The 72,089-nt window shown below is 34.4% G+C and overlaps 2 pseudogenes; one reads left to right on the top strand and one right to left on the bottom strand.

The window, feature by feature from the left end:
- The first annotated feature begins 25,511 nt into the window (after window positions 1–25,511).
- Window positions 25,512–30,069, top strand: LOC144221874 (ATP-dependent RNA helicase DDX3X-like; annotated as a pseudogene).
- Window positions 30,070–50,064: 19,995 nt separating this feature from the next.
- On the bottom strand, window positions 50,065–51,396 carry LOC144221988 (elongation factor 1-alpha 1 pseudogene; annotated as a pseudogene).
- Window positions 51,397–72,089: the final 20,693 nt, after the last annotated feature.

Here is a 72,089-nt window from a genome sequence, read left to right as displayed (position 1 = left end):
TCCATCAGGAAGCCAACATCCCAAATCTCATTTAAATTACACCAGCCGTCTCAACGAAGACTGTTTTTCCCTCTGTGCCAGGGTCCTATTTGGAAGGATCATTATATTTAGTTGCCGTATTTCAAAAGCCTGCTTATTTCTGGACTATTTCTCTCTTGTCATTCGCCGTCCTATACGTCTTTACAGTCTTGCATGACATAGGCTTACCACTCTGTAGAGCAATCCTCTATGCATTCCTGGCCAGTATTTTCTCATGACCAGACTTAAGCAATGAGCCCCTGGAGGGAGCACTGCAAAATGATTTCTTAGCTCTTCTCACAGCATCATATCACGTATGCAGTCTGCAGACCATTCTCACCCCTCGTGATGGTAACCTTAGTTAGCTTTTGTTTGTTAGACCTCTCCATGTAAAGTTATCTTCCCTCCCTTTATGTCACAGATATTTTGAAGAAGATATTCTGATAGTACTACTACTGTATGCTAAGCAATTTCCATGCTCTTGAAAAATATCAATGGAAAACAATGGTCCTGTCAAAAACTGACCTCTGTGCTTCTGGTCCAAAATATATCATGAAACAGAGTTAGGGATATAGAGGAGCAATAGCTTTATTGCTTTGCTGGGCAAAGGGAGCTACAGCAGGCTATGGCCTTCAAAAACTGCAAGCCCTCCAGGAGGAAGGGACATACACAGGATCTAGCTGGTTTCAACAGAAATTGTGTGTGTGCTTCCAGACTTCTTTGTCCTGTTTTTAGGGTGGTACCAGGTGCCTGAAACAAAAGGCTAAGAAGGGAGGAGGGGAGGTTTGCCAAAGTGAGGAAAAAGGTTACTTAGTTTAAATCGAGCTTTGAAAGCATTAGTGTAACCATTTTGATTTTTGTTCAACTTTAATGCTTTTTTTTTTTCGCTTTAAAGACAAACTTTACTCTCATTTGTGCCTAGGTCTGCCCCGCTCTTTCTTTTCAGTTTTATTAATTATTTGAGAGACAGAGACAGAGAGCGAGCAGGAGGGGGTCAGAGAGAGAGAGGGAGACATAAATCTGAAACAGGCTCCAGACTCCGGGCTCAAGCTTTCAGCACAGAGCCCAACGCGGGGCTCGAACCCACAAACCATGAGATCATGACCTGAACAAAGATGCCCCCAACTTTAATGCATTTAAGCAGTTTCAATTAAGCTAAAAAAATTTCTGTTTACATGAAGGTTATATCACAGTTAAGGATGGGAAAGCCTTCAGTTAAATAAGTAAATTGTGTGATATGTTACGTCTTTGTAAGTTAAAAAAAAAAAAAGCCAAGATAAGCAGAATTTGTAGGCTTATGGCAGGGTTCCAAGATAGAGTTGATTTTCTTTGTTTGTTTATTAAAGTAGCTTTATTTAGATATAATTCATATACCATACAGTTAATTTCTTTACAATATGAAATTTATTGGTTTTTAGTATAATCAGAGTTGTACAAACATTATCACACTCCATTTTAGAACATTCTCATCAGCCCAAAAGAAACCCCATGAGCATTAGCAGCCACTTCTCGCTTACCTCTAACTACCCCCTTGCCCAATGCAATCAATAATCTATTTTCCCTCTTTATTTTCTACTTGAACATTCCTTATAAATTCTACAATTTGTGCTTTTTTTGTGATTGGCATCATGTTTTCAGGTTCATTTACATTGAGCATCTGTCAGGAATTCATTCATTTGCTGACATAATAATCTATGAAGTGGATACATTGCATTTGATTAATTAATTCACCAGATTATGGACATTTATTTTCAGTTTGGGGCTCTTTATACGTAATTCCACTTAAACAGTGTTGCACAAGTTTTTGTGTGGGCAAATGTTTTTATCTCTCTTGGATATACACCTAGGAGTGAAATTTCTGGGCCATACAGTAAACTCTAAGTTGAATTTTTTGAGGGACCATCAAATATTTTTCAAAACAGCTGTACGATTTTACATTACAACATACAGTCTATAATGGTCTCAGTCTGTGCACATCAGCACCAATCCTTATTACCGCCTATTATTTTTTCATTATACACAACCAATGCGTCTGAAGTGGTAGCTCTTTGTGATTTTGAGTTGCATCTTCCTAATGGTTGATGATGTTACACATCATTTTAGGTGCTTATTGTCAATTTGCATATTTCCTGTTGAGAATCTCTCTTCAGATACTTTTTACATTTTTGTAAAACTAAGAAATCCTTTGGTCATAGAGTTATAATTGATCTTTTCATGTTCCAGGTACAATTTCTTTAAATATGATTTGCAAGTATTTTCTTCCACTCTGTGGGTTGCCTTTTCACTTTTTTGATCTTATCTTTTAAAACAAAATATTGTTAAATTTTCATGAAGTCCAATTTATCTACTTTTATCTTTTGTCACTTTTGCTTTCTGTGTCTTGAGAAGTCTTTTTGCCTAGATACAGTTCACTAGATTTATTCCTGTATTTAATCTAAGAGCTAGATATGTTAGCTCTTATATTTAAGGTCATGAACTATCTTATTTTTTTGTGTATGGTAAGGAAGGAATCCAACTGTATCTTTGCATGTGGATATCAGTTGCCCCAGACTGTTTGTTGAAAAAACTGTTTATTAAGGATTGAATTATCTTAGCTTGCATAAAATATTGACCATACCATGAAGTCTTATTTATGGACTCTTAAAAAAAAGATTGCTGCAAAAGCCAGCTAAGCTGTTATGAATCTGTAGATCAATTTATGGATTATTGTCTCCTAGTAGCATTAAGTATTCTAATCCATGAGCATATGGTTATTTTTATCATGACAGATTATTGCATTTTGTTCTAATGATTCTGTGGTCTTTGTTCAATATAAATATCTGTTTCTATTTATTATATTATTGATTTTTGGGTGTTAAAACAACATAGAATTCTGGAATAAATCCCAATTAGTCATGCTCTATACTCCTTTATATGCACTGTTTGATTTGGTATAGTAATATTTTGTGAGGACTTTTTGATCTAGAAAATATATCATCTGTTGCTTTTCTCATGTTACCTTTGCTTCTGGCATCAGAATAATTCTGGTTTCCTAGAGTAATTGTATTTTTTTCTTCTGCATTTTGAAAAATTTGTGATGAATTGCAAATAATTCTTCTCAAATTCTTGTTAAATATTTGGTGATATTTACCAGTGAAGCCATCTAGCTCTCAGGTTTTCTTTGTGGGATAATACTAATTCAATGTCTTTATTTGTTATGGTTTTATTCCAATTCTCTGTATTTTTCTTGACTCAATTTTAGTAATTTGTATATATTTTTAAAATTCTTTTAATGTTTATTTATTTTTGAGAGACAGAGAGAGAGTCAGAGTGCAAACAGGGGAGGGCCAGTGAGAGGGAGGGAGGCATAGAATCTTAAGCAAACTCCAGGCTGTCAGCACAGACAGATACTTGTTTTAGATCCTATATTTTGGTCTATCTTAGAGAATCAATATCCTATGTATACTTGAAAAGAATGTGCATTCTTTTTTGTTCTGTGGATTTTTCTGTATATGTCTGCTGGTTTAGTTCGTTTATTATGTTCTTTAAATCTTCTATTTCCATGTTTATTTGTGTTGTGTTACATCTCTTTTTGGAGATGAGATGTTAAAGCCTTCAACTTTTATTTTTGATATGTCTTTTTCTTCCTCTAGTCTCTCAGGTTTTGGTTCTTCTATTTTGGAACTTTGTTATTCACCATAGATATGTTTATGATTTTTATCTTCCTAATGAATTGGCATTTTCAGTATTGTACAATGTTCCCCTTTTCTCAAGCAACATATTTATTTTAATTAAATTTTATCTGATATATACTTTGCTTTCATGGTTACATTTTGAATGGTATGTCTTGTTCTATCCATTTATTTTCAACCATTTTACCAGCAACCTGAAGTAAAATGATAGAGATCAGTATTTTCAGTCTGTCATCCCTGAGGAAGAGCTTCTGTTCTATGCTGGTTGGAGAAAGGGATTCCGACATCTTCAATCTCTTTCCCAGAAGAAAGCTGGCTACTGAATGGAGAGGAAGCCCTCCCTGTGTCCTTGTGCTTTGTGAGTATCCATCATGGAAATTTGTCTGATGTGGAGGAAGTGAGTCTTGGCTTAAATGGCATTGACTTTTCATGTTTTTACCAAGATTTAGTAGATTTTCTATAATAAATTTTCCGCTTATGATATTTATTCAGGCACATAACCCTTAGGGCGATTTCCAGAGACGTTAAATGTTGTCTTTTGAAATAATTTTTTTTAATGTTTTATTTATTTCTAGGAGAGAGAGAGAGGAGAGAGAGAGAGAGAGAGAGAGAGAGAGAGAGAGAGAGAGAGACAGCGTGAGCAGGGGAGGGTCAGAGAGAGAGGGAGTCACAGACTGTGAAACAGGCTCCAGGCTCTGAGCTGGCAGTCAGCACAGAGCCTGACGCGGGGCTCGAACCCACGAACCACGAGATCATGACCCAAGCGAAAGTCGGACGCTTAACCGACTAAGCCACCCAGGCGCCCCTGAAATAATTTTTTTTTTAAATAAATTATGGTTGTTTTGCTGGGAAGAGGATCTATGGGGCTTCTCACACTATCATTCATATCATGTCATATAAACTTTTATAAATACAATGACTGTGTGCTTCATTTGACATATGAGCAAGAAATTGAAAACTTTAGGAAATTAATTCAACAAATATCTTAAGTAACAGTCTAAGTTGAGGGAATAGTAAGCACAAAGCTTCTAACTTACTATTATTTCTGATGCACTCCCAAAATAGAAAGGACTCCTTCACAGAATGAGAGGAATGGTCCATTAAATACTTAGTTTTCTATAATGATGGTAAAATGAATGCAATTATTTTAATATCTTCAACCACCAGCTCCCTACCAATGCTTTCCAAACATCTATTTCTGTTTAGGTAGCTTAAACTAAAATTAACTTCATTGCTTCTAACTAAATATATCCAAAACTAACTTATCTTAAAAAAATAACTATGTTGTGAGGATAGCAAAAAGAAGAATAAGAGTCAGTGTTGTCATTGATCTGATTCTAGTACCTTCAATTCTAATTTTTCTCAATTTCCCAACTTACTGTACATTTTTAGCCAGTACAATGACCATCATATATTTTCTTTCTCTTTTGGCTACATTCACAAAGGGAAAATTTCTTTGGGTTAATTTAATTGCCTACAAAGTCAATATCAGTGTTCATATTTATGAGATGTGTTGAAGAACAAGATTATTGTTACCAAAAGTTTGGATGTTTGCAAAATTTTTTTTTCTATTAACTGGCATTAGTTGTCTTTATAGGCATGCAAGGATGGGACTAGCTTATTATAGCTTTATTTGGTTATCTGTGTGTTTCCCTCCTCTTAAATCTTATGTAGTCTCTAAGCATATAGTAGACTGTGAAAAGGGCTTATTCTAGTGCTACAGATAGGGAGAGACTCTTCTCCATTCCTCAAGACATAATATAATTACTTTAATGGAGCCAAAGAAATGAATTGTGAGATAATAATAGCATGTAATTCAACCTTATAGTTTTACAAATGAGATGAAACTGAATTGTAGCATTTGATATCATCAACAATTTAAAACCCTTATTTCTCTACACTCTCTAAAATGAAAGGTCACTGGGGCATAAAATCTGTACTACTAGGATGTAGAAATCATAATTACATTAACATATATTTGAAATGTTTAAATTCAATCCACTGAAAGTACTAGCTTGGAAATTTTACGACTTCTGTCTTACTGAGTTTTACCTTTTCAAACAAGTGTAATGTGTAGCTTATAGACTATCTACTTTCAAAACTAAGTAGATAAGATATAAAATCTATATGTACCACTCTAGTTTGTGTTCAGGTCAATATATACTTTTGGGCCAGAACATGGCTTTTTCCCCACATACTTACCATATACACTATTACTAAAAAACGAAACAAAACAAAAACAAAAACAAAACACCACCAACAAAAAACTAATGTCTTTCACTCTGCAAACCCTGCTTTCTTTGCTGCATAGTTCGTTCTTTCTCTGCCTTTGACAAATTTTCCCTAGGCCTCATTTCAAAGTTCTCTTTCCTACTCTCAGAAATCTGATATGCCATTGCTGATCATCACTTCCATGTGTAGGGCCTCATGGCCAAAATTTTAATCTCTGGATCATTTTAACAGCTACATTAACTTAAATAGGAAGAATTCATGGTTGACAGTAGACTCCCAACTGAATGCGCCAGGCATCACACAATGCTGGCCCAGAATAAGCTGACCCATAAGCTATTACAGCAAATAGGAAAACAAATGTGAATATCTTCTCCTGTGTTATTCAAATAGCCCAAATAATGGCTGTAATCACAGGTATTTCAAGAGTCTTCAGAATGATTGAAAAGCTCTTTGTAGAAAGATTGGTTATTTAATTTTACTTCCTTTCTCAATATCCAAAGGGTCTACCGTGATAACACACTTAATGCAGTGACTTTATGGTTTTTCAAAACCATTTGATTTTAGTAGGAAATACATTTTAAAATATGGCTTAATTAATTTAAAAAAGTCAAAATTTTAAACACTGATAACATTTTTCTTCTAATATTCTATTTATTTTAATTTTATAACATCATGAGTAAGTTATTCCTATTCTGCTAAATACCAAGTGAACTCCTTGTAGTTAGATATGTGATAAGGCATGAAGAACTATCTCAATATTGTTTTCTGTCAGCTTAAAATAAATGGCTTCACACAATATTTTTCGAGCATAAAGCTTTAATATTATATGAAAACAATGTAAATTAATTGAAATTAGTCTATTTATGAAAAATTGAATAAAATGTAAAAGTCAATTAAGAACATATTTTTTCTTTTGTATGTGCATTTACTTATCTTCTGTCTATCTACATTATGTATTTATTGCCCCATATTTCTGACCTGAAGAGTAAAATTATGTTATAGTGATAGTGGACTTTTAGTTGACTTAGTATGTACTTACATTTACCTATATACTATGAGACATAGAACTCTTATTAACTTAACAGACATTAAATGCCCCCTATCAGTAAAGTGATTTACTAAAGAAATGTAGGCCTGAACTGAAGATGGATATGTTATTGATGTTGATTTTTCTCATCATTAACCATATCTTATTTATGTTTAACTGCTACCAACTTTTTAATAATGGATATATTCAGCTGAACAAACTGCTGTTCAATATGAGTTAAGGCAAAGTTTTTGCTAGTCAGAAGTCTTGAATATATTTTTATAGAGAGTTAATCTGATTTTTAAGGTTAAATTATCTTAGCTGGTATATAGCTTGTTTTGCATATAAGTCACATTTATATCTTAACATTTCTTATTATTGAATTTGCATTACCTTGAAATAGCAATAGACTCATTAGATTTCTAAATTTCATTTTCTTCTAAAATGCTCCAAATTTGATTGATCTTTATGAAAAAGTGCACAGTAAAATATATCCTCTGAGATTGGTATCTCACAGTGAGAGAATAAAATAGAAAGAAATATAGATTCTTCTTATCTGTCTACCTGGTGTTTCTATTATGTATGAGAGAGCCATAACATCTAAGCATTTTTTTCTGTCACTATCTAAAACAATGTGAGATCTAAAAGATGTATGCACCTAATAAGAGAGCTTCAGGATATATAAAACAAATAGAATGGATAGAACAGAAAGGACAAATTGACACTATAATTGGATACTCCCAGGTTTTGTCCTAATGAGTGATATAACAGGTTGAGAGAAAATAAACATGATTTGAACAATACTGTCAACTGACTTGTACACTCTATCCAATAGTGTTCCCAGCACATATGTTTTTTCTCTGGGGCATGTATGACATTGACAAAGACAGACCACATTTAAAATATTTCACTACATGTAAAACAATTATTATCATATAAAGATATATTCTGACCACAAAAATTTAAACTAGAAATCAATACTCAAAAGATGTCTTGATATCTCCAATAAATTTCTAAATTCTTCATGAATTGAGGAAGAAATAATAACCAAAACAGAAAAGATGTGAAATGAATAAATATAAAAACAAAACATAAATATTTGTAAGTTTCAGCTATAATCATTCTTAGATGGAAATTTATAGAATTATGAGAGAAGAAAAAATACTCTTAAGTCAATGATCTAAGCTTAAGTCTTACCAAATAGAAATATGAGAACAAAACAATTTAAGCAGATGGAAGAAAAAAATATAAAAGTAGAAATCAGGGTACCTGGGTGGCTCAGTTGGTTGAGCATCTGACTTCGGCTCAGGTCATGATCTCACAGTTCATGGGTTTGAGTCCTGCATTGGGCTCTATGCTGAGAGCTCAGAGCCTGGAGCCTGCTTTGGATTCTGTGTCTCCCTCTGTCTCTGTCACTCCCCCACTCTCACTCTGTCTCTCAAAAATAAATAAATGTGAAAAAATAAGTAAAAGTAGGAATCAATGAAATTAGAATAATAAAAATATCATATAAAGCCATATAACCAAAAACATTTTCCTTGAGATGAATACAATTGATAACATATAACAAAAATGATAATAAAACAAGAGAGAAGCCATAAATTATTAAAGATGAAAAGGCAACATTTAAACAGATATTTTAGACATTAAAGTAATTTTAAGAAAATATTCTGGAAATAATGGTAATATTATGAACAATATTATGCCAATTAATTTGATAAAATAAATAAATGAAATGAGTTAATTTTTTGAGAGACTGAAATTAAAATGAAAAAAGAAATACATATTTTTCATAGCTGTATGTCTATTAAAATATTAGATTTCACAGTAAAGTAATTCCCCATAAAAAATTCTAGGCCCAGATGATAATACTGTTGAATTTTCCCAATATTGAAAGAAGAAATGAGGGGATCTGAGTGGCTCAGTCTATTAAGTGGCCGACATAGGCTAGGATCATGATCTCCTAGTTCATGGGTTGGGGATCCACCCTGGACTCCGTGCTGACAGCTCAGAGCCTGGAGCCTGCTTTGGATTCTGTGTCTTCTTCTCACTCTGTCCTTTCCTTCCTTGCACTCTATCTCTCTAAAATAAATAAACATTAAAATTTTTTTTAAAAAAAGAAAGAAGAAATGAATCTATTCTATATAGTCTCTTCCAACAGTTGAAGGGGAGAGATAACTTTATCAACTCATTTTTGGAGGCCAGAATTAATCTTACAGCATACCCAGGCAAACATACAGCAAGAAGAAAAAGCTATAGAATAATATTATCAATGAGAATTTGATACAAAAGTCCTTCAAATATTAGCAAATCACATTCAATAATTAAAAGAGGAAATTCATCATGACCAGGTACTTTTTATTCCAATAATGTAAGGCTAGTACATCTGAACACCAAACAATATAATTCATCATATCAACAGTCCAAAAAAAAATTTATCCAATCTTACTAATAGATGCAGAAAAAAGAATTTGACAAAATATTGCATCTCCTTATGAAAAAACTCTTAGCATATTAAGCCAAGTAAGGAACTCATTCTGGTACAGCGAATACTTGGTGCACAGGAAAAGATGAGTAATACACACTGGGGGATTCAGGAAAGACTGTTATTTCACACCAGTGTTGGTGGAGCAGAGTTACCTCCAAAGGTTGAGCCCTGAACCTTGGCATTGGCCTCTTTTTATAGGCGGGACTGCAGGAGTTTAAGGGAGAAAAAAGGAAAGGGGAGGGTGCACTTATCAGTTGTGCTACGTGGGCAGTTGGCCTATGCAGGAGGCAAGCAATATTATAGAAGCCAAAGCATGCAAGGGGAGGATCTGGACTCAAACATCTGGCTGATCCCTTTTATCTTGATTTTACCAGCTTTCTTTCTCAATTTAACTTTATAAAGGATATCTAAAGAAAACTCTATGGATAACATTATATCTAATAGAAAGAAAAAAAAAAGAAACTGACAGCTTGTCACTTAACATCAGGAAGCAGCCAAAGATGTGTCTACTCTCACTTCTTATTCAGCATTATACTGGAGGACATAGGTAATATCATAAAGCGAAATAATACAATAAAAGTCATACAGATTGAAAAGGAAGAACTAAACCTCTCTTTATTTTCAGATTTTCTATGTAGAAAACCAAGGGTGACTGGGTGGCTCAGTTGGTTAAGCATTCGACTTCAGCTCAGGTCATGATCTCACAATCTATGAGTTCTAGTCTCACATTAGGCTTTTTACTGACAGCTCACACCCTGGAGCCTACTTTGGATTCTGTGTTTCTCTCTCTCTCTGCTTCTCCCCAGCTTGCTCTCTCTCTCAAAAATAAATATTTTTTAAAAAATATTAAAAAAGAAATACCAAAGATCACACACACAATATCCTGTAGCTAATAGGTTAATTTAGTAATATTACAGGGTAAGGGCTACCCTATGATCCAGGAATTGCACTACTGGATATTTACCCAAAGAATACAAAAATGCTAATTCAAAGAAATACACACACCCCTATGTTTATTGCAACATTATTTATAATAGCCAATATATGGAAGCAGCCCAAGTGTCCACGAACTGATGAATGGATAAAGAAGATATTATACATATAATGCAATATTATTCTGCTGTAAAAAAGAATGAAATCTTGCCATTTGCATCAACATGGATGGATCTTATAACACTAAGTGAAATAAGTCAGCCATAAAAAGACGAATATCAAATAATTTCCCTCATGTAGAATTTAAGAAACAAAAGAAATTAGCAAAGGAGGAAAAGAAAGAAAGAGAGAGAGAGAGGAGAGAGAGAGAGAGAGAGAGAGGCAAACAAAGAAACAGATTCTTAACTATAGGGAACAAACTGATGGTTACCAGAGAAAAAGTGGGTGGGGAGGATGGGTTAAATAGGTGATAGGGATTAAGTAGAGCACTGGTCATGATGAGCACCGGGTGATATATGAAATTGTTGAATTACTATATTGTATACCTGAAACTAATATAATACTGTATATTAAATACTGGAATTAAAATAAAAACTTAAAAGACTAGAAGAATTAATATTAGACAATAGTAATTTTCCTCAAATTGATTTACAGATTTAATGTAATCTCCATTAATGTCCTTGGAGTATTTTTTTGTAGAATTGTCAATCTGATTCTAAAAGTACACATGGAAAAAACAAAGACCTAGAATAGTTAAATGGTTAAAAAAAAAAAAGTAAAAGTTAGAGAATTCATCTGAATTTGAGACCTGCTATAAATTTACCATAATTAAAGCAATGCAGAATTGGATGAAAGGTGATAGATAGATAGATAGATAGATAGATAAATGCAACAGCATAAAGAGACTAAGAAAAACAATAACAGGTAAACATGTATGGTCAATTGATTTTTAATAAACTTTCCAAAGTAATGTAATAAAAGTTAGTCTTTTCAGCAAATAGTGCTAGAAAAGTCAGATGTACACTTAAAAAATAACTCAAAGTAGGGACACCTGGATGGTTCAGTTGATTAAGTATCTGACTCTGGATTTTGGCTCAGGTCATAATCTCACAGTTGGTGGGATCAAGCCCCATGTCAGCTCTATGCTTACAGCGCAGAGTCTGCTTGGGATTCTCTCTCTCTCTCTCTCTCTCTCTCCCCCCTCTCGTGCTCATGTGCCCATTCTCTCTCTCAAAATCAATTTTAAAAAAAATATTTAAAAAAGTAACTCAAAGTGGGTCAAGGCTTAATATCAAGGGTGAAACCATAACTTTCTATAAGAAACATTAGAGAATATATTTGTGATCCTGAGTTAAGGAAAGGCACAATGCCATAAACTATAAAAATGATGTGTTGGATTTCATTGTCATTCAAAACTCTTGCTCATTGAAAGGCTCTAAAAAATGTAAAGACATGCTACAGAGTGGAAGAAAGCATATGCAAAACATACACGTTAAAGAATTCTTAGAAGTGAATAATGAGACAAAAAACTCAATTAAAAAAAAACTAGGCAAAAGATTTGAGTGGACATGTGACTAACAGAAAGATAAGGATTACAAATAAGCATATGAAAATATGCTGAATGTCTTCAGTTTTTGGAGAAAGACAAATTGAAATCATAGTGAGATATCACAGCAAGCATTCTAGTATAAATAAAATGAAGATGAAAAATAGATGACAGATAGGCAGATAGATAGACATAAGTAGACAGATGGATAGATCGATAAACAGTAACAACCCTAACAATAACAATGGCTGATAAGATGCAAAACAATTGTATTTCTTTTATATTGCCAGTGGGAAGTCAAGTTGGCACAGCCACTTAGCCAAACGGCTTGACAGTTGCTTATAAAATTATGTGTACACTTCTAATGTGATCTTGTAATCCTAGGCAATGAATTACAATGTGATTCATTGTAATCATTATACAACACAATGAAAATATCCCCACAGGCATATGTACATGAATGTGTATTACAACGTTTTCTAATGATTGCCAAGTTCTGGAAACATCACCAGTGCCCATCAACTGGCATATTGATAAACATATTGTGGTACATCTATAAAAAGAAATACTATTCAACATGAGCTACTGATGCAAACCCCTCAAAATGGATACAGTGCAAAAGTTTTGTGTGACCAAAGAAAGAGATGTGAGAAAGGCATACTATCTGATTCTATTTATATAAAAGTCTCGAAAAGGCAAAATGAGAAGGATGGAAATCAAGTTAGTGAATGCCAGAATTTGAGAGAGGGAGGATATTGATTGCAAAAGATTCTAGGCATTTTTTAAAAAAATTTGTTTACATTCTATATCCCAATTTTGGTATTGGTTACCTTATTGCATGCATTTGCCAAAATTCCCCAAACCATATACCTAAGAAGGGTGATTTTTAAAAATGTAAGTCATATATCAATACACTTAAAAATAAAATTAAAAGTTGTTGTAAGCAATAAAGATGTAAAAAACAGTTGTGGAGGTTACAGTGACATACCCCCATTTCCCTTTTTGAAAGAGTTGCACTGTTAATGTCTGTTCAAAGCCAACATGTAAGAACCCAATCTTTACTGGGAGCCATGGCTTAAGCATAACTGGGATACACTTCCAGAAATTTTGGCCATTGGGGAAGAAATAAACCCATTTTATGATCACTTCTTATGGTAGCTAAAATCCCCACAAAATCAGAGGCTACTGAAACTAAGTGCGGTTCTTTTGATGCCATTTAAGGTGAAGAGAAGACAGAGGACCTAAGAAGGACTTATAGGGAATACATTACAAACACCAGCTCCATCTCAGAACACAAAAAGGAAAAAATATCAGGTGGTTTATGGTTGCAATTTGTTATGCATGCTATTCCATGAACTTTGACAGTGATGATTATGTGAATCAAACAGTAAATTCACCCTGGTCTATTACGAATATAACTCCCCAAAACTACTTTGGTGAAAGCTTTTTGTATGCTTTAAGGATTTTCATCTGTATACTCTTCAACATAGGGCAGATTGTAAAACTCTGAAATTCATTTTGAATGGAGAGTTCTTTGTTCTATTGTGAAAAATAGATGGAAATCAGATTGTACCTATGAGTAAAAGGAGCCCCTATTGCTAACATATTTTCCATTTTCCTGAATATGAATATGTACTTATTTATCCCCTTAGATTTAGATATTCATATCTGTACAGTACAACTGATTCATGTTCTTTCCTTCTTTTTTCCCCTTTCCTATAATAAATGTTAGTGATTTTTCTGAAATAACTGAAGCCTCACACAGGTACAGTACCAATTCCGAAACAATGTACTTCGTGTTCCATCTGTACAAAAATGAATAACTTATATAATGAGTACATGACATTAAGAGATAAAATACAGGTAATTATCTCTATGTATTGAAGTAATAAATGCACACTTAAGTAATTTTTTCTTAGATGTTTTAATGCTAAGATTAAGCTCTAGCATTTTTACCAGGTTTCAGGTATATCTACCCTCTAACAGCAGGCTGTAATCTATAGCCTGGTTGTACTTCAAGAACTTGTTTATCATTACTGATGAGAAAACTGGAACATATTTTCCCCATATGAACAATGGTAATTTTCTAAGCCAACTTTCCATGTTATATTACCATAATTAGGTAAAATACTTTATTTTAAAATAAAAAGGACCAGAAAACCCCGTAATCAGAATAACATCATTCCTGGTCTGAAAGTTAACCATTTTCAAAAAGTTCTGATTAAATTGACTAGAAGCACACTTCCCTATGTATGGAGTGATGTGGGCTTGATGTTTGACTCTTACTGGGTCACCACTGGTTGGACGTACTTGGACATCTGAATCACAAGTTGCTCTTTGGGACTGCCAGTATCAGGTGTGACATGTAAATATATTGGAAGTTATCATTGTCCTTATGACAAGAAAAACTTACACAAGCTGAAAACCTGTGGCTTTTCTGAGACCCATCAGATTATTGATGTAATTGGACAAACCACTACACTGAGATCTTGAAAGATAACACATCCAGAGATATAAAAATCCTGAGATTTTATTACCTGCAGCAGAGGCTGCTAGAATCAAGAGGATGGGAAGAACATTAAAATGTCTATTTTAGGGGCTCCTGGGTGGCTTAGTCGGTTAAGCGTCCGANCAATCCTCATAGGTATGCAGTTTTATATGAGGATTCCCTGCAATTCCCATGGACAGGATCTGAGAAAAATTCTTTCCTGGCCTGATCAGAGTGAGGGGAGAGTAGTGATCTGGAAAACTGCTGAAAGTCTTATCCTTTTAAAAGTTCTAATTTTGGGGCACCTGGTTGGCTCAGTTGGTTGAGCCTCTGACTTTGGCTCAGGTCATGATCTTATAGTTCATGGGTTTGAGCCCCACACCAGGCTTGCTGCTGTCAATGCAGAACCTGCTTTGGATCCTCTGTTCCCCTCTCTCTGTGCCTGCCCCTCTTTCTCTCTCTCTCTCAGAAATAAACATTAAAAATAAATAATTAAAGTTCTAGTCCTGAGGAGGAAAAAAATTACCTAGAGGGATATTCTGATATGTTACCTTAACTGGAAAAAAGGAATTATGTCTCAATTATAGGTTTTTTGTTTGTTTGTTTTTTTGTTTCACCAAAGGGAGAATAATCAGCAGAATATAAGGTTTCAGAAAATAGATGTAAATGCTGCTTGTAGGAAATTAAATAGATGTCTGGGGCAAAAAGTGTATTTCATTGGAGGAGGAATAGAAACACTTGTGAAAGCCATACCCCCCAAAAGTAGTCCATGAAAAGAGAGACAAAATCATGAAATTATAGAATACTCTCTCTCCCATGTACTTGACAAAACAAAAAACAAAAAACATTGCAAGGCATGCTAAATGACAAGAAAAACAAATTCTGAAAAATTAAAGCAACCATCAGAATGAGACTCAGAAGTGAAGAATCATTAAATTATACACCTGAAACCAAGTTTACCATATATGTTAACTAATTAGAATTTAAATAAAAACCTAGAAAAAGAAAAGAACCAGACTCAGATATAACTCATGTGGGAATTTATAGACAGGAGACGTAATTATTTTGATAAGGAATCAAAAGGAAAAACTAAACAGTGCACAAGACTATGCAGATAATGTAACAGAGATATAAAATACTGAGAAAGAACTAAAGGAAATTGCAGAAGTTAAAAACACAGGAAAAAAACTGAAAAACTGCTTGAACATATTCTTTAATAGATTCTACACAGCTGAGGAAAGAGTCAATGAACTTGAAGACAGGTCAATAGAAACTTCCCAAACTAAAACACAAAGAGAAAAAAGAATTATAAAAAAAAAAAAGGAAAGATAAAGAACATCCAATAACTGTACAATAATAATGATATTAACCAGGAATAGCTTACACATAATTGGAAAACCAATAATAAGGAAAAAACCTAGAAGAAATATTTTTATTTATTCATTCATTTATTCATTTTTGAGAGACTGTGCGTGCAGATGTGAATGCCTGTGCACGAGCAAGGAAGGGACAGAGAGAGGGAAGAGAGGATAGGAAGCAGGCCCCAGTGCTGGGCTCAACCTCACAAACCACGAGACCTAGACCTGAGCCAAAGTCAGACTTTTTTTTTTTACATTTATTCATTTTAGAGAGACAGAGTGTGAGCAGGTGAGGGGCACAGAGAGAGGAAGACACAGAATTGGAAGCAGGCGTCGGGCTCTGAGCTGTCTGCACAGAGCCTGACGCAGGGCTCGAACCCACGAACCGTGAGATCATGACCTGAGCTGAAGTCGAACGCTTGACTGACTGAGCCACTCAGGCGCCCCCCAAAGTCAGACTTTTAACGGACTCAGCCACCCAGGTGCCCCAGAAGAAGTATTTAAAGTAATATGGCCGAGAACATTACTAAATTAATGATAGGCACTTCCATAATTCAAGAAGCTCAGAGAACACTGAGCAAGATTTGAAAAACAAAAACAAACTACCCCCAAAATAAAATGAGGCATATCATATTTAAACTGTGGGGAAAAATAGAAAAGAATATTAAAGGAAGAAAAAGAAAAAAAAAAGTTTTACATATAGAGAAGTAACGATAAGAATTTCAGCAGACTTCTTATTTAAAATAATGCAAAAAGCAGTATGGATTAAAGTAACTGTTTAAGGGGGGGTGGGGCAGAAACAACTAGAAATCTATATCCAATCTATATCCAGGGAAATTATCCTTCAAAAATGAAAGAGAAGTAAAGACTGAAAAAAAATGAGGGACATCATTTCTAGCAGACTTGTTATAAAAGAAATGAAAAAAAACCTTTTTTTTTCAGGCAGGAATAAAAAAAATATAGGTCAGAAACTTAGAACTACATATAGAAGAGTGTTTCAAAAAGCATAAATGAAAACAAAATCGTTTATGATTTTTATTCTTTGTTGTTGTAAAAGACAACTGCTGTTGAAAGCACCGTAGTAACAATGTGTCAGGTGTGTACAACCTATGAATAATTGATATAAATGACAGCAATGTCATAAAGCATACCAAGGAGGAATTGAGGATAAATTCTTAAAGGTAACTGTGAAGTTTGGTTCCTACTTAAAAACCTATGTGTGATTTTTCAGGCCTGAGTACAGGCAATTACAAAGGCTTTACCTGCCATGTCTTACAGAGGAAGGCTGTCCTCTCCACAGACATGGTGCACCGCCATCTCTGAAGGAAGTTGAGTCAAGGTCTGAGGCCCCCTGGACAGTCAGGCTCTTCACACAAGTGCATTTCTACCACTATCACCTCCATTCCTAGGTGTCTTTTTTTGAGACCTTGAACAGAGGTCTTCTGTAGTCTCCTCTTCTGAGGTCTCATACCTGAGGGGGAGGAAGGGTACATCTGCATTGCTCTTTGATTGATGGGGGCAAATGGACCAGCATTGGAATTTCAGCATGGAAATGGTTCCATGGGGAGGGAATGGACCAGGAGTAGGGATGGTCTTTCTTTGTTTTAGCCTTTTGTTTACCCATTGAAGCAAATGATTAAAGACTTAACTCTTCCTTTTCCTTTTTTTTTTTTTTTGGCTTGTTCCTTTAAATGGCCAACTGACGTTCAGCAGCTCAGTCTCTCTTTCCCAGCTCAGCTGAGCTCCGTTCAGTAATGGCACCACACACATGAAGTGTCACAGTGAAGTTTCATTGTGTACCTACATTATTTAAATATACATGTTGTAAATTCTAGAACAACCACTAAAGTAGTTTTAAAAGAGGATAATATACAATGAAAAAACATAAATTACAATTTAAAAAGTTGGAGAATTTGAAACTGCATTGTTATAAAAAACCAGCTAGGGTACAGTTAACCTGTACAGAACTATCAGTTACCTTGGTCATGTTAACATTTATAGAATATTCCATCCAACCCCATCTGAAAACACATTCTTCTCAGGCACACATGAAAAAGTCGCAGAGTTAGACCACACTCAGGCCATCAAACAGAACTTACCTGGGCAAACGGATCAGAAAGCCCGAGTGTTCCCTCCTTTGGTGCTCAGGGGAAGTTCTGAGCCCACACACCCAGCCCTCACATAGGAAACCTTCACCACAACCTCACACTGCAACCCCAGTCAATATCCTTTTCCTACATTTTCAAGTTAGTTTCAGACCTCCTTTGGAGTCGGTTCTGTTTCATACCTTCTTCGTGCACATGTGGTATTTATCCAAACCATTAAATATGTGTGTTTGTGTGATATACACACATTTGGGGTAAAGGCAGAATATGACAAAATGACCCATAAGAGGTACTCAAAAATATTATCGTAAGGAATTTAACATTTATTTTGTTTTAAAATAAAATATAATTAGACACTTTTGATATTCCCAAACCTTTTCTAAAGAGAAAGAATTGTGATTTCTCTTTAGATACATTTAATTAAGCCAAGCTTACAGATGATTTAAGAATAGATGATTCTTTCTAATTCATTCAATCTTTTCAGGTACTATTGACTTGCTCATCCCATCTTAAGTCCATATATTTTTCTATACCGTCACTATTTCCCATATATGTAAGAAACTCTGTCTGTGGATCTGAGAATAAAAATCTTTCTCCTCCAACACAAATTCCTTTGAAAAACCTAATAAGAAAGCAATTGGAAAAAAGGACAGGGGTTCTTCTTTACTTTTCTCTCATCTTCCCTGTTTGATGTCTTTCCCTTGTGACTTGGATTTATTTTGGTCTTGGTTTGTGATCACATGCTAATTTGTACAGCTCAGTTCACCCCAATGGAGCATATATCTATCTACAGAGGCAACAGTACATATCTTTAGTTACTTTTTAAAGGTCTAATGGTTTATATATCCCCAGGACCAACTTTCTTAAGCAGCAGGCAGTATCTTCACTGATTGTTAAGTTATAAAAGTGATTCCTGAACTCTGTGTCTTAACATCACCAAGTCTCCTATTTAATAGCTGTGTGTCCTCATAATTCTGTAATATCAGACGAGAGCAATAACTCACAAAAGAAACACTTTTTCAGAGGAGAATATACTTATGCAGAAGTTTGTAGAAGGTATCACATTATATATTAGGTACATCTTAGGTTCTGTGGGTACTCCACAATTTATTTATCTTATCACAAGGTGGGCTACTTTGGGTACTAGCTTTTGATTAATACCTTCAGGAAAGATAAAATTTCCTTTCACACGAACTGAATGTTTTTATGAACATATCTAACACCTCGTCCGTTTCCTCTTCTTGCTTGAGGGTAAGTGTAAGACAAAAATCAGTTAGCCAGTAACTTTTAAAATTTAATTTAAAAGGAAGGGATATTCATTTAGGGGGAAATAGATTTTATTATCTGAGGCATTTTTTGCAATTAAGATACTAAAGAGTTCTGCCAGTAGAAGCAGGTCTATACCCTTCCAATGAAAGGGAATTACTTTAAGATGGGAAAAGCTTTAAAGTTTCACTCTGCAATTTCACTTGCTTTAATGGAAATACTTTAGCACCTCTGCTTCTATTAGCACCTGCCCCATGTTATAACATCCTCATCTAATCAAAAGCAGAAACAGAAACATTGACATTATCCCTGGGGGGGAGGGGCGGCTGATTTGTACTGTGAAATCACATTTTGAAGTGTCTTCTTTTATTACTCTAGCTGACACTCAATATCATATTAGTTTCAGGTGTACAACTTAGTTATTTGACATTTGTATACATTACCAAATGCTCACCATGATAAGTCGAGTTAGTGTCACCATACATGGTTATTATAATATCATTGACTCTACTCCCTATGAAGTGCTTAGCATCCTTAGGATTTATTTATTTTATAACTGCAAATGTCTTTTATACTTTATCGATAGTTGCTACCTTAACAGAAACTAGTATAAATGCAATGAAAAAAAAAAAGAAAATATTATCTTCCTCATGTAGGTAGCTGAATTCATGTGCTGTCTTCCATTTTTTAATCATGTTTCAGATAATTACACTTTTTTCCCCTCTGGGACCTTAGAAAATTGTATTGTGATTTGCGTGTTGAATGCATTAACTAGCAGGGGGTTGAACACAATGATAGGATTCCTTGATGCTATGCTCTCTTTATGTACTACCTCCAAGGCTTCATTTTTTACTCAATAAGATCATCATATTCATGGGAATAGCCAGAGTAGGTTTTTACATAAAGTGAAACTTTCCAAGAATTATTAGCTATTTTAACTCTTGGTCAGTTATGTAATGATTAAAAGAACTTGATCAACTGTGAAACTGTTTGCTCAAGATTTCACATCAGGGCAATGGAAAACCCTGGACAAGATTTTAGTTCTACTGATATGTACTATCCACGTCTCTTTTCTGATACCTGTTACTTTGATCACTTTGTATCTATCTGCCACTGACAATCTGCAATTATATAGTACAGGTATTTTACATATTGCAATACATGATAACTTTATTATTATGTCTTCCCCAATAGATTGTACTACTACTAAAGGAAAAAGGAAACAGAGAGAGAAAGATCATGGCATTCATTTAAAAATCTCTGTTGCTTAGCACATGATTACAATTTTCTAACAGACTCAATATTTGGTGATCTGAATGAAAGTGCTATATTAAAGACCCTTTTAATGCAGGCATTGAAATCAAATAAATGAAATAAATTAATTAAATGCCAGATATAATCAGAGTATATTAATCTAGAGTCTCACAAAAATATTGTAATTTAAATTATGCCATTTCTGTTCCTCCTACTACTTAACATTTTATTATTTTTACTATAATAGTACCACTATAAAAACAATAACAAATTCTCAAAGCATCCATTCTAAAGGTCATCTTGTAGGCAACATCTCATCATAATTATTTTTTGATACTTGTATCAGAAGTGAAAAAATGCTCATTCTCTATTAAGTTATGTCTTATGGAGATCTGTGGTATATTGACTCAGTGGTTAATACTGTTTACATAACAGATTATAGGAAAAACAATGAATGATATCTTTGGCTAAACACAGCTTTTTATTTTTTTAAAAGTTTACTTATTTTGAGAAAGAGAGAGAGAGAATCACAAGCAGGCTCTGTGCTGTCAACACATGAAGCAATACACTTCTCGGACCCATGAAGCTGTGAGATTATGGCTGAGCCAGAACCAAAAGTTGGACACTTAGCCAACTGAGCCACCCAGGTGCCCCAAAACACTTTTTAAAAATAAAATGCTTAGTTAAAAGTTGTCTATACCTCAATTTCCAGAATCATTTCTAGTTAAAATCTAAACTTAGAGATAAAGAAGTCCACTTCAGTAGAGAAGTCATTGTTTATCCTTGAGGTGGAGCCAAGAAAACTGGTTAGATTTTGGGGTGAACATATGAATTCAAGTAATTTCACTGGATTCAGTGCAAAATATGGTGGGGAGGGACAGAGATTAGTATGGAGAGTAGGAAGAAGGATTTTGGACACAAAGTCACTGCTGTAATACTACCTAGGCCAAGTTATATGTATTTTTTTACCTCAGTATAAGAACACCTCAGCATCTCCAGATGTTTTTATTTTTTTTAATTTCTAAAAATGTCTTAAATGTTTTATTCATTTTTGAGAGAGAGAGACAGCATGAGCAGGAGAGGGTCAGAGAGAGAAGGATATACAGAATCTGAAACAGGTTCAAGGCTATGAGCTAGCTGTCAGCACAGAACCTGATGTGGGGCTTGAACCCATTAACCATGAGATCATGACCTGAGCCGACGTCGGACGCTTAACCTACTGAACCACCCAGATGCCTCGGAAAAATACATTTTAAATGTGTATCTCAGTATTTTACTAAAGTAAATTTATTTACAAGTGATTTTCCATTGCTTCAATATGATAGCATAATAAATTTGTCCTCTTAACTTTTATAGCACTATATTATTCATATATATATCATTCTTAAATTTGTGAGCATGATATTACGTATGTGAGTTGGCAGTAGAATATAGAAAGAAATGTATATGCTTCATGACAATAATATATTATAATATATAATGATAATAAATAAAAGCATTTATAATAATAATAAAACTAATATATCATTATTATCATTTTAAAGGACTTTATTTTTTAATTAGTTAATTTATTTTGAGAGAGAGAGAGAGAGAGAGAAGAGAGAAAGAAAATAAGCAATTCAGGTAGGGGCAGAGAGAACCAAGCAGGTTCTGCACTGTCAGTGTGGAGCCCAACGCGAGGCTCAAACTCACGAACCGTGAGATTATGACCTGAGCTAAAAACAAGAGTCAGATGCTTAATCAGCTGAGCCATCCCTGTGTCCCTTAAAGGATTTTTATAGGTAGTTTTTAGTTCACAGCAAAATTGAGAGGAAGATGCAGAGATTTCCCATAAACCTCCTGTTCCTACGCATGTAGAGCCTTTCCTTCCCCATTATCAACTTCCTTCACCAAGAATGGAACAATTATTACAGTTGATAAACTGATGTTGACACACTGTGATGATGGACACAAAGTCCATCCATAGTTTATATTATGGCTTGCTCTTGATGTGCAGTTTATGATTGTGGACTAATGTATAAAAATATGTATCTATCATTATAATATCATACAGAGTACTTTTAGTACCATAAAATTCCTCTGTGCTTAGTTTGTTCATCCTTCTTCACTCTTACCCCCAGTTCCGTGAAAACATGAATCTTTTTATTGTCTCCATAGTTTTGCTTTTATAGAATGTCATATAGAATGTAGGCTTTTAGATTAACATCTTTCACTTGGTAATTAGGCATTTACGTTTCCTCCATGGCTTCTCATTGCTCAAAAGCTCATTTGTTTTTAGCACTGAATGATGAATAATATTCCAGTGTCTGTATGTACCACAGTTTATCCACTCACCTGTTGAAGGACATCTTGGTTGGTTCTAAGTTTTGGCAATTATGAATAAAGCCGCTGTAAACATCCCTATTTTATCTGGATATAAGTTCTTACTTGATATCTTTTGGATAAATGCCAAGGAGAAAAATTGCTGAATCATATGGTAAGAACAGATTTTCTTTTGTAAAACCCTGCCAAACATTCTTCCAAAATGGCTGTAGCATTTTGCATTTGTCCCACCAGTGAATGAGATTTCCTGTTGCTCCACATGCTTGCCAGCATTTGGTGATGTCAGTGTTCTGAATTTTGTCTATATTGGTAGGTGGTGTTTAATCTGCATTTCACTGATGACATATGATGTGGAACCCCTTTTCATATACTTATTTGACATCTCTATATTTTCTTGGTGAGATATCTATTAAGGTCTTTTACCCATTATTTTTGATTTTCTGTATTTTGAAAATAGTATGTCTATATGTAGGTTTTTGTTGTTGTTGTTCTCTTAGCTTCCTAGATCTGTGGGTTGGTGTCTGACATTAATTTGGAGAAATTCTTGGTCATTATTGTTTTAAATATTTCTTCTGATCCTTTCTTTTTGCTTCTCCTTCTGGCATTTCTATCATCATATGTTATACCTTCTATTGTTACCCCACAATATTTTATTTTATTTTATTATTTTTTATTTTTTTATTTTATTATTTTTCAGTCCTTGTTCCTTTGCTTTCCAGCTTGGGAAGTTTCTTTCAAGATAGACTTAAGATCAGAGACTCTTACCTTAGCTTTGTCCAGTCTACTAATAAAACTATCAAAGTCACTTTTCATTTCTATTACAGTGACGTTTTTTATCTGGAAAAAATTTTGGTTCTTTTTAGGATTTCCATCTCTATTTATTTTGTCTATCTGTTCTTGGATGTGGCTGTTTTATCTGTGGGATTCCTTAGCATATTAGTCATAATTGTTCTAAATTCTTCTTCTGATGAATCCAACATCCTTGTATGTCTCATTCTGTTTCTTCATTTTGTGTGGGGTTTTTTGTTGTTGGTTTTTGGGGTTTTTGGTATTTTTCCTTTAGGTATTTTTCTTTTTAGCCAGACAGCATATACTGGGTAAGAACTGCTGTATATAGGCCTTTAGGAATGTGGTGGTGAGATGTGGGGGTAGGGGTGTGTGATTAGGTCTCAGGTTTTTATTGAGCCTCTGCCTCTGGACTGAAATTTACAAGAGTTTTAACCCCTCCCTCCTCCACCACACACACACACACACACACACACACACACACACACACTTCCTTGGATAGGACATGCTAGCTAAAGCAGTCTGAAGTTGGGTTTTTCTTTCTCCGAGTTCAGTTAGGTTCTGACAATAACCCATCAGGTTAGCAGGAGGGGATTTTTTCCTGATACTGTGGGAATCTGGTTCAGCTCCTAGAAGTAAATCTCATATTGTGGGTGTCCCCCTAGTACTGGGCTCCTGATGGAGGTTTTTTTTTTTATTTTGTTTTTGTTTTTGCTTGACAGAGAAAAAGAGGCAGCATGCAAGTGAGTGAGCTGCAGAGAGAGAGAGAGAGAGAGAGAATCTTAAAGCAGGGCTCAAGCTCACCAGATATGGGCTCAAACTCAGATCACCATGAGACTATGATCTGAGCCAAGGTCAGATGCTTAACAGACTGAGCCACCCAACAAATTGGCAATTACAGCTCAGATCTTGACACTGATTCCTGCAGGAGTTTCTGCTCATGAGTCTCTGCTCTGCTAAGTTGTTATTGTCTGTTATTTGTCTGTTGGTTAGGTTCTCTTAGGGAAGGTGGTTTGCCTTGTGTTTTCACCTTTCTAAGGGACTCTAGAAAAGTGACTAATTTGTCAGTCTTTTCAGCTTTTTACTTGTTGTTAGGCTGGAGTGGTACCTTCCAAGCTCCTGACATGCAAAGTGGAAACTCCAGAATTATTTATTTACTATATGTTCATTGAAATTTTACTTTGTGCTAGGAATCTACTGCAAGGGAATTCTACTACAAGACAGACAAAATTTCTGTCTCATAACTTAGAGCTTACCAATGGACAGTTGAAAAGACTTTTACTATTAACTATTTTAATTTTAGAGCTATAAGTCATTAAAAAGAGGCAAAACCTAAGTTTGCCATTGATGAATACCGATATATTGCTGAAATTTGGTATTTATATTATTTAATTGATTTCATAACAACCTTGTCAGGAAAAAAAAACAATTATTAAAGAATACTAGATAAAGATACTAAGAAACAAATTAAAGATGTAATTTTCTATAAGCAACCTATAAGGCAAATGAGACTTCAAATCTCAAAGCCTCTAGTTTTTTTTTAGTATAAGCAGATGCTATGATCTGAATGTTTTTATCCCCCCAAATTCATATGTTGAATCCTAACCCCCAAAGGTGATGGTTTTAGTAGGTGGGACCTCTCAGAAATGGTTAAATCATGGAGATGGAACCCTGATGAATGGAGTTTATTGCCTTCTAAAAAGAAATTTCAAAAAGATTCCTGGTCCTTCCTGCCATGTGAGGACACAGCAAGAAGTCTTATTTGGCCACGATGGTGCCCATCTCAGACTTCTAGACTCCAGGAGAACTGTGAGAAATGGTTATCTAGTGTGTATACACTGTCCCGTCTGTGGCATTTTGTTATTGCAGCCTGAATGGACTAAAACAGTAGATGACTTGTATAAACTTCAGTAAATTGTTTTCACAGTATATAAAAATGAAGAGAGAAGGCAAAACCCTATATTACTTTATTATTTTTAACAATTAAATGTAATGAAATGGAATATGATAGCTCAGGATGGAGCTGGTTGATGGATATGACTGGGTAAGAAATTCCCTAGAATTACTTTGTTGCAAAGTTGTTTTTTTTTTCAGCATTGTATATTAATAATAAAAATCTAAATGATTCTGAATAGCCGTTACTGAAGAAATCAGATAGTTTCCTTTTATTTTTGAATGGAAGGAAATGATTAAAAGGATTAAGAAATCATAATTAAAAAAAAATGTACCTAGTGACATGGCTTTCAGTCATGGGGAAGTGAGGGAGTTAATAGTTTGACAATATGCAGATCTCTAGAGATTTCCTCATTGACCCCCTCCTACTTAGTGATGATAAGGGAACCAGTTGTCTTATTACTCACTGGGTTACAAATGCACGTATTTGAAGAGTATGTAGACTTTTATTGTCTCTGTTTTTTTTCCTTATTTTCCCTTTTTTTTGGCTAGTATGCTTGTTTGGGGATTATTTACAATTTGAGGAAGAAAAGTCCGAGGACCTAGATTTTCATATTTCTAATTTTCAGGGAACAAACTACTCAGATCAAGGGACCAAAGGCCTACTAATCTCTTGAAATTAAATCCCACACTACACAGTTTGGGGAATGCTTGCTCTCCATTTAAATAACCATAAGGAAAAATGTTTGGATATTTCGTTCGGGAGCTGAGGGCTCAGAATGTAAACTTAAGCTAAAGTATATATTGAAGGTTATGTCATTTGAACTTCTTTTCTAAAATTATATAAATATAGTTTGTTAATCTTCCAATTTTAGTAGTTACCAATTAGGGTATGTAAATATTCTGATAATTTATTTTTAATCATGCTATATTGAAGCATATAAAAATTAGAAAACATTGGTTCTCTAGTATGTACCACCATGTTCACTTTGCATTAATATTTTAAAGCAAGAAAAAAAGGAAAAGGAAGAGAAACAAGGCAGGAGGGTGGGGGAGAGGGAGGGAGAGAAGGAAGGAGTTTCCTGAACTAAAGTCTGATCTTCTTTTTCTCTATTTTCCTTTCTCAGAAGTCATCGATATGCTGAAAAAGCATATCTCTTTCCCATACTTAAACTTTCTTTACCAAGAATTCTTAAATTCTCACCAAACGCAAACTTCTAAGCATGTGTCTTGCTCTCTCCTTAAGCCTTTTGCTGCAATTATTCCTGGGAAATTTCTGAATATCTGAGAAAGAGAAGAAATTCATTTTCTGTTATTCAAAGGGTGTTGGTAGAGAGAAAATTTCACATAAGGTGGAGTTTGGAACAACTGTGTACTCAGAACAAAAAGAAGAAATCTTATGGTTATTTTCCTAGTTAATCCAGAAAGCATAATCATTGTGAAGCAGAGAAGGCTGAATTAAAGGAATTATAGTATCTATGTGAAACATCCCTTTATTATGCATTTTTATTAGCTGAAAGGAAGGGTGTATCTTGTAGACAAAATGCATTGACCTAGGAATCAGGTGTGTCGACATTTCTCAAATCTGTCATAGATAGCAAGCTTGACACAGGCAAGTCTGTTAACTTTTTCATCTCCATTTCTTCATGTATAAATTTATGGGCTAGGTATATATTTTTGTATGTATTTTACAGCTTGAAAATCATGTCATTATGAAGGCTTATATTGCATTATCCCTTATCAATTGCAAAGAAACTAAAAGTACAAAAAAGCATTGATTTACTTTATCGGTGCATAATCCAGAAAACATCACTAATAATCATTTATTTTGTATTAAGAATTGAATTATTTGCATTGTACCTTGGGACCTGAAAAATTCTATACATAGAACATGATTGTGGAAATCTATTAACATGTGGCATTTACACATGTTGCATTTTACATGTAATATTTAAAAGGAGGAGGGTGAAGAGTTTGCACAGCACCTGTCAACATTTAATCTTGAATATGTCAAGAAATATTAGCTATTACGTTTGTTTGAACAACATGTTCCCAAACCCATATAGTCATACTGGTTCTGTCTGTACATATTTGATATAAACCCATTTGTGATGAAAATTGGAATTCAGAGCAATCTCTAAAATTATAGCTTCGATTTTGTAGTGTTACCTTCAATCTCTAAAATTATAGCTTTGATTTTGTAATGTTACATTATGCTATTTGCAAACCATTAAGTGAATTCATAATTCAAGTATAGACCATTTATTACACTGTAACTCAGAATAGAATAAACAAACAAAAAACTTTTTTAAACAAAAAAGTTTAAAATCAGTCTTTTTGACTGAAATGTATAAAATAATGTTTAATCTAAAATGATAGCCTGATTAGAGATTTATCAGTTAAACAAATCTGAAGAGATGATTTTTAAATAATTTAAAATTCATACAGAAATTGTGTAACAACATTAAAGCATACCTATATCAAATAGTTTGCTCAGCCATGCATTGTAATCATTGAATAATAATGTCTTAAAACTTTTTTGAGTCATAAGTTGTTCAAAGATACTTCTTTCAAACATGGTTATATATATGGAGGCCTCATTTACTGAAACACCATTCTGCACATTGTAGAGAGTTGGGGAAGAAGATTCTGAGTTCTCTGTACTCTTCAGAAATGGATCCTGTGGTGGTATAAAATAAGCTCAGGCCAAACCAGTAGTTTGCTAATGCATATCCGAATTTTTCTGATAATTCAGCATGGAGGAGTTACAGCCTGCAAAGGGTGCTATATTCCTCCTCACTTAAGGAACAGAGAAGTTACTAAAAAAGTCTATGATAAAGACAGTTCATAGTTTGAGTAAAGGATGTGCATAACAGTTTTGAGGTTCATAATGACTCAAGATGAAAATCTCGTTTCTCAGTGATTGTGGAAGTGGATAAAGGGGAAGGTTTGTTGATCATGGACAAGGAGACTGATAGCACTGGCAGCCATCATTACAGAAGCGGCTCTGACAAATTTGAATATGGTGGAAACAGTTGCTGGTGTGACAAAGCAGATGAAGATGACTGATCAAATCCCCTACCACCACGCGAGTGTTTAGAACAGAAACTTTTCTTTCTGGAGATAAGACTGGAATTAACTTTGAGAAACATGACATTCCAATTGAGGCAACAGGCAACAATTGTCTCCCACATATTAGAAGTTTCAGTGATGTTGAGATGGGAGAAACCATCATGGGAAACAGTTTACTTGTTATCCTCACCTGACTCCAGTGCAGAGGGATGCTATTCTTAGTATCAAAGAGAAAAGATATTTGATGGCTTGTACCCAAACAGTGTCTGTAGAAACTGCAGTATTTCTCTTGCCCTTCTTGAGTCAGATATATTCTGATGGCCCAGTAAGAACTTTGAGAGCCCTAAAAAAAAAGTAAAAGGTTTGGAAGCTGCAAAAACAAATAAAAAGCACAAATAACAAAACAGTAAACAAACAAAAAAAACCCATCCAGTTTTCTTGGTATTAGTACCAGAGAGAGAATTGGTAGTGCTGATCTATGAAAAAGCCAGATCTAGGGGTTTTATTTGGATTATTTCTAGTGGTGCCAATATTGGTCAGCAGACTTGAGACTTAGAACATGGATGCTACTTGTTAGTAGCCATTTCAGAGGCCTCATAGATGTAATGGAAAGAGGAAATTTTGGATTAAACTTCTGCAAATACCTGGTGTTGGATAAAGGTGATATGATGTTGGATATGGAGTTCAAAGCCCAAATATGTAGAATATTTGAACAAAATATAACAGCATCAAAGGAAGATCACCATACCATGATGTTTAGTGCTTCTTTCCCTAGGGAATTGAAGATGGTTGCTCATGATTTCTTTGATGAATATATCTTTCTGGCTATGGGAAGATTGGTTCTATCTCTGAGAATATCACATAGGAGTCAGGCAAATGGTAATTTGTGCTTGACTTTCAATAGGCAAGGATTCACTGACCCTTAGTGTTTGTGGAGACCAAAAAGGGATCCAGATTCTCTGGAGGATTTTTTATACAAGAAAGGATATGTTTGTATCAGTATGCATGAAAACAGTCTTAGAGAGACAGAGAAGAGGTCTTCACCTGTTCCTCTCAGGAAAAAAATCCAATTCTAATGGCTATATCAAAAATATCAAGAAGATTGGATGTTTAAAATATGAAACAACTTTTCAGTTTTGACTTGCCAATGATGTTAAAGAAATGTACATCACATTGGCTTTGCAGACTGCATATGAAAACTGCTACCTTATTCTCTTAGTGAGAGAAACATAAATATTACCATATAGTCTCTATATTGTAGAGACTATACAGGTATGGTCATCCTGGTTAGAAATATGGCATATGAACCCCACGGCAAGGGTAGGAGTTGTGTATATTTCAGGAGTCATAGATTCAGTGGAGAATTTGGTGCCAGAGACCATCAACATAGTACTGGCACCAGGAATTCCAGCTTCTGTAGTAACTATGCACGGGAGCAGGTGCCACGGTGGTAGCAACTCTCTACAGCAGCAGAGAGTTTGGTAGAGATGGTTATGGAGGTTTTTGCAGTAGTGAGGATTGGAGGAAATTACAACTCCCAAAGGGTTGAGTCAGGAGTTGTCATGAGACCATTGAATCTGCTTTGCAGATCACTCTGCCCAACAAACTAATAAGGAAACCACATGTAACATAGCCAGACAATACCTGTATAGCCTCAAGAACTCACAACAAATTACCAACTATGATATTCCACTGATTTTTTTAAATGAACTAAAGTTCACAAGAAGAGCTGAAAGGTCACACTCAGCTGAAAGAGCTGAGATGGAATCAGAAGCCCTCTTCAGAGACAGTGTGAAGACTTCAATTGCTATTGTTTCGATTAACCGCTTTCCTGCCTAACCCATCCCAAACTACATTTATAATTTTGTAACAGGATCATTTGTTTCTTAATGTACTGTGCCTTTAACTTTGGACAACTTTTTATTTTGATGTCCTGTTGGTTTGGTAATACTCAAGATATCACTTGTTTTGACAAAATAAATTGATTGAACATGGGCTAAAAAAAAAAAAAATCTGTGCTTTTTAAAACAAGCACACATTTACAAACAAAACTCAATTCCTTATTTAAGTATTTCAGGAGTAGACTGACTTTATTATAGTAAAACTCTCTCCAAAGGCTATTTGACTTCCCCAATATGTCATTACAGAGAACAGGAGATATATGTTTTCCAGATTAAAATATCGTAATGTCAATGCCATCCTTTCTCCTTAATGTAAGAATGTGTTTTGGCTTATGATTGTAAGGAGACATGATTCTAATGAAGTAAATGTCAGACATACGGGTATGTGGAAAATTACTAGAGAGACTCAGTGTGTCCTGATGAATCTATCGAGTACAGGAAAATTAAACAGTACCTGATTACTGTTTGCTAAGACTGTGCTCATCTGTGCACACATTTAATTTATGGTTTTAATTTACCTTTAATGTAAAATATAACTTCCAAGATTTTAATATATCACTTATTCTTAATAAATCTGTCATGAATGTGAGTTAGTCTTATACAATTTTTAGAGGCAATCATGGAATCTAAGAAAAATTTAACTAAATCATAGATTTTAATGTTTGCTATATATAAAAAATATGCCTGCAATAATACTTCAGTATTTAGTAGTGAGATTTGCACTGAATGGAAAAAAAAGCCAAACATTAAAAAAAAACTCCATCCTTTAGAATTTTCTATATTAGCATATTTTAGTAAGGTAGGACATACGACTCTTGAAATGGCTAATCTTCTGGATATTCAATTTCAAGTGATTGGTGTTTACAAAAAAGAGCTCAAGGAGCATAATCTAGGAGGATGAAAAGAAATGAGATGCTATTGTGAGACTCAAGGACACAAGTTAAAAACTCTTAATCATGAGCTAGAAGTTCACCGATGTCTGCTTATTCTGATCACATAAGCCATGTTATCCACATTTAGAGCTATTAATGATTTCCAAAAATCCTTCCTTAAGGATGGCACTTCAAAAATATTTTATTTTTAGTTTGTACTTTAGGTATTTAACAAAATACTCCACAAAGTGTAAGTTAAGAAAAAAAGAAAAGAAAAGAGAGAAAGAGGAAGAGAGAAAGCCTTGTGCACAGTGGTCAGTATGTGTTTCTGGTTTAAGTTGCTTCTCTGTCATGAATAAGATTAGAAATGTAATTTTTTTACTCAGCTTTTATTTTTTATTTATCAGTCAAGCATGTCTGGGATATACACCACATCATTTTTTCTGCTGAAATATGTCCTTTTCTTGGTTCATATTAGAAAGCAAACATATAATTTCCATTACAGGATGATGGGAAGTGGGAAATATAAAATTGAAAACTCTTTTTATACTTATTTTCTTTTCAGTTGGAATAGAAAATATGTCTACAGAACCTTGACTTAATTGCAGTACTAAAAGAAAAAAATCTGAGTTAGTGCTGAAGGCCTAGGAGAAGGTCATAGGTAAATTCCACCACCTGACTGAGTGCAGAGGGCTGGCCAGCACTGGCACTCAGCACAGGTTGAAGTTAAGTTGACCAAATGCATTACAAGCTACACTTTAGTAATAAATCTGGTAAACTTTGTTACATGAAGTTAGGACATAAATGTTTCCCTAATAATTATCATGCAGTGTTAGGTAAACCCAAAAAGTAGTAATAGATGTAAAAATAAATTCTTCCCAATTGTATGTATTTAATATATATGTTGCCAAAGTCATAAGCTTTCCTATGAATCTGAAAGGTCAATAGACCTTACTTGTTGAATTGTGACTGAATGAATTATATAACTATAAGCCTGAGAACACATTTTTCACTTACCAAGAAATAATTTAAAAATTAATAGAAACATATGAAGAATCAAAACTACTGAGGCATCTTATGAAGGGGCCGTATAGGGCTATAGATAAGGATACAGGCTATTTGAGTGTGAATCTTAGCTCTTTTTTGATTCTATATGAACTTGGACAAGTTGCATAATATTCTTCAGCTTCATTTCCTTATTTGCAAAAGGAAGATAATAATATCTACTTCACTAGATTATTGTAAAGATTATCAATTTCAGTTGTGTGAAGAGCTGAGAACAGAATCAAGTATTTTATAAATGTGTGGTAACAAGATATGACAAATCCGTTATTGCAGCAAATACATGAGGATTTTAAACAAATAATAGACCTAGTATTATTTAAGTGTATCATATATCAAAAGTTTTATAATGCAATATTATAAAGGTATTCTTTTCAAAGAGATTTCAAATGAAAGCAAAGAATTTCCTTAAGAAAATGTGATTTTTACTATGCAAAATAACTTAATAAAGTGTACTGAAAATTATTAGTCCAAAATAAAAAATAAATTAAAAAATATCTAACCTGATTCTATGAGCTTTATAATGAAATGATAAAATTGATAGTGCTATATTTACCAAATTAAAAAAGGTAGCAGTACTAAAAATTATGATACTCAGAATGATACTACACTATAAAATCAGTAATTTTGATTACAAAGGAACTTAGCTTGTAGACAGGTAAATAAATTATCGATTTTGAAGACTTTTACATGTATCAAAAAATTAACAATAAAATTTAAGAACTACATCCTACAAACACATAACAACACATGACCATATGAGCATGCCAATTCAGTGTTAAGACTCCATTACCTACTCAGATATTTGAGTCTACAGTTGCATCAGGCATAGTTCATTAAAATACATGTTCCAAGAATGAAGGCTTTATGCTGAAAAGATGTCATTTTTCCCAATTGATGTAAGCATACAGTAAAATCACTATCAAAATCATAAAAAAAATACATAGGCAGACTATATCAGACTGTTATACTGGGAAAATGTAACACTCTGTCATGAGTAATGCGAAAAAAAAAACATTCATTAATTTAATCTGATTGAAATGTTCCTCAATTTTGGTAAACAAGGATCTGAAGAAATTTTTAAACATCATCTGTATTAGCATTTCTACTCATAGAGAGAATGATTATTTCATTCCAGTAAGGATACTGGTAGACCGAAGAACTATAGAACATGAAGTTAAACTGTTGAACTCACAAGATACACATGAATTTTGGCTCAAGTATCACTGAGTGATGGTTTTAACTTATATCTCAAGGTAAGGAAGCTTCAAGTAAAATTAGATCTAGACATTATTTAAAATTTTTTTTAATGTTTATTTTTGAGAGAGAGAAAGAGAGAGAGAGAGAGAGAATGAGCAGGGGAGGGGCAGAGAGAGGGAGACACAGAATCTGAAGTAGGCTCCAGGCTCTGAGCTGTCAGCACAGTGTAGGAACAGTGAGATCATGACCTGAGTTGAATCAGACTATTAAATGACTGAGCCACCCAGGAGCCCCTAGGCACTATTAATTCAAAATGATAAGGTGATGTAGTTTTATTCTAAAATGTCAGCTAATCAGAAATATGCGTGACTAGGGTATTTTCACCATTAATCAACTGTACATCTTCATATAAACATTAAGTCCTTAAAAAATTAATGTTACTTATCAGAAATAAATCAATTTATTGAAATAAAAATATGTGTTTTTGCTTCTACATTGTTAAAATTCTATTAAGATTTTCTGAAAGANGACCCTCCCCTGCTCACGCTGTCTCTCTCTCTCCTAGAAATAAATAAAAATATTTAAAAAAATAATAAAAATAAAAGTTAAAATTAATTGCAATAAAAAGTATATCTATCCAGAAAGCAGTTTTATACATACATACATATATATGAAACTAAATATCATATAATATTTAATTATCAGAATAACGGATTACTCCTTATATAATAAAGAGAAATATATCAAAATTTCCAAAAAAATCTATGTCAATGTCAAATATAGTTTAAGAGCAGGGAAATTAAGCACCCTATAATGATTGTCATAATGATTGTCATAACAAAAAAGGAAGAAAATTTTTCAGTATATTAAATTATGTATTATAAATTTAATCTGATAATCTAGAATTCAGTGATAATGGCAATAATACCTTCATAGATTATACACTATTTATTTACGGTTATATGAAACACAAACTTCCTAAAAATGTATATAAATACTCAACATATTGCATTTTATTGGGCTACAGAAACTTATAAAGTTTGAATATCCATTCAAATTAGAATAGTCCAAAGTAAAAGCCAGAATACATATTGATCTTAAGAAAATAGGGCGTTTACTAGTGCTTTCCCCATTGAAACAGAATTGGGGCCAAAGAAATGCCAAAAGTAACCCATTTTTATAAAGACAAGTTCAGTTGGAGTCAGGAGATTTTATTTGGATTAAAAGGTGATCACGGTATACTTCCTAAATTCCCAAGCTCTATAAAGCTGGCATGAAGGAGAAAAGGATAGAAGGCAGTATGGAAAAGTGGGAGACGCATATGCATCATCATTTTAGTCAGATCATGAGGCATGTAATGTCCACACTTTGGGGAGGAATATGTTTTTCCCTCCCATTAAACAAGCATATGTATGTGTGTGAGGATGGGTGTTCTCTAAAACAAGAAGAAAGGTCATTTGTCAGCTCGAATTCTGCTTAAGCAAAATGTTTACTGACCTCTCCTGTGCATCCCTACACAGTGGAGAAGAGAACTGGAGAGATATCTCAGAGCACTGTGTTTCTAACACAGAAAAGAGTGAGTTTTTCATTGGGCAAGTGGATCCCCAGAAATTAATAGAGGTTGAGTTTTTGTTATTTCCCAGGAGGATTGTCTGCCAGATTGTGAACACCAAGAGCATGAACTTGTGGATGCATGAGATAAAGGAGGTAAGGGTGGAGGAGGGCTAAATAGAACAGGGTCTCCATGGTAGGGAACTCCAGAGCCTTCCAAAAAACTCACGCATCAACTCTTTGAATCAGCAAACCCTCAACAGCTTGGACTTGTGCAACACAGAGGACATTAATGACCAACTAATGTTAACCATAGAATGAAAAAACAGCAAAGTAGAATAAAGCAAGTGTCAGTTGGGTAAAAAGATACTTGCTTTTCACCTTTCTTCTTTCTCCTCAATAAGATGGAAGAACCTATACTTGAAGAGGGAAAAGAGAAGGAGTGACTCAACGCTAACCAAAACTTCCTTTATCATTTGTACCAAGTAGAGTCATAGACAAAACATGAACTGGGGTATGGACTTTAAGAATGGGAAAAATTAAACCAGTTCATTCTTAACTAGATTGATCTTTAAAATATTCAAGTTGCTATAGAATTGTGGAATCTGCTGAAGGCATTGTTAATAGATAAACATGGTGACTTGACAGGTGGTGATTAAATTTAGCTAATGGAAAAAATAGCCCTCTGATTTGAGACTTCTTAATATACTAGCCACCATATTTAGAACATGCTGTAATATCTGTGTTCCTTCTAACAGAGCTCTATTTCTTTTCATGTACTGCAAAGACTTTAGGTATCTACCTCACTTAAAAAAATGTGTACACATATGAAAAAAGCCTCTATGCATTAAAGGAAGTAGTGAGATAAAAGCTTATAGGAATGAGACTCAATTAATCATTGTGTTTCTTCCATAGATATTGCAGAGATAAAAAAGTTATGCTCAATATCATTTCCCCACATTGCTTAAAAAATGGATAGGAGAGGGAAGTACATGAAATTTAATTCTGTATTTATGTTGAATAGAACACATAGAAGGGGACGCACCAAAAAAAAGTCTCCAAAAATATCTTTTCCTCCTTACTTAATCAGAATACTTAATGGCAAAGGAAAATAAATTTCACAAGTTTTTAAAAAGTTACCCTTTTAACTAAATTTATATTATCAATAAATGGTTTTCTCTTCAAGCAAGCACCCTCAATACAAATACAAAAAAAAAATTTTATGTCTAACACGTACAGCTTGTTTTCTTAAATGAGTCACCTAGAACATAAGTACTAGCATGTTACTAGGAAACATCATTTACTTTGATACGTTAACTCTACTTAAGAAAATCCACTGAATGCATAGCTAATTACTCAAAGGTAAGATTTTATTCTCTATTTCTATGAAGTATACTATTCAATAGGTAGGTAGGTACATAGACATAGTTTTTAGTGACAAGTATTATGTTTGAAATAAAAATATTTTTCTCAGTTAAATCTTAAGCATCAGTTTCTGAATACCAATCCTAAAATAAATTTTATTCCAATATAAGGTTTCATGAATAATGTCCAAGTTTGTGCAGTATTTTTAAGAACTATTTGTTGTAAATGTTAAAGAAATGATAAAAGGGGAAAGCTAGTTTAATATGATACAAATGTTTTCAGGTTTCTAATGGGACAGTATAATCATATATTTTTTAAATTGTTAATCTTTCATTTCATAGCATCAATTGAATCAATTTGTTAGCCTAGCACTTCTTCCCAGAGGTAAGGTGTTTAGGAGATAGCCTGGATTTTGTTTCTAAAAGGCTATTCCCTTTCAATAGTCTACAAAAGTGGGTTTCTAAAGAGACTATGAGGATTTGAGAGGCATGTTGGTGAGGGAGATAAAGGAAAATTCTAGAAAGAGAAAGAAAACATTTGAATCCTATTTCTCCTATTTCCATGCAAGAGTCTAAAGGTGGTAGCAAATTTCAAGTATTTTGTGGGATATGATGGTAGACTGTGTATCTGTGTCTCAATATGTGTGGCTTTTATTCACTCAGTTTGACAGGATACTTATTGGGCTCTTTCTAAATAAAGAGATGCATCCCAAATTTATTAACTCTAATCAATGCAGGTTATACTGAGTCACTTATTTCTAGGAAAGTAAACATATGTAGAATGTTAAGTATGTTAATACATAAATATTAAATATAAATTTTAACTGACAATGAAATAGTATTTACTCAGGTCAACACTAGTTATTAATTATTTTGACAAATAGCATTCAATTATTGCAATCTATACCTGTGCCTCAGTATTTAAAAACTAAACCACCTAACCCGTATTTTAAACTATGTCACAACATCTCACTCTACACACAGTCTCATATTTAGTAATATCAGCTATCCAGAGAATTGCCAGTAACTAGAAAGAAACACAAAGTAACTAGCAATTCTTAAGTAAGTCTTTACTTACAGGTCATTCACTCATAACCAATTTTCACACAATTTTAATTTGCTTGGCTAGCTGGATGCCAGTATTACAAGAAATTAGAGGCTAAAATTCACAAGTGGGCAAGGCAGATAAATAGAGGCACAATAAGAACACTGTTTAATTATGGAAGACTGACAGTGACAGCATAAAGTACCTGAAAGTGCAAATACAAATGACACTAATATATAACTTGATAGGAATAAATAAAAGCCTAACAAGGAACATAAAGGAAACAAAATAAATCAAATCCTAATGGAAATTTATTTTAGTTGTTTTTATGCTGTTCTTGTTAGTATAACAAGTCCAATTTCTACCTCTTGATTACCTTACAGGAATGTGCACACACATGTACATACACACACCTAACAGCACACTAATGTTCTGATTGTTGTCATACACATACATCAAAGCTCCTCTTGTTTATGTTGATTAAAGAAGAACAGTTTCTATCAAAGAAGTCTTAGCAACAAAGAGGAAGTATATAATTGTGAAAATATTTCATAGTGAATGTCACTTCAGTTATTATGATAAAGGCAAGTGTAAATGTTGAGGAGAAACTCTGAGGCAAAACTGCTTCAGACCCCAAGGGAGTCGGCCATTTTGCACACATCAGGCTGCCTAAGTCTGTATACTCTGGGAATACCAGGGTATAGAGACCATAATCAGGCAGGCTTATGTGGGAGAGTGGAAACACTCTAAGTGTGACTAAGTATCTTGCTAGGTTAAAACGAAAGAAGGATGGAAATGCCAAAAGATGACTGTAAACTCTTTTGTAGAATATACTATGTGTATGATTTGCAGAAATAACTAGCAACTGCTTTGGGAAGTGCTGACATCCAATTTAATTAACTTAGGGACTATCACTGCAGTAGGTATTTATGACTTACTTTCGTTCTTGAAGATGAAAGTTCTTCAGAAGATTCGTATCTGTACTACTATTTATGCCCAGATAAAGTCTGTAGTACCTTGCTGTCCTATGTTATGGTTGCTGTACACAGAGTTTTATGAATTTCAGCCAGAAATTTTCAGGCAAAGGGCCACATCTTATATTTTAAGAGAAATTATCCTCTGAAATCCTAACTCTACCTTACTTGGTGATCCCAGCTGGACCTCTTTTCACTTGAAATTCTAGCCTACAGCTCTAAGCAGTTTGGTCCTTGCTGATTCTCCCTGGGTCTCATGGCGACCCCTTTAGTCTTCTTGAATCAATAGTTCTTCTTAAGCAGGGAAAATAAAGCTCCGGGCCAAAATAAAATAGAAAGAGCAAAGAAAAAAAATAAAGAACTGGCACAGCTTTCTCTCATGTGATTCCTTTAACTTCATTCACTAAAGGCCACATACTCAGTTTTTTAAAGTCAGAGAATCATGTCGGGAAGGAGAAAATCAATACAATCTCCTTTTCATTGCAAGTTACGTATTATTCAACATTCTTCCAATGACTGTTTGTCTAGTTCATAAATACATTTTTTGTGGTGTTTTTATTATGCTGTAGTCTTTTCTCAGTATGCTTTCTTGTATGTCCATCATACTAATTGGTTCCCTCTACTATTCTAAAGACACAAGGGTGCTTTAGGTGGATTTGGGGCCAACTTGTGTTTTGTCTTCTATAATCATCTCATTTCTAAGATAGTTTTTATATTATAGTGGTATCGATTATTGCTGTAAATAAGTAACATACAGCCCAAAGCCATCTTATGATTGACAAAATATTTAAAATATGATATTTTAGAATTATTATGCATTGACATTAGTGTATACGAAATCGTGGGCTTGTAATTTTGGTGTCTTGGTTTAAGATAATGGCAATATAGTTTGAAGACAGGTAAGGTTTTATATTGTTAATAGAATGAACAGTATTTGGTAATAGATTAAGAATGGGATATACACAGAAAAGAATGTTTAGTTCTGGTTTAAGAAACTTGATAGAAAGTGTAGTGAAATCAGGTTGTAGGTGCTGGGACAAAGTTAGGTACTCAATTACATGAGAAAAATAGGCAATCAGTGCATGCATATTTAAAGCTTTGAAAGGTCTTGAAAGAAATACATGTTTGCCAAATGTTCCTGTAAAAGTGGCATTTCAAGTCACAGAGATAGATGAGCTTGCCTACAAAGAGAAAATGGACAGAAATGAGTAGATGTCCAGAATTTGGGCTCAATAACTGTTCCCTGNGCGAAAGTCGGACGCTTAACCGACTAAGCCACCCAGGTGCCCCGGAAATGCTGTCTTTTAAACATGATTCAGATTTGCAGGGTTTTCAGGTCAGATCACCTTAAGGAATCAATGTTCTGAGTTCTTACCATTTCAGGGAATTTGAATATTGCCATTTTCTTTTCAAAATAATGATCAGGTTGATTTCATACTATATCAATCAACACTTATTTCATCTTGCTTAAGTTTAGGTGTATCAGCTGCCATGAAACTATTTGTACTATTTAACACTCTTTTGTTTTTAGAGCATGTAATTATGAACAGAGAAACTATATTTGTTTATAGTGCTAGAATTTTAGATATTTTAAGATGTACTTAATTTAATATAAATACATTTATTATTTAATATAAAATAGATTTAATGGTAAAATTGTTTAAACTTTGCTATCAGCAGCAATTAGATAACTGGATACTATTTTATTTGGATGTTGAAGGGGTTTATTTAAAAATCCCCATAATAGGGCCACCTGGCTGGCTCAGTCGTTTAAGCATTCAACTTCGCGTCAGATCATGATCTCATGGCTTGTGAGTTTGAGCCCTGTGTTGGACACTGTGCTGTCAGCTCAAAGCCTAGAGCCTGCTTCAGATTCTGTCTCCCTCTCTCTCTCTGCCCCTCCCCTGTTTGCACTCTCTCTTTCTCTCACATAAACATTAAAAAAAAACTTTTAAAAATCCACATAATAAAAATTAAGAGAAATTTCCAGCAACATTCCATACTCTCCTCACAATTATGCTGAGAGATACTGAAAGATTGTCAGTAGTGAGTAAGAAGATAAACATACCCTTAAAATTTGAAGGGATGGTAATAACACAGGATAGACCCGGAGTGGAGGATATATTTATGTTATGTCTATTTTTCTTTTTTCTATTTTATATTGTCTGTTTTTCTCATGTAATTATCTACTCAATCCTAGCAGGATATGGAGTAGGTTATTAAACAGTCTCCTTTAGGAATGCAATGAAAGTTATTCCACAGTCTCTCTAGCTAGTTCCATGTCACTCACAGAAACTTGAAATCCTCAGCCTTTACTGGGAGTTCTGTTTAATTTTCATAGAATCATCTAAAATAAATATTCATGAAAATCAGAGTTCAGAAAGGAAGATATTTCCAAGGTTTTAATAGTGCAGGGATAAGAATGGGGATCAGATTTTAGTTTTCCATGTGTCCTTTTCCATTTTCTGTCATGAAAAAGGGGACTAATAAATGAGGCCCCAAGATTTAATTTTCTCTGTAGCAAAGGTAGTGTCATGTAATTCAGTGCTTTCTTGTACCAATATTTTACATTTAGCTTGTCATAGAATTTCCACAGTTAATTTTAGGAAGGCAAAAATTTAGATCAGAGTCAAATCCAAACTACAATTTTAAATAATCAACATTTTCTATTCTTCTGGTCCTACTTGCGTTTATCCCATTGGGTTTCATGGCCTTTATAATTTGCTTCTTGCTATTGGAGAGGGGAACAAACACTCCCAGACAGGACAAATCATATATCCACTGACTTCTAACATTTTAGACCATATTTGACTTTTTTTTTAATATTTAGGGATTCATCTATTTTATATATATCTGACTGAGAAACTTGTATGTGAAAAATTTAATTGAAAAGCAATAATTATTGTACATATTGCTCTGATGCAGGACATTCCGGAATATGGTAAAATGATAGTTTGTTACTTGGATACCATTTTAATAATATTTCTTATTTTATTTTTACAGCAAATAACTTTTTATGATTTAATTTGGAAAAAAGAGACCAATACAGGAAACATTGAAAATTGGCACTGTTGTAAAAAAGGTGAACATTTTACTAATCTTTTATCCCATGAAAGTGGTATCAGATTACATGATTAATAGAAGACTTCAAAAAAATTCTTCAAAATTTTTCAGTGGAGAAAGTCAATTCACAAAAGAAAGTCTTACTAATTAAAAATATGAATTATAGTTTAGCTATTTTGGATGTGCATATGGGGTGGGTAAGTCTCTGTATGCATATGTGTTTTCTAAATTTTGGCTGGTAGTAATAATTGTAATAAATGTACTATTAAAGAATGAGAAACACATGCAACTAAAACTGGAAATAAAATTAATAAAATTGGAAATGAGTGCTGTATTTAATATCTATATCATAAATTTTATTATTCTGAACTCTCCTAGAAGATTTAATTTGCACACATAATGTTACATATGCTACTGTTATATATATTTATATATATTTATCTGTTTAGCTTAATACCATTGAATAACCATGCACATATTATCTTGTGCTCTTCCATTTTCACTAGTTTGTTATTATTATCTTAAATAGTCATATTTTTAGGAATACAAATAATGAGTACACAGTACCAGAGCATGTTCCTCAGGGAAAAAAATACCTATTACCACAAAAATAAGTCTGTAAGTCTGTTGTTTTATTTGTAAATAGGTTTTATTCTATATGGATCACATCATAGAGGGCTTTTTTTTTTTTTAATATTTTTTATTTATTTCTAGGAGAGAGAGAGAGAGCGCGTGAGCAGAGGAGGGTCAGAGAGAGAGGGAGTCACAGACTGAAACAGTCTCCAGGCTCTGAGCTGGCAGTCAGCACAGAGCCCGATGCGGGGCTCGAACCCACGAACCGCGAGATCATAACCTAAGCGAAAGTCGGACGCTTAACCGACTAAGCCACCCAGGCGCCCCGTATAGAGGGCTTTTTAAAATAAGTCATAGTATGTACTAAAGAGGAGGAGTTATGTTTACCAAGTTAATTTTTTGTTTGAAATTCTTTCTAAAACTATGATTAAAAAACTGGAAGAATTAAAATTCCATATCCTAGAAAATNATTTTCATCTATCAAAATAAAAAATAACTCCTGTTATATATATAATATGTAGTATATTATATATTATATTAATATATATAATATATCATATCAACTATATATATTATATATAATAGAGAGATAATATAAATTTTTAAAATTTCCTAAGTTTATTCTACTCTTTAAGCACAATTATTTTTGTTTCATTTCATGAATTAAATTGATTCTTATCCATAATTCTCTTGCTGTTATAAAATCTCAGGTCATTAGGCTTTGTTTTAATTCACTTATATCCTGTGCTGTTTGGTATGCTAGTTCATTGTACTGAAATTTTGATCTTGACACATTTTAGAGAAGAACACAAGTCTTATTTTCAACCAATATTTCTGTTGGAATTATTGCTGGTTTAGAATTTTCAATAATATCTTTTCCACTCAATACTTTGAGACTGGTCTTCCATTTTTTTTTGACAATTTTCATTTTGAGGTCTGGCTAATTATTTCTTTGCTGTTCCCCTATTTCTCCATTTAAATGAGGACTTATTTTGTCTCTGTAATTCCCTACATTCATGAGGATATTTCTTCTTTTTAATAACTTTTTATAAATCTTGATTGGTAAATAGTGAACACTCTCTATTGCATATTAAGAATTTCCTATAGTTCAGGAAAAAAAGCGTCTTGTAACATATCTTGAAACACTTTTTGAAAATTTTGTGTTAGCTCCTTAATTTATACTGCCTTGTATGTATGTCATTCATATGAAAAACATTTTCCACTTATTTTTTGTTGTTTATAGTTTGGAATTTGGTGGATTTTCTCAATACACATGTCTATACTGCCAAATTTGGGCTTCGCTTAGCCTAATGCTAATTTCATGTTTGACTGCAACATTTATGCTATTGTCCCTTTTTGCTTCCATTTTAGCCAGCTCTTTCTTTATCATCTTACTTTTCATTTGATATTTTATAAAATAATAGAACTATTTAAATGATTAAGCCAATGGCCTTTAAATAATGCCTTTTTAATGGTATCAGTGAACACATTATATCTATAAAGTGGTTCCATAGGTTGCTATTTCTTTCTAGAATACTTTGTTATAAATATTACCAAAGTTTCTCTTTTTCAAGCTTCTTTATTGAATAGAGCCTCATTCCATCCTACTATAACTAATTATCCCAACCATTTCCCTTTACAGGGGATAACAAATGGTTCAATTTTTCTACAGCCAGTGGTATTATTACTGATTTAGCAATATTTTACAATTCTTGTTCAGAACTAAGAAAAAAAATTCTGTTACTGCTTTATTAAAGCAAAAACAAAAGCAAATTAGAGAAGTAAACCTAATGGTGCAGGAAACTTCGTGTCCATTTATTTAGGTATAATAAAGCAGCTGCTTCCTACATGGGGTAAAGAACCAGTCTGCACACATGGAAGGATTGACCTTCATTTACTAAAATTAAGTGTATCTCTCAAACTCTATTGGAAATCATGAATCAGAGCAATCGGCCTATATAAAATGTAAATATGAAAAATTGCAATTAAGCCTTTAGTAAGTTTAGAACTCTTTATATAATTCATGAAATGCCTCTCTAATTACATTATTCCATTGAAATTATTGAACACAATTATTTTAGGTATATTCAAAAGAAAGACAGTCAACAGACGTATCTCTTTTTACATATTATGATGTATTTCACTTGAGATATATCAATGTAAATGTAGCAATAATAGTTTTGATGCTGGCTTTTTCACAGACTAGGTTTTTCATGCAGAGATAGCAGTAATCAGAAGATATATTTGAGAATAGAGGGAAGTAAGTTTATATTTATTTTAGATAAGCTAAAGGAAACTAAATATTTTGTGTTCTGTTTTAATGCAGAAAGAGAAAAATTATATAAGTACAAAGAACAATGATATCTTCCCACAGTAATAAGTCTAGAATACATGTAACTAGTATTTGGGTCAAAATATCACTCAGGGAATAGGAGAAACAAGCAGATGAAAATAATCCTCTGAAAATAACTAAAAATAAGTATATACAGTTTCAGGTTATGTGAAACAAAATAGTAAGATGAAAACAATTATGGGTGATGTTTAGTAAATAATGTCTTTGAGAAGGCTTTGACATATGTTCCTGCATAATTTGGAAAGCTCATATCCAATAGAAAGCACCACTTTCATTTAAAGGCAAATTTATTTTTAAAGACTTGGAGTCTTTTTAAGCTGCATAGTAGATATAAAAATTATAATATTGCTGGGAATTTGCCCAAGATATATCAATAAAACATGATATGAATTTTAAAAAAGTATTGTATTATAGTCAATTATTCCTACATGTTAAAAATTCATAACAATATATTTCCTCATGACTTTTTTTTGAAGAAAACAATCTAATAGCTAAGAATACACAAGAAGCAAAAACATTTATATTTACCTTGAGAATTATCAGAATATCTGATCCTTTATATCTGTGTTTATTTCAGGATCTTAGAGGAACTTAACTAAAATAAAAATTGATGGCCTGCAGCTATTACATAGGGCTGTGTAATTGAAATAATTCATGAGATCTAATATTTTATACTCACATAAGACTTTAGTAAAGCAAAAGATACAGAACAGTAAAATAAAGAAAGCACAAGTACCCATAAAAGATGTCCAAGAATTCCAAACACAACTGCCATGATTCTTTTTGTTACACAGGACATGTTTCATTGTTGAATCATGAGCCACCATGGGACTCAGTTAGTTAAGCGTCCGACTTTGGCTCGCGTCATGATCTCACGTTTGTGGGATTGAGCCCCGCATCAGGCTCTGTGCTGACAGCTAGCTCAGAGCCTGGAGCCTGCTTTAGAGTTTGTATCTCCCTCTCTCTCTCTGACCCTCCCCTGCTCACACTTTTTCTCTCTCTCAGAAATAAATAAAAAACATTCAAAAATAATTTTTAAAAATATAGAAAGTAATTATCTACGTGATTTATCTGTTAAGTTTCTGCTTAATAACTGTCAGGCTTGAAATATTCATATCATATGCTCATGATATACTGTTTTTCATTTATCAAAATCAAAGGGCTGTGGCATGCTTATTGGGAAGAAAATGGCCTATTTATACATCTTTGGTTTTGGCCCTCCAGAAACTCTTACCTGATTACAATTACTGGGGAATCTTTCCCCTCTAATGGGGAGCAAGTTCTAATTATTTTTCCTACTGTAATATTCTCAAATGTCACTGGATGTCTTGTAGTCATATAGAATGTCCTATTAAATGTGTTGCCAGATGTAAGCACTCAAATTTAATTTTACCTAAAGCGGCAAGAATGCTATCTTTTTAGAACAGTGCTTCTCAAATTCTAGCATGCGGTCAAATGACATAGGGGACTTGTTAGAACACAGATTGCTGTGTTCCAGAGTTTCCACCTCATATATTTGAAGTGGGTCCAAGAAGTTACATTTCTAAGAATTCCCTAAGTGATACAGGTGTTACAGCTGATACTGGTGAGGGACTCAGTGCTTGAGAATAATGATATATAACTGTTTCTTTCCCGTGGTTCTAGAGTATCAGAGAACAAAAAAATTAACATTTGCCTTTAGCAGAACATGTGTTGGAAGTTCCATCTTGAACAAAATATTGAGGCATTTTCCTGTCATGTAATGGAAAACTTTAGCTGCAATCAGCATTGCCAGCTGTTTAAAATAAATTCATTCAGCTGCCCATATTCATAGAAAGAAATCTTTCCTGGAACTATCACCACTAACAACACATGTAGAGACAAATCACATTTGCCTAATTATATCAATTTTCTGGAAGGAAAGTAAAAGTCTCACAGAAGTAACAAATACAAGTTGTTCTGACTTAAGAACAAAATATAAATTGCTTGGTTTTTAAGAAGGAAAGGTATAACGAATTAAGTTGTGAGAATTCTATGACATGTTAGCTTATTAAATATTTTAAAATTGCTTTGTATTGCAGTTACTGATGTGATCAGACTTTTAAAAATTAACATGTTGCCAGAAATTTTGAAAATACAGTTTTATGAATATACTCAATACACATTGACATTAACAATGAATGTATCTAAATTTTTATGTCATAGCTATAGAATGTGAGGGAGGTATCTTGTCCTTAAATCCTTAAGTTCTTTTAGGATTAGATGATACAGAATATATTGTGACCTTTGTAAGACATCAATGTTTAGTAAGAGTATATAGAATTGAATTTCAAGTATGTCCACATGTACGTGTACAATTCTGGAAAACACATGTAATGATTACAAAGTGATGATACCATGTTTTTCATCCATAGGGATAAATTAATTGCTATGAAATTTTAATGCACAATTCTACAATATGTTTTGAAAGAGAAAATGACTCAAGGAAATAAGAACTGAGGAATTACTATTTGAGAACAGAGACCCTAATCATATGTGACAAAGTTCTTTGTAATTTTGTTTTATTATGTTAAATGTAATAATTCTGTCAGAAATAGGATTATATATGTTCACATCAGCACATAAAATGGACTTTGGGCAATATATTGATTTGAGATTCATCAGGAATGTGAATCATGAACTCCAATTACTTTCCTCACAGCATAGCACATCAACATTGTGTATGATTTATAATTTTTAATACTGTCTGTAGGAGGAGACATAGTAGCCTGTGATGACATACTCTGTGCTCAGTGTTGGTGGTTTCAATGGTAGAGATGCATTATGAGTATGATCATTTGAAAAACTGTATCTGAATTAAATATCTTTACATTATCATAATTAAGATTTCTCTTGGCTATCGGAGGAAACATTTAAACAAATCTCTTCCTTAAGATAGTCATACATTTATGTCTTCTCATTATAAAAAAATAAATTAAGAAAGGATAAAATATGTTTTTATAGTCCTCTAAGATTATGGCTTCTTAAATAAAAGAAAAAATAAAGTAAGTGTATATAGATGAGTGTTACTAAATTTGTCACACTCTACCTATTCAATTTAAATAAAGAAAATACAGAGATAGAATTAACTCTCTATCTCCTCCTAGTATTATCACTTATCCTGTGTTTTGATCTGAGAAATTTTAAGCTTGTGTATTTTTACATGATAACCATCTTGACAAGTACCTGACCTTACTTTGTGAAGGAAAATGCAGCATTAGGGGTAGGTGATTGTTTTGTCTTGTTTTCTAGATGGACAAGAGAGATGGAAATAGTACATATTGTGTAGTTGTTATGTGGCAGGAATTCTACAATTTTTTAAAGAGGCCAAGTAGGGGCTCCTGGGTGGCTCATTTGGTTAACTGTCCGACTTTGGCTCAGGTCATGATCTTGCAGTTCATGGGTTAGAGCCCCGCATCGGGCTCTGTGCTGACTGCTAGCTCAGAGCCTGGAGCCTGTTTCAGATTCTGTGTCTCCCTCTCTCTCTGACCCTTCCCTGCTCAGGCTGTCTCTCTCTCTCTCAGAAATAAATAAAACATTTTAAAAAATAAAGGGGGAGGGGCAAGATGGCGGAGAAGTAAGGAGCTCCGTACTTGCACTTGCGCAGATACATCACACGGAAAAGATCTGAAGCCACTAGAAACCTTACAAAACCTGAGAGATCGGGAGAAAAAGGACGTAGAATCCACTGAGAGAGACTTCTAACGTGAGTGCGAACTGGGGAAGATAAAATCAGGCCGGGATCAGAGACTCCAGGGTGGGAGGCGATCCCCCTCTACCCTCTAAGGGGAGTCAGAGGGGAAAAGGAGAGAGTCCGAAACAGAAAAACCTCCACTCGGAGGGGGGAAAACCTCCGCTCGGTGCATAGAAAGACCGTACTTGCCAAATACCTGCACACCAGGTCCCCTCACGCCAACTGGTCCCGGGGGTGCTGAGCACATAAACTGCTTCTTTGTGCAGCTCCTGGCGGCTGGCCATCAGAGCGGTGGCGCGCCTGCCGCCATTGTCCTCCCGGGCGGCTGGGGCCCCTGAAAGAGCCGCGCGACACCGGGCGTCTGCGCTCCTGGCTGGCTGGGGCTCTAGAGGGAAGGCAAAGAGCTAAAAACTGGGAAATTTGCCTGTGAGTTCGTGTTTTGGGTGACAAGCCATAGAAGGACCCGGTTTTCCTCACTCCAGCAGGCTCGGCGCACCCAGCAGGCAAGCCCCGGCCCATGCTCGCCAGCCCCACCCAAAGAAGGAAGAAGCGATTTGGACTCCACCCCCAGAGCTCCACAGGGTCCTGGAATTGCCCCAAGGGGGTTGCCTGGGAAGCTGTGTCTAAGGCAATTTCAGCGGGGCGCGGGGACTGGGATTTGGAGATTTGGACTGGCCTGGGTTGAAGAGTGCAACCAACTTCGGCTGCGCCCCCGGTACGGAGAGTTTACACACCTAAAAAAGTGAGGTGCAGCGCTTGGTTCAAGAAGGGACTGGAACACCATCACTCACCTCCCCACAACCGCCAAGGCAGAACTCCCCCTGAGGCATTTGATCACGCCACGCCCATCCCTGCTTGAGAGCTGCCCTCCTCCCTTTTTTTTCTTTTTTCTTTTTTTCTTCTTCTTTCTCTTTTCTCTCTTTTTCCCCAGAACACTGACCTGATTAACTCTGGTCTCTGGCTTGCTTAAACAATCACAGGAGTTCATTGTGTAGATGTAAATTCTACACCTACCGACCTTTTCATCTCTTTCTCTCAGGAGTAATNGGGGGGATGGGCATGGAGGAGGGCACTCATGGGGATGAGCACTGGGTGTTATGTGGAAACTAATTTGACAATAAACTATTTGTAAAAAATAAAAATAAAAAAATAAAGAGGCCAAGTATTCTTAATTTTACTATATGTTGGCAAATATAATTCACAGTAAGCATCTGGGGAACTAAGATTGACACATTGAGGAAAAGAGATTCACCTGCTTTACAAGTTTTCTTAGTCACAATCAGCATCTTTTTTCTAATTAATGAAGTAGTCCTTGTTGACCAAATGTTTTCTAAAATATATTTATTTGTCATATTTTGATAAGAATTTTAACAGAAATAAACAAAAGATTTTTTTTTTGTCTATTTAAGATCCATTTGGGATAGATCCCAAATTTATGGTTAATGATACAGAGTATTTTGCTTGACACACCAAGACCTTCAATTTTAAGTGCATGCACTAGCATCTGTGGTTATCTATTTTTGTTTTTCAAAAATAGAAAAAAAAACCTCAGACCTTCCACCTATCGCATTCCTACTGTTAACTAAATGCGTTTCTATGTAAAATTACCTTCAATTGATATTTTTATTTTATTTTGTCATTAAACTTTTGTTTTAATGAATCTCAAAATTCTGTAACAGATTTTTGGTCAAGTTGTTTCCATTAAAAAGTACCGATTTTAAAAACTAATATCTTAAAACTGCATGCACACACACCCACACGTGCAAGTACAAATGGTCCATAAAACATTCTCCTTTCCTCTGGAGCTTTTACGATGCATCGCTATCATTAACCAGTCTTTACTATTAAACTTAAATGTCCCATTGACACAAATGGTTGTGAGACTGTTCTTCCACCACTGATTAAGACTGTGGTGGCAGGTACTGGGGATGATGTTCACTTAGTCTTCTGAGCTTTCTGGACGGACTTGGTGCCCTTGCCAGCTCCAGCTGCCTTCTTGTCCACTGCTCTGATGACACCCACACCAGTCGTCTGTCTCATGCCACGAACAGCAAAATGGCCCAGAGGAGGATAGTCAGAGAAGCTCTCCACACACACAGGCTTGCCATGAACCATATCAACAATGGCAGCATCACCAGATTTCAAGAACTTGGGGCCATCTTCCAGCTTTTTGCCAGAACAACAATCAGTCTTCTCCTTCAGCTCAGTGAACTTGCAGGCAATGTGAGCTGTGGGATCGTCCAGCACAGGTGCATATCCAGCACGGATTTGGCCTGGATGATTCAGGATAATCACCTGAGTCATGAAGCCAGCTGCTTCCAGTGGTGGGTCATGTTTGCTGTCACCAGCCATATTGCCATGGCAAACATCTTTCTTTCACAGATACATCCTTGCCATTGAAGCCAACATTGTCCCCAGGAAAAGCCTCACTCAACGCTTCATGGTACATTTCAACAAACTTTACTTCAGTTGCAATACTGACTGGAGCAAGGATGACCACCCATGCCAGGTTTAAGAACACCAGTCTCTACGCAACCCACAGAGTCAGTACCAATATCACCAATTTTATAGACATCCCTTTTATAGATACAAAGGCTTGTCAGATGGACGACTTGGTTGCAGAATGCAATTCAGAGCTTCAAGCGGTGTGCTTCCACTGTCATTGCCATCTTTACAGGTAACTTTCCCTCCCTTGAACCAAGGCATGTTTGCACTTGGCGCCAGCATGTTTTCACCATTCCAATCAGACAATGGCACAAATGCTACTGTGTCGGGGTTGTAGCCGATTTTCTTGATGTAGGTGCTGACTTCCTTAACAATTTCCTCATCTCTCTTCTGGCTGTAGGGTGGCTCAGTGGAATCCATTTTGTTAACACCAACACTAAGTTGTTTACACCCAGTGTGTAGGCTGGAAGGGGATGCTCATGGGTCTGCTCACTCTTGGAGTACCTGTTTCAAATTCACCAACACCAGCAGCAACAATCAGGATGGCACAGTCAGCCTGAGATATGCCTGTAATCATATATTTGATAAAGTTCTCTGTGTCCTGGGGCATCAATGATGGTCACATAATACTGGTCTTGAGTTTCCAGAGGGAAATATCAATGGTGACAACATCTTCACAATGCAGTCTCCTTCTCAAATTTTTTTGATAGTTCTTCTGTCAGTCCCACCACACTCGTATATCAGATAACCAATAGTGGAAGACTTGCCTGAATATATATGTCCAATGACCACTATGTTGATATAAGTCTTTTCCTTTCCCATTCTGGTTTAGGTTTAGCAGTGGTTTCCACAACAACTGTGTTGTGGCAGCAAACCTGTTGCCAAAAACCTCAAATAATATTTTTAAATTCTTTGATATCAATATATTTTCTATTAATTTTTAATGTTTATTTATTTTTGAGAGAGAAAGAGAAACCAGAGCATGAGCAGGGGAGAGGCAGAGAGAAAGACACACACACAGAATCTGAAATAGGCTCCAGGCTCTGAGCTGTCATCACAGAGCATGATGTGGGGCTTGAACCCATGAACCTCAAGATCATGACCTGAGCTGAATTCGGACACTTAACCAACTGAGCCACCCAAGAGTCCCTATCAATAGATTTCTTTAAGAAGATAATTTACTACCTAGAAGAAACTTCAATTAGCAAAGTTTAATGAATGATACAATATTTCCAGTAGGTTTTCTTAGAGAACAGTCAAGAATTAAGTGTATAATCCAAAAAAATATTAACATTTTGAATCCAAAAATGAACAAAAAAGAATTACACATCATGACCAAGTGGGATTTCCCCCAGGTATGTAAAACTGGTTCAACATATGAAAATTATTTAATATAATCCATCACATCAGATTAAAATAGAAAAATCATACGATCATATCTGTAGATACAGAGAAAGCATCTGACAAAATACACCACCACTTCATGATCAGAAATCTTGACCAACTAGGAATAAAGGGGTACTTCCTCAACTTGATAAAGAATGTCTACAAAATATTTACAAATATCGTCATACTTAATGATGAGAGATATGAAGCTTCTCCACTAAGATCAGCTACAAAGCAAGGATGTCACTTCTCACCACTTCTTTTCCACATGTAGTGGAAGTTCTAGCTGATGCAATAAAGCAAGGAAATGAAAGAAAAAGTATACAGGCTGGGAGGGAAATCATAAAACTGACTTCATTTACAGATGATAATATTGCCTAAGTAAAAAACGGAAAAAAATCTGAAAAAATTTTTTACTGGAATAAATAAGCAATTATAGCAATGCAGAATACAAGGTTAATATGCAAACGGCAATCTTTTTCATATATATTAGCAATGAGCAAGTGGAATTTGAATTTAGAAACACAATCCTATTTACATTAGCATCCCCTAAATGAAATAGTTTACTATAAATCTAACAAAATATGTAGAAGATATACTTGAGTAAAACTAGAAAACTCCAATGAATGAAATGAAAGAAGAGCTAAATAAATAAGGAGATATTCCATGTTCATTAAAAAGAAGACTCAATATTATCAAGATGTGAGTTCTTCCCAATATGATCTACAGATTCAATGAAATGCCAATTAAATCACCAATAAGTTACAGTGTAGATATTGAGAGAGACAAAAGACCCAGAAAAACCCAACACAGAATCAAAGTAGACCAAAGTTGAAGAACTGATGCTACCCAACTTCAAGACTTAATATAAAGCTATATTACCCAAGATAGTGTTGGTTGGTAAAAGAATAGATAACTAGATAAATGAAACAAAACAAAGAACCCAGAAGTAAAACCATAAGAATATAGCCAAATGATACTGAAAAGGAGTAAAAGCAATAGAGTAGAGCAAAGTTAGTCTTGCCAACAAATGGTTTTAGAACAACTAGAAATCCATATGCAAAAAAAGAACGTAGCATGCTTACACCCTTCACAAAAATTAACTCAGAGTAATTCACATACTTAAATATGAAACACAAAATTTTCAAACTCTTAGAGGACATATAGGAGAATCTCTAGATAACTCTGAGTATGTTAATAACTTTTAGACATAGCACAGAAGGCATATACATGAAAGAAATAATTGATAAGATAAACTTAATTAAAATTAAAAACTTCTTTGTGAAAGACTATGCCAGGAGAATTAGAAGAAAAGCCATAGATTGGCAGAGAATGTTTGTAAAAGACACACCTAATAAAGGACTATTATCCAAAATACATAAGATTTCTAAAACTTAGAATTAAAAATGGGCAAAGACCTTAAAATCACCTCACCAGAGAGGATATGCAGCTATCAAATAAGTATATGAAAAGACACTCAGCAATATGTGTCATTATGGAAAGGTAAATTAAGACAACAATGTGATATTGCTAGGTATCTATTAGAATGCCCTCAAACTGAAACATTGACAACACCAAATGCTGGCAAAGATGCAAGGAAAGAGGGAATCTTATTCATTGCTGGAGGGAATGCAAAATTGTACAGCCATTTTGGAAAATAGTTGGTGGTTTCTTAAAAAACTGAACATACTCTTACCATATGATTCAGCAAATGTGTTCTTTGGCATTTAACTAAAGGATGTGCAACTTTAGTCTATACAGAAACTTGCTGTTGAAGAACAGCAACTTGATGTTGAACTTGATGTTCTTCAGTAGGTGAATAGATAAATATACTGTGGTACATCCACAATGGAATATCATTCAGCACCAAAACCAAATTATCTATCAAGCCATGAACAGGCATGGAGGAAACCTAAATTCATATTACCAAGTAAAAGTTTACTGGAATTAGGAAGCACTGATAGGATCCAGTTTTTAATCTCTGATAAGGATTTTTTCCCCTTTCTCTATGCAGTTTGCAGTTCTTAGGGAATTATCTAAATTGGTGTGGGAAGATACACATGCTTTTAAAATAACTTCCTATTATATATGTCAATAAATGCAGGTAGTACATATTCTACTTAAGGTCTCTTACATCATGGTTTTATATGTTTCTAGACTTATGTTTCTGACTCTGAACATGATAGAAGAATGAGATGGTGCATAAAAAGTTATAAAAAGCTACAAAATATCATAGACAACTATCAATCAAGACTAAACAGGAGGGCTGATTGCCATCAATGGAAGCTAAATTTCCAAAGCAATCATCCTTTAACTGGAAGTATGTTTTTGTTTCCCCTCCCCTCTTTCTTTTGAGAAAGGAATTTCTGTAACTCTGCAAAATGTTGGGGTTAAAATGTATGTAGGCAAAATACGTATAAATGAAAGCTGTATTTAAAAATCTTTCTTTTTTAAAAAATATCTTTTAATGTTTATCTATTACTTTTGAGAGGGCAAGAACACAAGTGGGAGAGGGACAGAGAGAGAGAAGGGAGGGAGATGCAGAATCCAAAGCAGGCTCCAGGCACTGAGCTATCAGTGCAGAACCCGACGTGGGGCCCAGAATCACAAACGGTGAGATCATGACCTGAGCTGAAGTCAGACACTTAATCGACTGAGCCACCCAGGTGCCCCCAAAAATCTTTCTTCTTAAATAGACTTATTCTTACACGAGATTGCACTGTGTAGCTCTAGTGTCACCCCATAGCTTGTACTACAAGGAATAAATATAAATTGTCATTTCCAATTTTACAGTGACGGATGTTACATTTCAATAATGTAAAACAAGCTGAGAATGCTGTCTCATTCCTTTTATTAATATGTTTTTAATGACACCTAATTTCCCAATCCATACGATGTATATTTATCTAAAAGATGTATTTTCATTTAAGAGAAGGTAATACGTATGTAATTAAATTCACAGAAAGATAAAACTGCTCTAGCCTTAGGTCATCGTATAAGTATGCCATGTAGTAGTATTTTTAGTTATAAAAAATATTTATCTGAACTACTATGCAAAGTGAAATTTAAATGGTAAGTTATGTGTTTTTTCTCTGATATTCATAGATCATCTCTATGCATGTCATTTGATAGCACAGTGCATAAGAAAGGGTAACAGTGTGTAGCCTAGTTTACATATTGTTTGAAAAAAGAACAAATCAGAGGCAGTATCTCTCTACCTGAAGTCTGAAGTATGCATTTTCGTAACTGCTAAACTGACAGACAGAATCTCCTCCCTCAGCGCTCACTGATAGAGTTCTAGCTGGACAGAAAACACGTGCAAGAGCAAACTCAAAGAAAACTTCAATAGTGCCCTGAACAGGGGAGAAGTAATACTTCACATATTTGAAGTAAAAAAATGCAGCCACAACATACATATCATGATCTACTTCACTGGGCAGAAATGCTTTGTGAAACAAAGATCAAAGAATGCCAAATCACATTATGAAATTATTTTGTGCAAGCCTGTAAAATGAAACTAAGCAAATTAAAAATAAGAACATCCTGATGATCACAACAATATTTTGAATGTGGATATGTGAATGTACATATGACATGAAGCGGTGAAAGGAAATATTCTATTGGCTTAACAAGATTTTGTGTTTTTCTTATTTATTTATTTTGAGAGAGACAGTGAGGAAATGTGCAAGTAGAGGGGGTACAGAGAGAGAGGGTGAGAGAGAATCCCAAGCAGGCTCCGAGATTTGAGCATGGAACCCAATGCAGGGCTGGATCTCACGAACCGTGAGATCATGACCTGAATCAAAGTCTAGAGCCAGGCGTTTAACCAACTGAGCTACCCAGGGACCCCAAAATTTTGTATTTTTAAATGTAGTCAATTACATTATCATTTCAGAACTATTACCCATTTGTCAACATTACCTGTTGATCTATAAATACATTTATTTCCCTAGTGATTGCTTTCTTATCATATTGACTTTTTAAAACTTACATGTTTTTCTAATCATGATCGTTTCATTAAATGCTGCGTACTTGCCTCTGATGAAGCGAGAAAAATGATGACTAGGGCACTGAGATATTTGCAGAAGCCATTCTGAACACCTGCTTAGAGAACTAGCATATTCTCGGGGGAAAAAGTTTACAAAAGCCATAACAAAACAGTGGAATACGAAATTCAGGCAATGTACTGTTGAATGGGAGAAGAAGTAATTGAGAAACTAATGATGATGTAGGCTGGTACTGCACAATTAGCTGGGTAGTCTCATTCATAGGACCAGAGAGGATCTGTGGCACAATTGGACACACTCAGGTAATAGAATGGGTTAAATCTGACAAGCAGCAGCCTTCTAATGGTCCTACACCATCTGTTTACTCACAAATAGATGCAGCTTTCATCTGGAAAAACAATATCAAATCTTGCTTTTGAGGGAGGACCATAACAAGGGATGAAGACAGATTATGGGATTATAAAGAAACAATCAGACTTATCTGTTCAGGGGTCAGCAGTCACAAGAGTTATGGTGGCTTGGCATTGACAACGAAAAAGAACTGTGGTTCTTCAAATTTGTTAAAATGCAGGTTTATACGGAATATTATGGTACAGTAGTGACATGGTTTTCACTGCAGAACATCTGTGTCAAATACGTAGTGCTAGTACCAATTTAAATGTAACATATTTGTCCCTCACTAGCTGATGCACCCTGAACACCTTACACGTGTGCTTACACCTTACATGTGTACCTCAGAAAAATTGTTTCTAGTTATGTTTTTTAGAGTGAATAAATTGTCTTCTACCAAGACTGTGGATGAGCTGGATGATGCTGATACAGTACATAAACATAGAAAACTACTATAATTGTTTGACAATAGAGATCAGCTAGAGTTATACCGAGGGCTCAAGAAACAGAAACCTCTGACCCAGCACTGTATGATGCAAATATATGAATAGATGGACTTGTTCTATATCTGTGCTATTCATTACAAAATACTCAACAAGCCAATTATTGTTACTAAGAACTTGAAATGGTGGTTAGTATGTTACACAAAATTTTTAATGGAATTTAAGTTCATTTTCTTTTTAAAAATATTTTAATGTTTCTTTACTTTTGAGAGAGACAGAGACAGAGAAAGAGAGACAGACCATGAGCATGGGAGAACAGAGAAAGTGGGAGACACACAATCCAAAGTAGGGCCCAGGTTGTGAACTGTCTGCACAAGGCCCGATGTGGGGCTTGAACCCACAAACCATGACATCATGAACTGAGCTGACGTTGGACATTTAACTAACTGAGCCACCCTGGTGCCTCAAATTATTTTCCTTTTATAGAGCCATATATAGCTAATGACTACCTTTATGGACAGAGGAGCTCTAGAACATAAAGTTAAACCAACAAGAAATAAGCAACTTATTAAATGATGAAGTTCAAAGGCAACATTTTAGCAGGGACTTTGGTCTTAAGAACAAACACCTAAATTTAAAATTTATACACATATACATATATATATGTTTGTTCCTCCCTCCCCCCATCCTGACCAGAAGTTCAAAGTTTGGTATTCATGTGTTCTTTCAGAAGTTCACAAATTTAATCAGAACCCTAAGTACTTCTCATCTTTGGCTCTACTATCCTTAGGGTATCCAACTGTAGCTCTTCATGGACACACATTGTTTTAGAAACTCTAAGAATAAGGTCCTTATTTAAGACACTTAAAGGAGAAAAGAAAGGAGTAAGGTTCTCTCAGATCTCAGTCTTTATATTAGAAGAGAAACCCTTTCCTGGAAGATATCCCACAAGCTTGATTTATATTTTATTTATTGTATCAAGCCACATGGGCAGAACTGGCTGCAGAGATTAAAGGGGATTGACTGACACTTTCAGACTGAATCATGGGAGAGAGACTTAGGCAAAAAGGAAAAGGAGGAAGAAGAGCTCTTGAGTAGGGCACCCATGGTGTCTTCTAAGCATACTATTAATCCTGAAGAAAATCTCAGCTGGGTAGGGGAAATGAAAAAAGAAAAAAAGAAAAAAATGTTAAAATGCTTCAACAAAAATATAAAAACGTACCAAGGGCCTCCAGTGGTAGACAAGAGTGAAAGATGGTTTTTTAGTACTTGAGAAAAGGATTTAAAAACATACAAAGTTTGTCTTTTTTAGACGGAGACAATGGTATGTAGTGAAGAATAGAAAGATATAGACCTGGAGGGCTTGCTAAAAGTTAGATCCCCTAAACCATGTATGTCAAGAGAAATATATATGCATCAAATCAGTAATAATAAATAATTGTTAAGCAGTTTTCAGTGGAAAAAGATACCATCAGACTATGTATTGGTTATTAAAATATTTCATGTAATACTCTGGTTTCTCTTCAGATCACATAAATCTTTTGCCTTTTTAAAATATTTCATGTGTACCAAAGGGTAGATAGAGTGTGACAAAAACTTCTCATGCTTACAAATAACTCTAACCCCAACCTGGCACTCCATTCTCCTTTCCAGCTTTATTTTACTTGGTAGCAATTATCACCTTGTGATATATATTGAGCCACACACAACATGCTATGCCCTGCCTGTCAAAATCTCCCTGGATATTTGACTATTCTCTCCCTCACCTTCTCCACTCAAGTCACAGTGCTCTTCTTTCTGTTTGACACACATACTAGCCATCTTTCTTCTTGGAGCATCTGTAATTGTAGATATTTGAAATACTCTTTCCCTGGATATTACATGACTTAATCCTTTGGAGGTATTTATTAGGTTCAGTCTCAGAGGAACCATCTTGAAACAGCATATTTAATATTACAACTATCATCCTCCCCTAACCTAGTAAATTTTATATACATTTCTAGGTTTGATAATTTTTCTCATGGAACATATATATTTTGGTAAATATTCTAGATACTGTACCAAGTGAAAATTTCATATAGGATATTGTCTGTTTTGCTTACTGCTGCCTACCCATGTTAAGCACATAGCAGTTTCCTTATAAATATTACTTGAAAGAATACATTTACTCTTTATAACAACCATGTGCCCGTGACTATCTGTTGCTTACTAATAAGGTCTTTTGGACAGAAACTTTATGTTGTTTGTGTATTTCAAGCTTTGAATTTTCTGTTTTATAAGACTAAGGCAGGGGCGCATGGGGGCTCAGTCAGTTAAGCGTCTGACTTCGGCTCACGTCATTATCTCATGGTTCATGGGTTCAAGCCCCACGTTGGTCTCTGTGCTGATAGCTAGTTCAGAGCCTGGAGACTGTCTTCAGATTCTGTGACTCCGTCTCTCTCTGACTCTCCCCTAGTCATGCTGTCTCTATCTCTCTCTCAAAAATAAATTAAAAATAATTTAAAAAAAGACCAAGGCCAACAATTGTTAATAGGCAAGTTGTGTTGGCAGACTCTATAAACTAATGATACAGTAGATCATATGTGGTCCAGTTCTGAGCTTTATTTGGCTCTGATAACATTGATGGAAAAAGGAAATTACCAACCAATATTTAAAAATAAATATATTTGAATTTAAAATTCATAACTAATTAATAAAAGTGAGCTTCCTTTCCCTCATAGTAATAATTAGTTAATGCCAACTATTGGTTGTCTAATCTAGACAGAATGATATGCTCAATAGTTAAAAATAGGCCCCTCCCCAACTCATTTTATTCATTTGTATTCTTTGACTTGCTTTCTTGATATTTTAGTTTGTAACCTCTGGTATAATTAATGGAAAACTTAAGAAGAATGTGAAAATATTCTTTTTACCAAGAATTAGAATCTTTTCAGAGGAATAGTTTTAATTGCTTCTATTTTAAAACGAAATATTACTATTTGTTGATAGAACTTTACTCTTACTGTATTAATGTGCATATTTTGATAATATTTATAATTATTTTGTTTGTCAATTCAACATATTAGCCAACTCAATACATTAATTAACTTCAGCTCTCTAAATTAATTAAATCTACAACATCACAGAGTCCTGTTGTCTTTAATTAGTAAATGGCCCTAAGAAAACCTGGGAAGGAAATGCAGGAACATAGCAACAGGATCTGGAGGCTGGAAAGCACAGAGTGGTTGATCAACTTAAATATTCTTCAATATCAGTATTTTTCAATACATTTTAAAGGGCATAAAAGGCTGTGACAGCCTTTCCGTGTAAGCTGAAAATATATTTGAAGGAATTCGAAAGTTTAACGTGTGCCACAATGAGAAGGTACATAATGTGTTTATTCACCCAAGAAACACAAAGGCAGGCCAACCTTTTACCTGGCTTCAACATAGATTCAGTCTCTCTGTATTAGACACTTTATAAAACCATGACTATACTTTCTGAAAGTTAGAAACATCCAAAAAGTGACTTAAACTTTACTGTGCATCTGCATATTTAAAAGTATGTACAATGTTGGGGCACCTCTGTAGCTCAGTGGGTTAAATGACTGACTTCAGCTCGGGTCATGATCTTGCAGTTTGTGAGTTCAAGCCCCATGTTGGGCTCTGTGCTGAGAGCTCAGAGTCTGGAGCCTGCTTTGGATTCCATGTCTCCTCTCCCTTTCTCTCTGCCCGTCTCCCACTCATGCTCTGTCTCTCTCTTCAAAATAAATAAAAATTTAAAATTTTAAGAAAAAAAAGTATGTACAAGGTTTGAAATTTGTTGATGACATTGATCTAATGAAGAAAGATGGGGCGCCTGGGTGGCTGAGTCCGTTAAGCGTCCGACTTCGGCTCAGGTCATGATCTCACAGTTCGTGGGTTTGAGCCCCACATCGGGCTCTGTGCTAACAGCTAGCTCAGAGCCTACAGCCTGTTGCAGATTCTGTATCTCCCCCTCTCTCTGACCCTCCCCTGCTCACACTGTCTCTCTCTCTCTCTCTCATAAATACATAAAACACATTAAAAACAATTTAAAAAAAAGAAGAAAGGGTAATTCAGAAAGGGAGGGCCTCTATTTATAGGATCAAATGTCCCTGACAAGGTAAAAGATGATTCTAAAGCTTGTGAATGAGGATAGACTCTGACAGGAGTTCAGGGACACGGGAAGGAAGGAAGAGGACATGGATGAGATGCAAGTGGTTTGATACATTTGGTGCAGGGAATATGAGGTCATTGCTGTGCAACTAAGTTATATCTATCATTAGCATCTAAGTAGATACCTATTGTAATATCCCTATTTAAGAGAAAGAGAAGACAATATCATCCACTTAGAGTGAGAAGTGAGAGAAAGTTGGAGGGGAAAGGAAATTGTGTAAAAATAGATGTTGTAGAATGTGGGAGAGCACACATCATAGTGAAAGACGAAAGATTTCTGGGTAGTGTAGTTAGGATTTGAAATTTTTGATGATAAATTAGAGATCTCTCAACAGGCATGTTTTTGCTCCTCACCTACAGTCAATTGTTCAGGTCTTAATATTAAAGATCACTAATGATTATTGTATTAGTTGTTGTACTACATATTGTAAATATATAAACTCATTTCCAACAATAACATGCTTATACAGGTATGACAATCAATCCAATATCACACTTACAAGAAGCAGAGATTGAACTCTTACAAAATTGGGGTTTAGCCAGGGTGGGAGATGGAAGGAGAGAGTACAAGATACTAAGTGTGTGAGGAATGGAGTGATTCCCAGACCAGATAATGATAGAACTTAAGTAGAGAATGAAATTTTTCATATTTATATAGCAGATGTAGCACAGTTGGTAATATTTTATTCTTCAAGTAAGTGCCTAATGTGAAATACTAACAGATATTTGGAGGTGAGCACATCAAGGAACAGCGAGACCTGGAATAGTAGGGAAAGAAAGGAAAATAGTGGAGAAGGGAACATGATCTTTACACCACAGTAGATATAAAAAGGGAAATGGTGGGAAATGAGGGATGAGCTTTAATGAATGTGGAGGAATAACTGGGGAATTCATCACTGAGTGTTGCAAATCAGTTTTCTAATTTATTTAAATATAGAATCACTCATCAAGTAAGCTATATTTAAAATGAAATACTTTAAAACCTCTCAGTAGTTTTGAAGATTCCCTCAAGATTGGTTAAGTTAATTAAATATGGTAGCATTATATGTGAATACCATGAGGCATCTTGATCATAACAGTATATTTGAATGCAGGTGAATAGTTTATCAGCAATATCAGGTTCTATAAGAGTTATGGTTCTCTGTTCATGATAACAGAAAACAACAAATAATGAGCTGACAGACTATTTGTAAGTTTCTTGAATCAAAGAGAAGGTTGAGGGGCACCTGGGTGGCCCAGTGGGTTAAGCGTTCGTCTCTTGGTTTCAGCTCCGGTCATGAAACCATTGTGAGATTGAGCTCTGTGTAGAGTTGTGCACTGGGCGTGGACCGTGCTTAGGATTCTCTCTCCCTCTTTTTATGACCCTCCCCAGCTCGCTCTTGCATGCTCTCTCTCTCTCTCTCTGTCTCAAAATAAAATAAATAAACTTTAAAAATATATTATTTAAAAAAACAACAAAGAGAAGGTTGAAAATTCTTCACGGAAAAAATAGAACCCAGGCAGTTCCACATGGTCTTAGAAGAAGAAATAATTCATCAGAGTTGCCTACATGTTTCCACTGAAAACACCTTCTTTCATTAAGTTGTTTAAAATTCACTGGCCTAAACTATAATAGTAAGAGGAAATCACCAGGTGAAATGAGTCACCAGAACCCTCACTATAGGCTATATAGTGCTATAGTAATATAACTCTACAGTTTCAGTGGTTTCATACAACAAAAGTGGTGTAGGATAATCCTCACTTACATGACATGGCCAAAGATCGTTGGCAATGTAGTTCTGCTTCCATTTGGTCCATCTACTTATATCCCATGTACTAAATCGAATCACATGGCTTCGCTTAACATCAGGGAGAACAATTTCCTGGTAAGAAAGGAGATCTTGCTGAGTTCCAGTAATGTCTACCACAGACCCCTGCCACTTCTAAGGGTGACCAATTTAGTAAAATTACTATGCTTTGAAGAAAGGGAAATGGACATTGGGAAACAACCATTTACTATGGCAAATATGTTTTCAAATTTGAGATTTTGATTTAATATGTGATAGATTCACAAGGCACATATTTTATATCCATTTTATGCAGGTAGATATAAAAGGAGAAATAAATATATTTACCCAAGGTCTTAAATGGAATAGTCCATGCATTTTGGAATGCTTTCACTGCTCCTTGGGAAAATAAAATACAAAAAAAATTTTTTTTTAATGTTTATTCATTTTTGAGAGACAGAGTGAGATTGGGGGAGGGACAGAGAGAGAGGGAAACACAGAGTCCAAAGCAAGCACCAGACTCTGAGCTGTTAGCACAGAGACCAGCTGCGGGGCTCAAACTCACAGACAGCAAGATCATAACTTGAACCAAAGTTGGCCACTTAACTGACAGAGCCATCCAGGTCCCATCCAGTGAACTATTTTTTAAATTCATGACATTTAAGCTCAATGGTACAGATTCTGTGTATCATTTTCCAAACTTCTTAGCTATAGTCTATTCTCTGCTGTTGTGTCCCTTTCATATACCTCAATTTTAGCATTTGCCACTTACATCATGATTGGCTATTCTTCCCTACTGTCTTTTAAGAAATAATGAAAAGTGCCTTAAAAAGTTCATAATATTGACAGCAAAGAATGTGTGTTTAATAAAACAATAATAAGTACATCATCAGTCTTTCAAGTTTAAGACTTGACTCCATGTTTCTTATAGAATGCCTCAGGAATGTTATTTTTCTACACTGTCTTTAAAACTCATCCAGCTTTGGTGGCTTAGTTGGTTAAGCATCTGACTCTTGATTTCAGCTCAGGTCATCATCTCACGGTTTGTGAGTTCTAATCCCATATCAGGCTCTGATCTGATGTTGCAGAGCCTGCTTGAGATTCTCTCTCTCTCTCTCTCTCTCTCTCTCCCTCAATAAAATAAAAATAAAATAAAATAAACATTAAAAAATAACTAATCCAGTTTTACTCATTTACATAGCTACAAGTAGACAAACTTCTGAGATGATATCTATGTCATTGCCTATAAATTTGCAATGATCTCATTTGCTTGTGTTTTAAGGATAAGTGATTCAAAATTTTAAAATGTATCTTACATTTTATTTTAAGCAAAAAAACTAACAAAGTTTGAGTATATTTTTTACTATGTAAATAATATTAATCTTGTATTTATTTTCAAGTTTTTCTTTCCAAGCTTTCACTTTTATAAGTGAATGTAAGACTCATTAATCAATAAATAATTTATAGAAACCTGTACATCTACAAGTCCCATATAACAGAGAAACAAAACATTTAAAGTCCTGGCAATAGATTGCTACTAAAAGAATAATATGTTTAAAATTCAAAATAGCTTTTTATATAATAGCTAAAGAATTCAATATTGTTCAAAAAATAATTACTTTCTGTAAACCTCTGTACAAGCTGTCTGATCAACATGACAGTAAAAAAATCTTCAAAGAATATATATGTGTCTCATACAATGGACATTTTATCTACTGTCACAGAAGCCCCTTCCTTTTATTTCCTTCAGAAGTTTCGAAGAAAAAATCTTTTTTAAAAGGCTTTATGTAATTACAAATAATAATTTTCTACATAGGTGTGTCTTGTATAGAATAGATACAGTTTTGTCATTCTTTTGTGATCCCTGTCCTCTTTACAAATGTGGTTTAAATTGAGCTCTACTGAATATTTTCCATTTTTAACTGTTTAAAAAGGTGCCTTCTTAACAAAATATAACACAGTCCATAACTTGTACATGTACAGCATAATTTTCTCTTTTGTTTTGTTCTCAGGATCCCTTTTGGCATCTTCTAACTCACATCACTTCATCTATAGTTTTATCATGCCTCAAAATTCTTATTTTATCATTAACATATAGGGTTAAATCCATTTTATATTTCTTATCTTAGACTGATATGTGCTTCCTTTTTGACTGATTAACCTTTAAGTTTGCTGTCGACCTCTGGATATATTAACTCAACTAAAAACATATTGACCAACTGCCAACTAAAAAGCACTTTCTCAGTTCTCCATACAACTCCAAGCCAACATTCCCAATTGCTTCTTTAAAAAATTCTAAGGACTTTTGCATTGTTTATCAAGTTTATATGAATAACATTTCATTTCTTTTCCCCAAACACTATTTTATTGTGTTCCTAATGAAATAACATTGACCTAAACATTTATTTACACATCATTTATATGCATTTTTGGTTTATCTATATCATTGATACATAAATTATCATAACCTTGTTTAATTTAAAGCTCTGTAAAGAAATCTCTAACAATAACTGTTAACTAATTAGGAAAAAATGATAATAGAGATCTAAATTTCTATATTGGGTAAGTTAAAGCTAATGAATTTACCTTGAATATGTAAAAACTTGTTTGTCAAGTAACATTAGTCTTCTGAGGCTGCTATCACAAAATGCCATAGAATAGGTGGTTTAAACAATATAGACTTCTTTTCTCACAGTCCTGGAGACTGAAAATCCAAGATCAAGGTGCCAGCAGAATGGTGTCTGATGAAAACCATCCCTTAGTTTGCAGACAGCCACCTTCTTGCTTTATATTCTCATGACCTCTTCTTTGTGTATGCAGAGAGAGAGAGAGAGAGACTGCAAGAGTGAGCCAGCTGTGGCGTCTCTTCTCATGAGACACTAATCCCATCAGATCAGGGTCCTGCTGCAATGACCTCATTTGACCTCAATTTATTCCTCACTCCAAATACAGCTATACTGCTGGTCAGGACCTCAACAAATGAATTTGAGAGGGACATACACATTCAGTCTATAACATAAGCATTTAAAATTTGTGACGATGCTGATAAAAATAAAAGTTATTTGAAAAAAATGATTTACTTTGAAAAGTATTAACATTACATATGAAATTTTACTCCAGTTAAGAAATACTATTTATTTAAAACATTTTGATTCAGATACATTATAGGAGTATAGGTATGTAGTTGAAAAATGTCTATTTTGTTATAGTCACGAAATTAAAAATAACCGCCTTGTCCTCAGTCTAAGATTCTAGACACATTTTAAAAAGCATTTTGAAATGTCTTTGATAAACATAGATGAAGATGAATCAGCCTATATTTATGATATGAAACTCATATATAAATATGAGTGTGTATGATATTTTAAAACACATATCTAAGGGTTTAATAGCCATCTCAAAGTCATTAAGTGGAATACAACAGACTTTAAATGTTTCTTTCAAAATAAGTAATCCTATATTCGTTAACAGTAGTTCCTGAGAGATTATCTCAGAATTAAGAAAGGAGAATGTCAAACTATTTAAAATACAAATGCAATTATTGACTCAGCTTTTAATGTGGAAGGGCCAACTAGAATATAGTAGTTATCAAATACTTATTTAATTCACAAAAAAATTATGGAGCTTATATTTGTTTCAAAGAATATGTATTGGAATACAGTGTCAGTGGAAAAAGTTTTGATTTACATAATAAATATATTGAAGAGAAAAATAAGCCTCCAACTTCACTGCACACTAGAATTGATTAATGGGATTAGTGGGCAAGTGAGGACCAGAAAAACAGAATTGGAGAGACAGTGAATGCTTTTAGAGGAAAAGAGGCTGGCACTACTTTCTGAAAGAAAAAGAAACAGTAGAAGAGAGAAGAGAAAGTGAAATATGAGAGAAGAAAAGTGAAGAGAGAAGCAAGGCGTGTGGAAAGCTGGAGACATCTGTAGAGTTGCTATAAGCCACTGTGACTTGTAACAGGTAGATGGGTAAAAGGATTTTAACTGAGTTTCATTGTTTTCTGTGATGTAATCCCTTTGTCAACCTCCAGAATACTCTTACAAAGACAAGTGTTTCAAATATAATCTTATTTGTGTTGGACATGTACTCATGTGCACCTGTACATTTTATAGATCTCATACTGACATGAGCCCTCAAATGGCATCAAAGCATCCCAGGTTTATTTAGGTTACATGACACCAAAGCCAAAAACTTCCAGGTGGCAGGAAATTGTTGAGTAGCATGAATAGGTAGGAAGTATAAAAGCTGGATAGAAACAGAGATTTTATAATTCTACAGTCCCAAAATAGACAAAGAATAACATTATAAAGACGAAAATCCATTGACAGAGCTGCTGACACTGGCACACCCCCCATCCCTCCCCTCATCTCCCTTCTCTTGTCCTTTGTTTTCCTGATTTTGTAATACAAACTTCAAATAAGTTTGGAGAGGGTGTCACCAGACTTGAAGGCCTGTGCTGAGCAGGTAATTGGACATTTCAGAAATTCTGGACCAATGACTGTAACACAGTCCCAACATACTGGCACTGCATAAGACCTTTGAAACTATTGCAATAAGAGTGTGGGAAGGAAGGAAACTCTAGGACTATTTGAAGTTAAAAATTTCCATGACTTCAGTGGAAGGGGCATAAAAGCAAAATTAGTTTTAGTCACGGAAAAGAGAGAGAATAATTTTTTCTTGCAGACAGTTTATGGATTAGATTAGTATTTATTACACATTGCTAAAAATTTTCATGTGTTGCATGAACTATGCCATGAACCAATTACAAGCCTTAAAAATGTAGCATTCATTTTGATGCAGGTGTTCTGACCTTGTGGAATAACTGATGTTCAGAGAGTAGGTGTCTTCTCAAAAGTGACTGCTGATTTCAGCAACGCCACTGAACTGATGAGACTGAGTTAACAGAGTACCGTGGAGTCCATAGTCCTAACCAAATGTATTAGCCTGGAAAGGGAAGAAAACACATGAGTAAAGGATTGAAAACAATTTCTGAACACTTCAAATTCTCTTAATTTCAGGAGAAATACCTAGAACGGGGTGGGGGGCAAATGAAAGAAATTTTTCAAAACCTTACCTTGGAATTTCTTTATTCTACTTACATGAGCACAGGGAGCTACATAGAGTTATCACAAATAAAACTTCTGCTATAGATTTTCACAGTCCCAGTGCTTAAGCCAAGTTTGGCCTAATTAGGTAGTTTGCTTGACAAGCAAATGCTAAATAAATGAGAGAAAAAGCAAAAGAAGTACAAAAATGTGAATGCTTTATGCAGGACAGGTACATCACAGTTTGCTCATTCCTTTTGTTATTCCTTTATCTTGTGTGACCTAGTTTACTTGTTTCTTTTATACACCTAGCTCCTCTAAAGCATTTCTGTCCACCTGCTTTGTAGGCTAATTGGCATTTTGTTTTGTTTCCCCAAAACATTATCATTGAATTAAGTGTCAGATTGAGACTTTTAAGAGTACAAATTTGTCTAAAACTTGAAGGGTCCGAGTTTTGACCCTGCATGGCTATGGCACAGTTTCACAGATTCTGACAGAAGACATGGAATTCCTCTGTCAGAGACAAAGGATTTCACTACTCCTAGCAGAGCAGAAAGCATGAGGTTTATGTGTAGATTCAGGAAATTCACTACTACTAGCAGAGCAGAAAGCATGAGGTTTATGTGTAGATTCAGGAAATTCACTACTACTAGCAGAGCAGAAAGCATGAGGTTTATGTGTAGATTCAGGAAATTCATTCATAAATACTAAATTCCACATGAAAAATGATAACATAAAAACTTAGCCTTATTAGAAATCAAAGAAATACACATTTGATGAAACACTATGTTACTCAAATTTCCAAGGATTTTGTTTAAAATATTAATCCTTAAGTTGTATCAGATGGAGGAAGCTCGTATGCAGTCAATACAATTGTAATAATTATAGGTAATGAAGGCAGCCTTCCATAATTAACCAACAATCATAAGTAGTATGCTTTGAATCAGTATGTTTATTTCTATGATTTTGTTCATTGCATGTTTAGAAATGTTCGAAATAACATATGAGCAAAGAATAATCTAAAGTTGTGAGAAATTTTAAACATTGTTTACAGTGTTAGCAAATGGTTAAAAACATAGTTAATGGTATGAGAAGAACTAGAATATATTGAATACTTTTTATCTTGCAGGCATTGCCCCATGTGAGATAGACACCTATCAAACATAGTTTTTCATTAATCAGTGTAATGCTGTATATAGATAGTTATAATTACTTTTGTATTACAGAAAAGAAAACAAGTTTGAGGAAGTATGCATGTAAATATAATCCTGTTTGTGTGTTTATATTAAAAATATATCAAGGTATTTCTATTATTTAACCCTGGATGCCCAGAGAATGTGTTCGTAAATGTTATTTAATAGGATAAGATAGTGTTTAAAATAAAAAGTATTAATAAATTTTAATAAAATAATGTATACTAGGAATAAAAGATCAAATGCCACCTAGTATCTGAATCAGGGAAAGCAATTAACAAATTATTTCAACAGTGAATATTTATTCTCCTAATAGGGTTAAACATTTGTTTAAAGATGATGACCTAGTTTCATTAACATCATCACTGCATGTAAACAGTGTGATTATTTTCACAAATATTGCAGAATTACTCACATTTTAAACCTCACAGCAGGACTCTGTAATCATGGCAGAAGGTCTTGCTAAAATGAACAGTATTTCTTTCCCAATAGAACCACAAGTAGACAAATGAAGATACTATGAATAATCATGGCTTCCATAAAACAGCAGTAATGTTAATTTAGTATAGTTTAAGACATATCTCTTGAGGAAATTCTGAGAAAAAACAAATAGTATTTGTCTGAAGTGACTGCACAGCAAAAAAGTAGAATAATTATCTTAGTATCAGAAGTATCAGAATAAGAAATGTATCATTTGCCAATTTTTTAACCGAAGCTTACATTTCTGAAACTTTATTTGTGGACATGAAACATTTATTGAAGTATAAAGCTATATATTCTTTTTGACTTTAGTAAAATGAGATTAGCACATGAATTTTTCAAGGGACTTTTATTTATGGAATATATATGTGTGAAGTAAACATAAACTTCAATGGTTTGAATTTTGAGAAGTAAACAAGAAGATAATTTAAAGGACAAACTCTTCATCTTTTCTTTCGCTCTCACAAGTTTTTTCTTTTTAATTCACACGATGTTAAAGATAGGTCATTTTGGTGAAAAAAAGATTAATTAAAATACATTTACATAAAATATATATTTTATAAGCAAAGATTCTTAAAGTTTGAGTGAATAACAACATTGAAATAGAAGATAAACTAATATATTACTATGTATTAGATGAATGGTGAAGGATAGTGCCTCTAAATACCAGAAGTAATAATATTTCCTCTTGACTGTTTAATGGTTTCACTTAATTTTTTTTGTTTTATTTAATTATCTTGATCATTTTCTTCAAAAAGATAAGTGTCATTTGTAAAAATATAGTATTTTACCATCAGCAACTGTGAAGGGTCTGGAATTTTCCCTACTTGCAATCTAACAAATTAGCAAAGCACAATTTCATTGATGATGACAGAAAAGATGAAATGCCTAGGTCAGAAAGGGAAGACATTATTACTACTAGAAATAACAGTAGATGCAGCTATCAGTATTTTTGATGCCAGTTTCTGGATCCTCCATTCCCATGTCATCACAGGAAGAAGATTAGGTGATCCCTTTACACTCAGTAGGTGCAATAAATGGGAGGAATCCTGATGTTAGGGAACCAAAACTTTTTTTATACATTAGTTTAAGTTTATTTACTTATTTTGAAAGAGAGAGAGAGAGAGAGAAGAGGAGCAGGGCAGAGAGAGAGGATGAGAAAGAGAGCATTCCAAGCAGGCTCTGCACTGTCAGTACAGAGCTCAATGTGGGGATTGAACTCATGAACATTGAGATCATGACCTGAGCTGAAATCAAGAGTCAGCCACTTAACCAACTGAACCATGTAGGCAACCCATACCCAATCTTTTTATACTGGACACTATGCACAATCACCTTTTGTTCTGGAGGGAGACACTACCTATCTTCCAAGCTGTTTGCTATAAAAACATCTTTATAAAAGATAATCCACAGTAATATAATCAGTATTTCTGATCACAAAAAGTGCTAAAACACATGGACTCATGGCAACAAAAAGAAATAAAAGGCATCCGAACTGGCAAGGAGAAAGTCAAACTTTCATTCTTTGCAGATGGCATGATACTTTGTGGGGAAAACCCAAACGATTCCACCAAAAAACTGCTATAACTGATCCATGAATTTAGCACAGTTGCAGGATATAAAATCAATTGTACAGAAATCAGTTGTATTTCTATTTACCAATAATGAAGCAGCAAAAAGAGAAATCAAGGAATTGCTCTCATTTACAATTGCACCAAAAGCCTAAAATACCTAAGAATAAATCTAAGCAAAAAAGTTAAAAATCTATACATTGAAAACTATAGAATGAAATTGGAGAAGACACATGCAAAAAATGGAAAAACATTCCATGTTCATCGATTGGAAGAAAAATATTGTTAAAATATTAATACTACTCAAAGCAATCTATACATTCAATGCAATCCTTATCAAAATAACACCAGCATCTTCACAGAGCTAGAACAAACAATCCTAAAATTTGTATGGAACCAGAAAAGACCCTGGATACCCAAAGTAATGTTGAAAAAGAAAACCACACCTGGAGCTATCACAATTCCAGACTTCAAGCTGTATTACAAAGCCGTAATCATCAAGATGGTATGGTACTGGCACAAAAACAGACGCATAAATCAGTGGAACAGAACAGAGAAGCTAGAAATGGACCTACAAACGTATGGTCAACTAAACTTTGATAAAATAGGAAAGAATAACCAATGGAAAAAATACAGTCTCTTCAGCAAGTCATGCTGGGACAACTGTACAGCAGCATGCAGAAAAATAAACCTGGTATCACCTTCTTACACAAAATACACAAAAATAAACTCAAAATGAATGAAAGACCTAAATGTAAGACAGGAAGCCATCAAAATCTTAGAGGCAACATCCCCTTTGACTTTGGCCTTGACATATCTCCAGAAGCAAGGGAAACAAAAGCAAAAATAAACTATTAGTACTTCATCAAGAGAAAATCCTTTATCAAGGAAACAATTAGCAAAAACTAAAAGACAACCAACAGCATGGGAGAAGAAATTTGCAAATAAGATACCAGGTAAAGGCTTAGTTACTATCAAACATCTATAAAGAACTTATCAAACTAAAAACCCAAAAAACCCCAAATAATCCAGTGAAGAAATGGTCAAAAG

This window comes from Crocuta crocuta, unplaced genomic scaffold, assembly GCF_008692635.1.
Source record: "Crocuta crocuta isolate KB4526 unplaced genomic scaffold, BGI_CrCroc_1.0 scaffold376, whole genome shotgun sequence".
In the NCBI taxonomy this organism is placed as follows: domain Eukaryota; kingdom Metazoa; phylum Chordata; class Mammalia; order Carnivora; family Hyaenidae; genus Crocuta; species Crocuta crocuta.
Note: the sequence above shows the minus strand (reverse complement) of the source record. Positions and strands in the feature narration are given on the sequence as shown.